Source organism: Bombina bombina, chromosome 3, assembly GCF_027579735.1.
Source record: "Bombina bombina isolate aBomBom1 chromosome 3, aBomBom1.pri, whole genome shotgun sequence".
NCBI classification, from domain to species: Eukaryota; Metazoa; Chordata; class Amphibia; order Anura; family Bombinatoridae; genus Bombina; species Bombina bombina.
The window spans coordinates 366,864,416-366,936,504 of record NC_069501.1 but is presented as its reverse complement, the minus strand read 5'-3'; the positions used below and the strand labels follow the sequence as shown (position 1 = coordinate 366,936,504).

At 39.0% G+C, this 72,089-nt stretch overlaps 1 protein-coding gene across 1 annotated transcript; it reads left to right on the top strand.

Moving 5' to 3' along the window:
• Positions 1 to 25,057: 25,057 nt before the first annotated feature.
• On the top strand, positions 25,058 to 54,866 carry FUNDC1 (FUN14 domain containing 1). Its single transcript, XM_053706500.1, has 5 exons — positions 25,058 to 25,191; positions 42,771 to 42,927; positions 43,132 to 43,207; positions 51,714 to 51,842; positions 53,867 to 54,866. Exons 1-5 carry the CDS (start codon positions 25,113 to 25,115, stop codon positions 53,942 to 53,944), a joined length of 519 nt encoding a protein of 172 aa, XP_053562475.1. The 5' UTR covers positions 25,058 to 25,112; the 3' UTR covers positions 53,945 to 54,866.
• The last annotated feature ends 17,223 nt before the right edge of the window (positions 54,867 to 72,089 follow it).

Genomic DNA, 72,089 nt, shown 5'->3' with positions numbered 1-72,089 from the left:
TGGATAAGCACCCCTACTGCAAATGAACTGTTGGAGAACTGTATTATAGCAAAGTGTCTGAGGAAGGTGAAGCGCTCTAATTGGACAAAGACTGTTCTTCAAATGATCAGAGGCCACTTAGAGACAGTTGTGCTGTTACCATGTCATGCTTTACTGTGGAGAAAGAACTGTTGGACATATTGGGGTGTGCTAGCAATGCAGGTGGAGAAATAAAAGATGCAGAGTTGTTCGGAGATAGATGGGGGGCTGGTTGGGTCTTTGTGCAGATAGACCGGTAGTGTTGGGGATGCTGGAGGGTAGATGGAAGGTATTGGAGAGGCCGCACCTATGTGCAGTGACAAATTGTGCCCTATTAGCCTATAAAAGTATATCACGACATGTGAATATTTTTCTCTTTAGTATTCTCACATAGAGTTCTGTTACCATAATATAAGGCTTTACTAATTTTCTATGCCTGTCTATTTTTGGTGTTATTCAGTTAGAATAAAAGAGTGGAATGTTAGGGGTTAATGTGAACCTGACTAGCGTCATCTTGTTCTTGGGCGCCATTTTGTCTTTTTGCATCCATCTTGTAATGATTGGCATCCATTTTGTAATGATTAGACTTTATTATAATGGTTCATTCTGTAGTGAGAAATATATGCTTGTTATTGTATTTTCCTTAGCCGGTTAGCCTTGTAGAAGTTCCATGGCCTTAAGCCCAGAAGAATATTATATCAACAAGATGGTCCAGCGACCTTGTTGTCTTCGCAGAAGCATGGTTTATTATGACTATCAGATATTGTTTATGAGCTAGTGAATTTCCAGAATCACACTGTATTTAACTGTGTATAACTGTGTAAAATGACGCGGTCCTAACGTGTCATCCCCTTAACCCTGTATGCTGTTACTGAAGTCTATAAGACATGCTTGCACTGTTCAATAAATATGAATAGCTTTGGATCATTGCTGCGTGGTCTGAGTCTATTCTAAAGGAATCCTTATCAGATAATCTACATCTGCTTCAGGTGGTACAGCGGCCCAGAGGCTTCGGCCTGACCTGACACTCCCCCCCTGGGAATAACACCTAACAGCTGCACTCTAATGTAGGAGCCTCTTTGAAACACGCTAACTCTAATTACAACAGCTGAGCAGCTTCTGATCAATGCTGTATGTTTGCATCAGTGAGACTCCCATGCTGTATACGCTCCCGTTGTGAACTCTGTATGGAAGCGGTAAAATGATCTTATCATCTTGAAGGGAAGCTGTGGTGAGTCTCGCTACAAATTTATGCCACGTTCTTTAGCGGTTTGTGCTCAACTGCTTTGTGCTTTGGAATTATTCCTAACAAGTGACTGAATTACAGCCGAAAAATGGCCACGATAAACCCTTATTAAAGGGACAATATTTCTTCTGTTATGTGTGATCAGTCCACGGGTCATCATTACTTCTGGGATATAACTCCTCCCCAACAGGAAATGCAAGAGGATTCACCCAGCAGAGCTGCATATAGCTCCTCCCCTCTACGTCACTCCCAGTCATTCTCTTGCACCCAACGATGAATCTCTGGAAGAGAACATTAGTTCAGCTACGCTGGACGAGATTACGGACAGGTTTAGAGTCCTTAAACTAGCTAATTCTTTCATTTCGGAAGCCGTAGTACATTTAACCAAACTTACGGCTAAGAATTCAGGATTCGCCATTCAGGCACGCAGAGCACTGTGGCTAAAATCCTGGTCAGCTGATGTTACTTCTAAATCTAAATTGCTTAATATACCTTTCAAGGGGCAGACCTTATTCGGGCCCGGGTTGAAGGAGATTATCGCTGACATTACAGGAGGTAAAGGCCATGCCCTGCCTCAGGACAAAGCCAAAGCTAAGACTAGACAGTCTAATTTTCGTTCCTTTCGTAATTTCAAAGCAGGAGCAGCATCAACTTCCTCTGCACCAAAACAGGAAGGAGCTGTTGCTCGTTACAGACAAGGCTGGAGACCTAATCAGTCCTGGAACAAGGGCAAGCAGGCCAGGAAACCTGCTGCTGCCCCTAAGACAGCATGAATCGAGGGCCCCCGATCCGGGACCGGATCTGGTGGGGGGCAGACTTTCTCTCTTCGCCCAGGCTTGGGCAAGAGATGTTCAGGATCCCTGGGCGCTAGAGATCATATCTCAGGGATACCTTCTGGACTTCAAATTCTCTCCCCCAAGAGGGAGATTTCATCTGTCAAGGTTGTCAACAAACCAAATAAAGAAAGAGGCGTTTCTACGCTGCGTACAAGATCTTTTATTAATGGGAGTGATCCATCCGGTTCCGCGGTCGGAACAAGGACAAGGGTTTTACTCAAATCTGTTTGTAGTTCCCAAAAAAGAGGGAACTTTCAGGCCAATCTTGGATTTAAAGATCCTAAACAAATTCCTAAGAGTTCCATCGTTCAAAATGGAAACTATTCGGACAATTTTACCCATGATCCAAAAAGGTCAGTACATGACCACAGTGGATTTAAAGGATGCTTACCTTCACATACCGATTCACAAGGATCATTACCGGTATCTAAGGTTTGCCTTTCTAGACAGGCATTACCAATTTGTAGCTCTTCCATTCGGATTGGCTACGGCTCCAAGAATCTTCACAAAGGTTCTGGGTACTCTTCTAGCGGTCCTAAGACCGCGAGGAATTTCGGTAGCTCCATACCTGGACGACATTCTGATACAAGCTCCAAGCTTTCAAACTGCCAAGTCTCATACAGAGTTAGTACTGGCATTTCTAAGGTCGCATGGATGGAAGGTGAACGAAAAGAAGAGTTCTCTCTTTCCACTCACAAGAGTTCCCTTCTTGGGGACTCTGATAGATTCTGTAGAAATGAAGATTTACCTGACAGAAGACAGGTTAACAAAGCTTCAAAATGTATGCCGTGTCCTTCATTCCATTCAACACCCGTCAGTAGCTCAATGCATGGAGGTGATCGGCTTAATGGTAGCGGCAATGGACATAGTACCTTTTGCTCGCCTACATCTCAGACCTCTGCAATTGTGCATGCTAAGACAGTGAAATGGGGATTACTCAGATTTGTCCCCTACTCTGAATCTGGATCAAGAGACCAGAAATTCTCTTCTATGGTGGCTTTATCGGCCACATCTATCCAGGGGGATGCCATTCAGCAGGCCAGACTGGACAATTGTAACAACAGACGCCAGCCTACTAGGTTGGGGCGCTGTCTGGAATTCTCTGAAGGCTCAGGGTTTATGGAATCAGGAGGAGAGCCTCCTTCCAATAAACATTCTGGAATTGAGAGCAGTTCTCAATGCCCTTCTGGCTTGGCCCCAGTTAACAACTCGGGGGTTCATCAGGTTTCAGTCGGACAACATCACGACTGTAGCTTACATCAACCATCAGGGAGGGACAAGGAGCTCCCTAGCAATGATGGAAGTATCAAAGATAATTCGCTGGGCAGAGTCTCACTCTTGCCACCTGTCAGCAATCCACATCCCGGGAGTGGAGAACTGGGAGGCGGATTTCTTGAGTCGTCAGACTTTTCATCCGGGGGAGTGGGAACTTCATCCGGAGGTCTTTGCCCAAATACTTCGACGTTGGGGCAAACCAGAGATAGATCTCATGGCGTCTCGTCAGAACGCCAAACTTCCTCGCTACGGGTCCAGATCCAGGGATCCGGGAGCGGTTCTGATAGATGCTTTGACAGCACCTTGGACCTTCGGGATGGCTTATGTGTTTCCACCCTTCCCGATGCTTCCTCGATTGATTGCCAGAATCAAACAGGAGAGAGCATCAGTGATTCTAATAGCGCCTGCATGGCCACGCAGGACTTGGTATGCAGATCTAGTGGACATGTCATCCTGTCCACCTTGGTCTCTACCTCTAAAACAGGACCTTCTGATTCAGGGTCCATTCAAACATCAAAATCTAACTTCTCTGAAGCTGACTGCTTGGAAATTGAACGTTTGATTTTATCAAAACGTGGTTTTTCTGAGTCGGTTATTGATACCCTGATACAGGCTAGGAAGCCTGTTACCAGAAGGATTTACCATAAGATATGGCGTAAATACCTATCCTGGTGCGAATCCAAAGGTTACTCTTGGAGTAAGGTTAGGATTCCTAGGATATTGTCCTTTCTACAAGAAGGTTTAGAAAAGGGTTTATCGGCTAGTTCATTAAAGGGACAGATCTCAGCTCTGTCCATTTTGTTGCACAAGCGTCTGTCAGAAATTCCAGACGTCCAGGCTTTTTGTCAAGCTTTAGCTAGGATCAAGCCTGTGTTTAAAACTGTTGCTCCGCCATGGAGTTTAAACCTGGTTCTTAACGTTTTACAAGGAGTTCCGTTTGAACCCCTTCATTCCATTGATATAAAGTTGTTATCTTGGAAAGTTCTATTTTTAACGGCTATTTCTTCGGCTCGGAGAGTCTCTGAGTTATCAGCCCTACATTGTGATTCTCCTTATTTGATTTTTCATTCAGATAAGGTAGTTCTGCGTACAAAACCTGGGTTCTTACCTAAGGTAGTCACTAACAGGAACATCAATCAGGAGATCGTTGTTCCTTCTTTGTGCCCGAATCCTTCTTCAAAGAAGGAACGTCTTCTGCACAATCTGGATGTAGTTCGTGCCCTCAAGTTCTATTTGCAGGCAACTAAGGAATTTCGACAAACGTCTTCCCTGTTTGTCGTATACTCTGGTCAGAGGAGAGGTCAAAAGGCTTCGGCTACCTCTCTTTCCTTCTGGCTTCGTAGCATAATTCGTTTAGCCTATGAGACTGCTGGACAGCAGCCTCCTGAAAGAATTACAGCTCATTCTACTAGAGCTGTGGCTTCCACTTGGGCCTTTAAGAATGAGGCCTCTGTTGAACAGATTTGCAAGGCTGCAACTTGGTCTTCGCTCCATACTTTTTCAAAATTTTACAAATTTGACACTTTTGCTTCTTCGGAGGCTATTTTTGGGAGAAAGGTTCTTCAGGCAGTGGTTCCTTCTGTATAATGAGCCTGCCTAGCCCTCCCGTCATCCGTGTACTTTTGCTTTGGTATTGGTATCCCAGAAGTAATGATGACCCGTGGACTGATCACACATAACAGAAGAAAACATAATTTATGCTTACCTGATAAATTCCTTTCTTCTGTTGTGTGATCAGTCCACGGCCCGCCCTGTTTTTTAAGGCAGGTAAATATTTTTTAAATTATACTACAGTCACCACTTCACCCTTGGTTTCTCCTTTCTCGTTGGTCCTTGGTCGAATGACTGGGAGTGACGTAGAGGGGAGGAGCTATATGCAGCTCTGCTGGGTGAATCCTCTTGCATTTCCTGTTGGGGAGGAGTTATATCCCAGAAGTAATGATGACCCGTGGACTGATCACACAACAGAAGAAAGGAATTTATCAGGTAAGCATAAATTATGTTTTTTTAAACTTGCACATAGCGTCAAGAGATATCCCAGCATTGAAACACGCTTTGACCTATTGTGGCTGACAATTACAGCTGGGTTACACAGTTATATGGAACTACACCTGTTTGTCTCATTGAGATTTTTGGTTTAAATGTATCCATGCTCATATGCTTTGACATGATTGTAACTTATTGTTAACATTGTATCTTTGATTGAGCTTTTATTTAGACTGTGTAGCTAGTGGCATATACAGTGTAGTATCAGCATAGATCCCGTTTTCTCTTTCCACTCTAGCAATTAACCCTTCCACTACTGAGGTTGGGGCTAGTGTTGGTTGGGTGTTTCTGACCTACTCCTATGTAAGCTTGCTTTTTTCTTCAGTGTTGATAACCTTTGTAATATATGGCCCTGCATCTTTGTATTGATTTTAGCAATTATCACCATATTTTGTTTTTTGTATTTCATGTTTTTTATTTGAGCATTTCCTTTGTGTGTCTGATGGTGTGTTACTTTTGAGACATCTGATACAATTCTTGTATTAAATAAAATTTGAGAGATATCCACTCTATATAAAGAAGTGCTGAATTCCCTGTCTTTGTTTTGAACACTGATCTACTTCTGTGTTCAGGTTCACAACAGCTGAGCCTACCTAAGTATCCTTTTCAACAAGAGATACCAAGACAACTAAACAAATTTGATAATAGAAGTAAATTGGAAAGTTGTTTAAAATCTCATGCTCTGAATCATGAAAAAACAAATGTGGGTTTCATGTCCATGTAATTGGTTTAGCGTTTGGGTAACATGTCCCTTTAAGATAATTATTTTAGTCATTTATTTCCCCCCCCCCCATATAACATCTATACTGTGTGTATCTGTTAGTAATGTTAGTAATATGCACAGCAAATTAGATTTATTTAGACTGACTGCACACCCCTGACATTTAGCTAAGGCTGATAAATGTCAAAGGCTCCTTTTATGTCTCTAATGTACATTCACACTTAGCTCTACGTTCTCTGATAGCCTGCATAGCTAGTATGTCCTTATTTATTACAACATATGCCAATAAAAGCAAACAAGCTAAATAATGTATTTATATTAGTTATTTAAGCATGTTCATATTTTTACATAGGACGCCAAAAGTATGATTAACCCCTTAATGACCACAGCACTTTTCCATTTTCTGTCCGTTTGGGACCAAGGCTATTTTTACATTTCTGCAGTGTTTGTGTTTAGCTGTAATTTTCCTCTTACTCATTTACTGTACCCACACATATTATATACCGTTTTTCTCGCCATTAAATGGACTTTCTAAAGATACCATTATTTTCATCATATCTTATAATTTACTATAAAAAAATTATAAAATATGAGGAAAAATTAAAAAAATAAACACTTTTTCTAAATTTGACCCCCAAAATCTGTTACATATCTACAACCCCCAAAAAACACCTATGCTAAATAGTTTCTAAATTTTGTCCTGAGTTTTGAAATACCCAATGTTTACATGTTCTTTGCTTTTTTTGCAAGTTATAGGGCCATAAATACAAGTAGCACTTTGCTATTTCCAAACCATTTTTTTTTCAAAATTAGCGCTAGTTACATTAGAACACTGATATATTTTAGGAATCTCTGAATATTCATTGACATGTATATATTTTTTTTAGTAGACAACCCAAAGTATTGATCTAGGCCCATTTTGGTATATTTCATGCCACCATTTCACCGCCAAATGCGATCAAATAAAAAAAATCGTTCACTTTTTCACAAATTTTTTCACAAACTTTAGGTTTCTCACTGAAATTATTTACAAACAGCTTGTGCAATTATGGCACAAATGGTTGTAAATTCTTCTCTGGGATCCCCTTTGTTCATAAATAGCAGACTTATATGGCTTTGGTGTTGCTTTTTGGTAATTAGAATGCCACTAAATGCCACTGCGCACCACACGTGTATTATGCCCAGCAGTGTAGGGGTTAATTAGGGAGCATGTAGGGAGCTTTTTGGGGTAATTTTAGCTTTAGTGTAGTGTAGTAGACAACCCCAAGTATTGATCTAGGCCCATTTTGGTATATTTCATGCCACCATTTCACCGCCAAATGCGATCAAATAAAAAAAAAAGTTACATTTTTCACAATTTTAGGTTTCTCACTGAAATCATTTACAAACAGCTTGTGCAGTTATGGCACAAATGGTTGTAAATGCTTCTCTGGGATCCCCTTTGTTCAGAAATAGCAGACATATATGGCTTTGGCATTGCTTTTTGGTATTTAGAAGGCCGCTAAATGCCGCTGCGCATCACACGTGTATTATGGCTAGCAGTGAAGGGGTTAATTAGGTAGCTTGTAGGGAGCTTGCAGGGTTAATATTAGATTTAGTGTAGAGCTCAGCCTCCCACCTGAAAAATCAGACCCCCTGATCCCTCCCAAACAGCTCTCTTCCCTCCTCCACCCCACAATTGTCCCCGCCATCTTAAGTACTGGCAGAAACTCTGCCAGTACTAAAATAAAAGGTATTTGGCCCTTTTTTTTAAAAAAAAAAAAGAAGCATATTTACATATGCTGATGTGTACGATCCCGCCTTAGACCCCAACCTCACTGATCCCCCCTAAACAGCTCTATAACCCTCCCACTCTAACTTAATGGGCGCCATCTTGGGTACTGGCAGCTGTCTGCCAGTACCCAGTTTAGAAGAAAAAATTGTTGTTTTTTTTACATTTATTAAAACGTTTCTGTAGTGTAGCTTCCCCCCACACAAAACCAACCCCCCACCCCTCCATGATCACTTTTTGTGCTTTTGCACAAACAAGATTAGGCCACATTTATTAAAACATTTTCCGTAGTGTAGCGGTTCCCACCCGCTCCCGCCCCGTGCACGCGCGCGCGCCCGTGCGCGCCCCCGACGATCCCGCCCCCGATCCCGCCCCCCTTGACGTCATGCGGCACACCGATGGCCGCCCACCCGCCTCCCAAGTCGGCTCCCACCCACCAACGAAACCGGCCATCGATGTCCGGTGCAGAGAGGGCCACAGAGTGGCTCTCTCTGCATCGGATGGCCATGTGAGGTTATTGCAGGATGCCTCCATATCGAGGCATCACTGCAATAACCGGAAAGCAGCTGGAAGCGAGCAGGATCGCTTCCAGCTGCTTTCCACACCGAGGACGTGCAGGGTACGTCCTCAGGCGTTAACTGCCTTTTTTTTGAGGACGTACCCTGCACGTCCTCGGTCATTAAGGGGTTAAAGGGACATTGAACCAAAAATTTTTTCTTTTGTGATTCAGATAGAGCATGCGATTTTAAGAAACTTTCTAATTTACTCCTATTATCAAATTGTCTTCATTCTCTTGGTATCTTTATTTGAAATTCAAAAAATGTAAGTTTAGATGCCGGCCCATTTTTGGTGAACAACCTGGGTTGTTCTTGCTGATTGGTGGATAAATTTATCCACCAATGAACAAGTGCTTTCCATGGTACTGAACCAAACAAATAGCTTAGATGCCTTCTTTTTCAAATAAAGATAGCAAGAGAAAAAATAATAATAGGAGTAAATTAGAAAGTTGCTTAAAATTGCATGCTCTATCTGAATCATGAAAGAAAAAATTTGGGTTCAGTTTCCCTTTAAGAAAATGTTTCACGCCTTAGTAAAGTTTGCTTCTCACTTTTAGCCTAACTATAAAAACAATTACAAAATAATTTGTTGAAGAATATACGGGTTAAAATTGGTTTTGTAAAAAGAATCATTCTAAAAGGGACATTTTTCTCTAAAATTGTATCTTCTTTAATGTGCTCCCAATAGTCCAATTTACCTGCTGCAGTGTATTGCAAACAGCTAATGTACCTTTATTTTGTTATTTGAAATAGCTGATTTTGCCTGTAGTAAGCACCAGCTACACTGAAAATATAAATAAATGTATTGTCTAAAGAAAAGCTTTGTAAACGGGAGACAATAACACTAATTAATATCCCAGGAGGGGTAAGAGAGAGACAAGGTGTGTGTCCAAACATAATTAGAATTTCAATGCAAATGTTTAAACATAGATAACATTTGTAGTTCTGTTTTACCTGCAGGCTCAGCACATTTATGTAGGCATGGCCTTCAAAGCAACAAGTGATGGTCTAAATGAGCAAAGCCAGCCTTTTCAAATACAAAAATAAACATGAAGGAACAGTCTCCTGCATTTAATACCCTGCAGTAGGTATAACAAGTCATTTTATAGAACAGTGTCCCTTTAAAGGGACATTCTAGTACCCATAAATGTTTTTATTGGGGGCGGGGTTAAAACAGCATACTTGCCTTGTTCTTTTAACACTTTTCTTTCTTTCTCCCCTCTGATGCTTTCCTCTGCCCTTCAAATGTGTGCTCTTGTGAATTACATTTCTGCTTCTGATTGGTTGCAAACACACTCCCAGCAAGCTAACAGTGGGGGCACAGCCTCACAGATTAGCAGGGCAAAGGAAAGCACTATTGGCCTTACCAGGAGTGATAAGATAACTGACTGGCATGTTTATCACAACATCTGTAAAAGCTTTAAACGTTACACATGTTCCAGACAGAGGGATGTCATCTGTTTAAAAAGTTTTGGGATTGGCAGTTTAAATAGCATGTATTGGAAAGGTTTCAATCTGCTTGTGCAATGTCGCCCCCTGCAGATTAGCGGCCAATCGGCCGTTAGCAGGGGGTGTCAATCAACCCGATCGTACATGATCGGGCGGATTGATGTCTGCAGCCTCAGAGCAGGCGGACGAATTAAGGAGCATCGAATTTAAGACCGCTGCTTCTTAATCCCTGATTCCGGAGAGCCTGAAGACTCGCGCGGAATTAGAAGCATTGGGGCCGGTTGACCACTTGGTAAATCGGAACCAATGTCTTCATTGAAAATATATCAGAATTGTATATGTCACCCCTTTCTTGTGAAAGCACACAGATGATGAGAAATTGTGTAAGCCAAAAATGATAATGTCTCTTTTACATTTAACCTTTGAATAATAAATGCTTTATCAAACATCCATGTGAAAAAAAAGTTTTCTTTTATAAGGGCATAGTATTATTATAAAGAAAAAAAGGATTTGAAGGTGTGATGACTTTTCCTGTTAGCATAATAAATGCTCTTTCGGAAGAAAATATTTTTGTTTCTCCAAAGATTTTACAATATGTACAACATGCACACCCCAATGCAGAACATGCTGTGATCTGAGATGTCATTGCAGAAAATGCAGCAGGTCTGCCGAAAGAACAGGATACATGTAGGAACTATTAGTGCTTTTGCTTTGCCCATCCTCTTTGTTCTGGCAGCACACTGCACTGTTTACGTTTTCCTTAAAGGGACAGCCTAGACTCAATACATAATTTTGATTACTTATTGTTACACATCAGAGAAGCATCCTGCAACTGGTCCCACATCTATAAGCTTGTAAGAAGTACATGAAACATTTAAATATTCATTTGTTAGGAGCCGAAAATGGCCATTTGTTAAGTTTCTCCAAACACAATCGACTCTTAAATAAGTTTTCCTACGCACACATGTTGATCTGTGCATGTGCAATTTGAAATAGTTAACTAAAAAATATTAAATGTGCAGTGCTAACCTGTCATACAAGAAAAAAGCTAACAGAACAAAGTCGAGTGTCGAGTGGACATGATTCGCTACAGCGATTCATGTACGCTCACCCATAATAAATCTGCCCCTATGTATTGGGCCTAGACTGTCCCTTTAACACAATGTAGCCACAGCAAAGCACTGTTTGAAAAGAGCAGTCAAATACATTGCAGCACTGCAAAGTGCCATTGATTTGACTGGCGTTCAAGGATTTTTTTCAACTCCGCCCCCTAGCCTTTCCCCGACTGCAAAGCTGTGAATCCTGAATATAAGACATTCTTGTGAGCAGTGCACCTTTTCTATCACTACAGATTTTTTTTTACCTTATAATTATGTGATATTAGGCCAAGAGCAAATAAAATAAATTTATTAAAGAGACATTTTAACATTTGTAATTTAAAAACTTAACATTTTTCATTCTATGGTGGTGAGAGTCCATGGTTCATATTCATTACTGAAAAGGCAAAGACACCCTACAACAGAGATTTAATTATCCCTCCTACTTCCTTTTCCCTCCCAGTAGTTATTTGCCTAATCAAGGAGTAGGCAAGGATAGAGGTGTTCAAGATTTATTGAAGATTTTCACAAATATTTTTCCCTCAATAGATAGTTCCTGTAAGAGAGGGACATAGGAGAGTACTAGCTGTGCAATGTGATTCTTCTCTTTGGATGTTGTAGTCACAAGCCTGCCACAGAGTGTAGCTGGCAAGTTCCTTTAGCCTCCTCCTGTATGGCCATGTAGATGTACTACGTCAGTATATTCTTTACTTTTAGTACAGCATGGGCACTCTACTGTCTCTTGAGTATTACATTGGGGTAAGATGGCTATAAGTAATTACATTTGTTATGTATTTCATAGCCATTCATATCAATATAGCACTCAGTACAGCCTGTAAGAGAGAAAGAGGAGAGAGAAAGAGAGAAAGATGAGAGAGAAAGAGAGAAAGAGGAGAGAGAGAGAAAGAGGAGAGAGAGAGAGAAAGAGGAGAGAGAGAGAGAGAGAGAGGGATAAAGAGGAGAAAGAGGAGACAGAAAGAGAGAAAGAGGAGAGAGAAAGAGAGAAAGAGGAGAGAGAAAGAGAGAGAGAGAGGAGAGAGAAAGAGAGAAGAAGCCTATGAGATAGGACAGCCTGAAATCTTTCCAGGATTTTGCAGTGGGCTTTCCAGCTACCTTTTCAACAGAGCTAAACTGAGAGCTTCTAAGTAAGTTTTTAAACAGTTTTATACTGGATTTTTATATCAGTATCTGTGCATCTTATTCTTTATAGTTGTGTCTATTACATGCAGTTATATGAAAATGACTCTGAGGATTCTTCTTCTTGTTCCTAAGAAGAAATGTCTTTGGACACCTAATCCTTAAATTAATATCCAGATTCTTAGGAATATACTGTTTTACCCTAGAGCATTTTGCTGAGCATATGTCTTATCAATTGAATAGTACCTGCCAACTAAAACTAGGTCAGTTCAGGTTGTTTTTATTTTTTTTCCATTTTTTGTTCTGGTCTCAGAAATTATTTCTATAGAATGGGACAAACCTGGGATCCAATTTATTCCTTTTCCATAACTTTAAAGGACTATTTCCTAATTTGGAGTATTAAGTTGGAATTTCCAAAGGTGAACTGAGCATTTCCACTTTAGCCTTTAGAGAACAGCACCTTCTTCAGAGATTCTATGGATAGGAAACTGGAGGCTTTTCTCTGGAAGACCTTTCTGCAGGGGTGTCTATTATTCTACCTAGCTATGGGTATCACTGTGTTGCAGGCGTATCTTCTCCTTGGTGTGATATGTTGTTGGACTAAGTTTTAGTCTAATCTTATGTAGATAAGATTCAGGAATGCTTTCACTGTTTGTGGTAGGTGCCTTCATTTAGTCAAGCTGTATTAATGCAGAAGCTACAGCCTTAGCGATCCTTTTGCTAGAGGGGCTCTTTAGTTAAAGGGACAGTCTGGTCAAAATGAAACTTCCATCATTCAAATAACGCGTCATTTTAAACAACTTTCCAATTTACTTTAATCATCAAATTTGCTTTGTTCTCTTGGTATTCTTATTTCAAAGCTAAACCTAGGTAGACTCGTATGCTAATTTATAAGCGCTTGAAGGCCGCCTCTTATCTGAATACATTTTGACAGGTTTTCACAGCTAGAGGGTGTAAGTTCACGTGTCCCATATAGATAATATTGTGCTCACACCCATGGAGTTACCTAGAAGTCAGCACTGACTGGCTAAAATGCAAGTCTGTCAGAAGAAATGAAATAAGGGGGCAGTCTGCAGAGGCTTAGATACAAGGTAATAACAGAGGTAAAAAGTATATTAATATAATAGTGTTAGTTATGCAAAACTAGGGAATTGGTAATAAAGGGATTATCTATATTTTTAAACAATAAAAAAGCTGGAGTAGACTGGTCCTTTAAGGTTGTGGTCGGCAGACATGGATCAGGGTCCAGACTTTCAATATTATCTTTCTTGACCAAGTTTCTGTTTGGTCCCGGCCTGGATCTCTTATCTACACAAGATCCACCTGGAATCCTTATCTAGAAGGAAATAAGTTTAGGCAAATCAAAAAGTCTACTTCCAAAACAAAATCTACATGACGGTACTGCCCCAATCTAGGTCCTGTACTAGTAACGGGGGCAGGTCAAGCTCTTTCTTTCATTGACAAGAAGAGACAGAAGCGCCACATGGCCCAATATTGTTTGGTCCAAAATTAACTTCATATACGAGGGATTGAACTCACATTTGTGGAAGCACCTCAATCAGTGCTAAGGAGACAGTCTGGGATCTATAACAGTCACCCAGAAGACCAACAGCCGGTAATGATATGATGTCTGTATCAGAAAGATAAAAGGAAACACAGGTGCCTATATGGCCTAGTATTGCTTTTACACGGATAAATCAATTGCAAGAGAGAGGAGTGGTACTCACAATAGTTGTAGCATCTCCCTTGATGCTATAGAGGCAGGATGGGATCAATGTAGTCACCCACCAGACTTAATCACAGGCCAGCTGGACACAGATGGAACTCCAGGGAGACTAGTGGTCAGGACAGAACCAGGATACAACAGTGGTCAGGATTATCCAAAAATAATTCCCTCTCAGCCAGAGGGATAAGAAGATAGCAATAAAAATGGTAGCAAGTATTCAAATAAAAAATTGTTTTATTAAAATAATAAAAACAGAGCGACGCGTTTCTCAGCAACAAGCTGTTTCATCAGGCTTCATACAACATTGAGGAACACTTGCTATATATATACCCTACATCTTAATAATCTTAATCAATATCACATGGTAATAGGAGGGGCTAAGGATACCATTGGTCCATAATGGGCCAATCATATTGCAATAAACAAGGTGACTATTCTGTCATATGTTAGAATTCAATTCATACATTAAAAATTAGCATACAATTCATCAACAGATTGTTTATGAAAATCCACATAAAGCATCTCAAAAAATTCACTGAATAGTGAGTATATAATAATGCATGTATTTCACTAAATATCAATATATCAGGGTTAGCATAAATCAATCTAGATCAAATTCATGTCATTGGGGATAAACAGACATATGCACATAGTATATACAATTTCTATAGCACAAGTAGTGATCTATCACATTTTATAAGCAACCACAACCCAAGCATGAGCATTCTAATCAGTATAACACCCGCAATGTTTGTTAATAAAAAATAAAACAAATTCACAAACCTTTCTAGGTTCTTAAATGATATCACATTTAGTTACTATTGCAATATCCTCCATAATTGGGATGTTGAAACAATGTGACTATTACAAAGTAGCAAATAGGTTGGCGTGTTGAATAATAAAGTGCGCATGTCTTTGCACTACACATCATCAAAACAGATCTATTGTTTAGTTGGCGCCTAATGTGTTGCGTTTCCAAGTGGGAACTTAAGATTGCATTAAAGTTAGTTAGTGGTCTACAGACTCATCCTAAACTCAAATTTCTTTGAAAAGGAAGAAAAGAGGATAATGATCGCATATACATTAAAATAAGAAAACACTCAAAGCCCGTTACGGCTAACAGATTGTCAAGTCAGCCCAATGCTCTGACGTTTAAACTAATGATTGGACAAGGGAAGTTGTGTGAATGGATGTGGGCATGGTAAGGCGGGCCAGAGTGATAGTAATTCAAAGTTCTGACGTTTACTACAGCGCAAAAATCAATGATTGGACAAGAGTGTCTATTACGTGCCCAAAGGGGCGTGTTGACACAATTTCAGTTGACACATACACATTGGCTTTGTGCAAGTTATAGAGGTCCCTAATTGATATAATGCACATTGTGCAAAATACCAATCGGGCGCCTAATTCTTATGTGATGAACCAGAAAAGTATGATAAATTAAGATACATTACTTATAGAATAAGTTATGGGCATGATCGTGTCACGGCCAATGTACACTCAGACGGGCAGAACTCCCGCAATAGCTAAAGCTGCAATATGCACAACAATAATAATTTACCAATGGGCACAGGGTGATCTAACTAAAATGAGTACATATTATTCTGTATAATGGAGAATGTCAGACCTAAAAGAATACGACCTCTTTTAAACTCTTACCATTAATGCTGGTGTGATAATCATTTGTAGTGAATACTATGAGATTAACCAGTATACAATTGGTGATCAAACTATGATAAAGGTATGATATTGTGTGTAGTGATATATGTAGAATCTATTATTGTTATATATAAAAAATGTACTGTGAACGTGATAGAGTGAAATATTTTAGGCAAGGTAGGGGGAACCTATTGTTCCATTAATAGTAATAAATACAAATGGTCAGTGAATAATGAGATTTCTCACACAAGAGAAGTCATGGGACTAGGGGTGACATTGGTGACTAATATACAGTGCGAAATATAATAAGTGATATAAAATTCACTTAATGATTGAGTTTAAAAGAAAACTCAAGCATTAAATAAAGAATAATGGGGGGACACATATCCACATGATGTGTGGAGTGTATAGTGACTATATACTAATAGGTGATAATAAGTGCTAGATGAATAATATTGTGATCCAAGGGCTATAAATAGACAATATAATGTATGTATGAGTACACATAAAAGATAATAGTAGATTAGGAACTGGATCACAGGTACTAAGAGTGTAACAAGGGCTAAAATAATGTTAAAAGTGTGATAGTATATCATAGACTATATTAAGAGTGTAATGATGTTGAGATCTCTATTTGGGAACATTGTTAGTGTAATATATATCATATATTTATCATAAATCAAAAGCCGCTAGGTCAACACATTCATTAAGGCCATCCGGTGCTAAAGTATGTAATTTATGAATCCAATAAGTTTCTCTGCGACGCAGAGTTAACATAGGATTATGACTATTACGAGGTATTTGTTCTATGGGTAGTATAGATAATGTTTTTGAACTACCTTTATGCGCATATGCAGACTGTGTTTCAAGAATTTCCTCTTGATATTATATACATGTTTGCTCCACCGTTTTCTAATGGTGCGCCCTGTGCGGCCCACATACTGGACCCCACAGACGCAACTGATCAGATATACTACATACGTTGATTCGCATGATAGCCTTTTGTTAATTTTAAAGTGTTCTCCTGTTTGGTTAGAGGTAAAGAAGTTAGTCCATATAAAGATTGGCAAAACTGGGTGCGAATCTGGTGCCCATGGCCGTACCTTTTATCTGGAGATAGTACCTTCCCTGATAGATAAAGTAATTATGGTGTAATATGAAACGTATTATATCAATAATGAACAATTGTTGTTTGTGGGGCATATAAATATCAGTTTCCAAGTATGATTGGATCACTGTCAAGCCCTTGTCGTGGGGGATATTGGAGTACAACGAACTCACATCGCTCGTTATCCACCAAATATCAGGACTATTTTTAGTCATTCCTAAATTTGTAAGTTTATTGAGTAAATCTGCCTATGTGGATTCATTTTTACAGAAGCATGTGGTTACTTTGTCTTCTTATATCAAAGATTCTACCGATTTACTCAATAAACTTACAAATTTAGGAATGACTAAAAATAGTCCTGATATTTGGTGGATAACGAGCGATGTGAGTTCGTTGTACTCCAATATCCCCCACGACAAGGGCTTGACAGTGAGCCAATCATACTTGGAAACTGATATTTATATGCCCCACAAACAACAATTGTTCATTATTGATATAATACGTTTCATATTACACCATAAATACTTTATCTATCAGGGAAGGTACTATCTCCAGATAAAAGGTACGGCCATGGGCACCAGATTCGCACCCAGTTTTGCCAATCTTTATATGGGCAAATTTGAGGAGACCCATGTTTATGGGTCTCCTATGGGTGCGGGTCTGGTGTTCTATGGCCGGTACAGAGATGACCTTATCTTCATCTTTAGGGGAACACATGAAGAAGCCCTCTTATTCTCATCATCTCTTAACATCAATGATTTTGGTCTTGAATTTACAAGTAATATCCAACCAACGAGGATTGAATACTTAGATCTATCATTATATTTTTCAGAAACTGGAACTATATCATCTGAAACTTTTTTTAAAAAAGTAGATTGCAACAGTTTTCTTAACTTTAAGAGCAATCATTACTATAGCTGGAAGAAAAATGTGCCATATGGACAATTTAGGCGCATCAGGCGAAATTGTAGTACAGTAGAAGGATATATTAAACAGTCTTTATACTAAAGGATAGATTTTTGGAAAAAGGCTATCCGTTAGATTTGGTACAAAATGGGTATCTTAGAGCACTAAATGATGATAGAGATAAATACTTAATACCTAATAAGAAAGAGAATAAAGAAACAAAATTACAACCCTCTGATACACTAAAAACTCCTTTGTTTATAACAGGTTATAGTAATCAATTTAGGGAAATCAAGCAAATTATCCATAAATATTGGCCGATAGTTTGCGATGACCCTTTTCTTAAAAATCATATTTCCTCTAAGCCCCGTGTCGTTTATAGGAGGGCCCCTACACTAAAAAACAAATTAGCCCCTAGCAAAGTAGTTAGAGACAAAAATAAGAATCACCAACAGAATTTGGGGCCTAATAGGACCTTTTTGAGCAATTTTTTTGCCTAGACATGGGCTATTTAAATGCCTAAAATCTAGATGTAATATGTGCAGGTCAGTCAAAAGTGGAACTAACTTCTTTACCTCTAACCAAACAGGAGAACACTTTGAAATTAACAAAAGGCTATCATGCGAATCAACGTATGTAGTATATCTGATCAGTTGCGTCTGTGGGGTCCAGTATGTGGGCCGCACAGGACGCACCATTAGAAAACGGTGGAGCAAACATGTATATAATATCAAGAGGAAATTCTTGAAACACAGTCTGCATATGCGCATAAAGGTAGTTCAAAAACATTATCTATACTACCCATAGAACAGATACCTCGTAATAGTCATAATCCTATGTTAACTCTGCGTCGCAGAGAAACTTATTGGATTCATAAATTACATACTTTAGCACCGGATGGCCTTAATGAATGTGTTGACCTAGCGGCTTTTGATTTATGATAAATATATGATATATATTACACTAACAATGTTCCCAAATAGAGATCGCAACATCATTACACTCTTAATATAGTCTATGATATACTATCACACTTTTAACATTATTTTAGCCCTTGTTACACTCTTAGTACCTGTGATCCAGTTCCTAATTTACTATTATCTTTTATGTGTACTCATACATACATTATATTGTCTATTTATAGCCCTTGGATCACAATATTATTCATCTAGCACTTATTATCACCTATTAGTATATAGTCACTATACACTCCACACATCATGTGGATATGTGTCCCCCCATTATTCTTTATTTAATGCTTGAGTTTTCTTTTAAACTCAATCATTAAGTGAATTTTATATCACTTATTATATTTCGCACTGTATATTAGTCACTAATGTTACCCCTAGTCCCCATGACTTCTCTTGTGTGAGAAATCTCATTATTCACTGACCATTTGTATTTATTACTATTAATGGAACAATAGGTTCCCCCTACCTTGCCTAAAATATTTCACTCTATCACGTTCACAGTACATTTTTTATATATAACAATAATAGATTCTACATATATCACTACACACAATATCATACCTTTATCATAGTTTGATCACCAATTGTATACTGGTTAATCTCATAGTATTCACTACAAATGATTATCACACCAGCATTAATGGTAAGAGTTTAAAAGAGGTCGTATTCTTTTAGGTCTGACATTCTCCATTATACAGAATAATATGTACTCATTTTAGTTAGATCACCCTGTGCCCATTGGTAAATTATTATTGCTGTGCATATTGCAGCTTTAGCTATTGCGGGAGTTCTGCCCGTCTGAGTGTACATTGGCCATGACACGATCATGCCCATAACTTATTCTATAAGTAATGTATCTTAATTTATCATACTTTTCTGGTTCATCACATAAGAATTAGGCGCCCGATTGGTATTTTGTACAATGTGCATTATATCAATTAGGGACCTCTATAACTTGCACAAAGCCAATGTGTATGTGTCAACTGAAATTGTGTCAACACGCCCCTTTGGGCACGTAATAGACACTCTTGTCCAATCATTGATTTTTGCGCTGTAGTAAACGTCAGAACTTTGAATTACTATCACTCTGGCCCGCCTCACCATGCCCACATCCATTCACACAACTTCCCTTGTCCAATCATTAGTTTAAACGTCAGAGCATTGGGCTGACTTGACAATCTGTTAGCCATAACGGGCTTTGAGTGTTTTCTTATTTTAATGTATATGCGATCATTATCCTCTTTTCTTCCTTTTCAAAGAAATTTGAGTTTAGGATGAGTCTGTAGACCACTAACTAACTTTAATGCAACACATTAGGAAACGCAACACATTAGGCGCCAACTAAACAATAGATCTGTTTTGATGATGTGTAGTGCAAAGACATGCGCACTTCATTATTCAACACGCCAACCTATTTGCTACTTTGTAATAGTCACATTGTTTCAACATCCCAATTATGGAGGATATTGCAATAGTAACTAAATGTGATATAATTTAAGAACCTAGAAAGGTTTGTGAATTTGTTTTATTTTTTATTAACAAACATTGCGGGTGTTATACTGATTAGAATGCTCATGCTTGGGTTGTGGTTGCTTATAAAATGTGATAGATCCCTACTTGTGCTATAGAAATTGTATATACTATGTGCATATGTCTGTTTATCCCCAATGACATGAATTTGATCTAGATTGATTTATGCTAACCCTGATATATTGATATTTAGTGAAATACATGCATTATTATATACTCACTATTCAGTGAATTTTTTGAGATGCTTTATGTGGATTTTCATAAACAATCTGTTGATGAATTGTATGCTAATTTTTAATGTATGAATTGAATTCTAACATATGACAGAATAGTCACCTTGTTTATTGCAATATGATTGGCCCATTATGGACCAATGGTATCCTAGGCCCCTCCTATTACCATGTGATATTGATTAAGATTATTAAGATGTAGGGTATATATATAGCAAGTGTTCCTCAATGTTGTATGAAGCCTGATGAAACAGCTTGTTGCTGAGAAACGCGTCGCTCTGTTTTTATTATTTTAATAAAACAATTTTTTATTTGAACACTTGTTACCATTTTTATTGCTATCTTCTTATCCCTCTGGCTTGGAGGGAATTATTTTTGGATAATCCTGACCACTGTTGTATCCTGGTTCTGTCCTGACCACTAGTCTCCCTGGAGTTCCATCTGTGTCCAGCTGGCCTGTGATTAAGTCTGGTGGGTGACTACATTGATCCCATCCTGCCTCTATAGCATCAAGGGAGATGCTACAACTATTGTGAGTACCACTCCTCTCTCTTGCAATTGATTTATCTGTGTAAAAGCAATGCTAGGCCATATAGGCACCTGTGTTTCCTTTTATCTTTCTGATACAGACATCATATCATTACCGGCTGTTGGTCTTCTGGGTGACTGTTATAGATCCCAGACTGTCTCCTTAGCACTGATTGAGGTGCTTCCACAAATGTGAGTTCAATCCCTTGTATATCAAGTTGATTTTGGACCAAACAATATTGGGCCATGTGGCGCTTCTGTCTCTTCTTGTCTTTGTAGATTGCTGCCTGGATCACGGCCTGGATCTCTACAGATAGCTGCCTTGATCTTCTCGTCAGAGACTTGCTACTTAATTTTGTGACTTTCTATTTAACCAATACTGGGTTACTCACTCATGTTTGCTTATGATATTGATTGCTGATATACCATCGTCTACCATTTACCATATACTATTGCACTATTGTATCACCATATTGCTTCTCACTTTGAGATATATTTCACTGAATATAGCTACTTTTTATTATATTTACCCCTTCTTTCTCTATGAGGTATAATTCTTTCTCTATTGAGGTTGTTATATTTCCACAGTGTGGATCCTAAATTATATAGCTGTAAACCACTAGATATAGTGATTACCTTGCTATAGGGCGCCCCCTCCTTTGCTGTTGCTCTTTCTTTCATTAGTGCTTGGTCCATCCGGAAACCCAGGGTAATGTAATTTCTTGAGGGTTCTGGATAGGTTTTTGGTCTAGATCTCCTCAATTGAGGTTTATTCCAATTTTCTGTTTGTACCAAAGAAGAAAGGAACTTTCTGACCAATTTCAGGATCTGAATACCTTAATCAGGCTTTTCAGAATTACTTCTGCAAAATAGAGACCACCAGAACCTTTTTTCCTTTGGTGCTTCAGGGCCAGTTTATGAAGGATGTCTACTTATGCATTTCTGCTTAGGTTCTCCACCATTTCCTTCATTTCGCTTTTTTGAACTGACGTTATCAGCTTGTATCTCTTCCTTTTAGCCTGGCTACAGCTCTCATGGTTTTACGAAGGTTCTGGGTGCTCTGCTTATAGTTGTCAGAGAGCAGGATTAGAGTGGTGGTACCATTCTTGTATGAATATTTTGGTTCACGCTCCATCATTACAGTTTGCGTTGGTGCACTCGGAGAATCTACTTTGGTTTCTTCTCTCTTATGGCTGGAAGGTAAATGTGAAAAAGAGTTCCATATCCCCTTGTACAAGAGTTTCCTTTCTTGGGGTAATCATAGATTCGGTCTCAATGAGGCTGTTTCTCTAGAACCAAGAGAGTTAACACAACATTCTACCCCGTTAATGAAATGGAGATCACACCAACCTGTCACAGCTCTCTAGTTCAGACTATCTTCTTTTCAGAAAACATTCCCCATTCTGGTGTTTTTTTCTGCTTCTGTCATGGAAAATAAGTACCACAGATGCCAGTTTGTCAGGATGGGGAGCGGTCTAGGGCCCTTGAAGATCTCGGGGAGTTTGTTCATCTCAGGAGGCGAGGCTACCAATATATGTCTTTGTGCAATTTTCTTCAGACTTGGCCTTGTATCAAAAGAGGTTTCACATTTCCTGTATTGGTCAGATGCCCATCAGTGTTCCTTTTCAGCAATTCTCATTATTGTGGAGAACATCTGAGAAGCAGAGTACCTGAGTCGTCTGGCTTTTCCTTCCAGGGAATGAGCCCTCAATCAGATGATTGTTGGCTAGTCTGTCACACAGACTTCCCAGCTATTGTTTGATGTTGAGAGGCTTTCAGGTGGAATAAATCCAGACTTTTCATATATTGTTTTAAGTTGAGAGACTTTGAGATGAAACAGATGGCCCGACCAGTTTCTTGATTTATCTTTTTCCAGCAGTTATTCTTCTGTTGAGAGTAATTGCTCGGATGAAGCAGGAACAAATTTCTGCAATATTTGTTTAATCTTTGAATTTGGACTGTTGGAGATTGAACGCTTAGTTCTTTCTACTGTCAGGTTCAGTAACAGAGACCTTGATTAAGGCTAGTAAGCCTGTTTTGAAGGTGTTGGTCTCATGGTGTGTAGATCAGGGATACATGGCATTGAATTCCTTAACTCGCAGAATTCCTTCAGGATGACTTAGCTAACAACTCATCGGCCAGCACTTTAGGGGTCATATTTCAGCTCTGTTTTAATGCATAGGACGCTTGTCGGTGTTCATCATATTTAGGCACCAATTCAGGTTTTATTTATATTCCTATTTCTCCTCCATGCAGTTTGGATCTGGTCCTCAAGATTTTACAATATCTGCTCTGCTCTTTGAACCTATGTGTTATCTAGAGCTGATTTGTCAGTTCTCTCTTGTGTCCACCATATTTGGTTTTGCATCAGGGCAAGGCTGCCTTACAAACTCTATCCGGTTTTCAACCTAAGGTATTTTTCTCAGAGAACATTAATCAGGAGACTGTATGCGTTTCCTATGTTCAAGTCCTAAAGCATCCAGGAAGAGATTAATACATAATCTGGATGTGATCAGGGCACTGAAGTTCTATTTACTGATTTATGTCAGTTCTCTAGCTCGTTTACTGCAATTATTTATCAATGTCAAACTCAACCCACTAGTTGTCTTATTTGAGGGAGCCAATCTAAGCTGTATTCCTCAGACAACAAGGCTAGCCCCAGTTATAATGTTAGTATAGAGTGAATTGTTTTGCAGTTGTTATCAATGTAATCCAATTATGATCAGATATATAGCAGGGTTAGCCTTGAGAAGTCAGCAGGGTGTAGTTTAAGTTGTGGGAATTAGAAATGGCTCAATTTTCAAAGCCAAATCCCAAGAAAAGGTGGTAAAATAAATAATGAAAGTATACTGCAAGTTGTTTTACTGCATATAAATAAATGTAAAAATCTCAAGGCGTTTACTGTCCCTTCAACAGTTCTATGTAAAATGGAAGATATTTTACCTCAAAATACGAGTACACACTGCTTTTCTGTGATCTTGTGGGATTTTTGTTTTACCATAATCACACAAGATTTCAGAGTAGGAAAAGTAGGCAACCCTTACACGCAGTAACCTCGCTTTAATCACTTTAAAGGGACATAAAAGAAGTTGGGATAGAGACAAAATATAATAATATGTACTTTAATTACTCTTTACCTGCAAATTTATACTGCAGTGCCTCACCATTAACCCTTTCTTTTTAGTTTCTGAATTGTAAAGCTCTAACTCCCCCCACACATTTCCTTCTATGGCTGTATCTATTTTGGTAGAATGCAAAAGTGAACAGGGGTTATCTGCTGGAGCATGCCTAGAAGCTGTGAACTCAGTTGAAATACAATGCCTGTGTCTAAAGACAGACATGAACTTAGGAAGAGAAAGAAGAGATCGGAGCCACAGTGCCAGTGCATTCAAGGTTTATTCATGCAGGTAGGGGACAAAAGGTACAGCTCCTTCTATCTGACACGTTTCACGCATGCATACATGCGCTTCCTCAGAGATAATTGTCTGCTGTCACAGGTGAGTCTAAGTAGATTGTATTAGCCAATGAAAAAGGGCCAAGTTAACTCTAATTAAAGAGAGTGTGGAGGTTAGGCTCAGGTGTGACAGGCAGAGATGTTAGCAAACAGCAAAATAGAGTAATATAATGATGATAATGAGGTAATTAATACATTTTCCAAAAACACTTAAGTATTGTCACCAATATTATATTGTGTACATGGTTTGACTGCACTAACTAGTAGTTCATTACTAGTAACATGGCATGTAATATGATGGTAGATTTGTGATGGTAAACTTCAAAAATAAATAATAAATTGATAGACAAAACACAGATAAGAAGGGTGGAGTTAGCTTCCATGCAGATTACCTATGTAATTCATGTTGCTTATTTTTGAAAAATATTTTAAAATACTTGCCAGCAATTTTTAAACAAATTTTTTATGCAAACGATGTTTAATTAATTAGCCCTTTTAAGATATGCACAGATATCAACCTGTTTTATGTCCCTTTAATGACAATCTAATAACATCCGCTATCAAACTTTACGGAAACCATGATTTATTTTAGTTTGTCATATCGTTACTGCAAAATAAGCCAGCTAAAAGCTTATATAAACTAAACTACATAACACATTATAAACTAAGTAGATGTTAAAAAAATTATAGCTGTTTCTTTATTACAGCAATGCTCCCGCACAACTGATTTCTCTAATTCCTCCTACTAGCATGAATACGTAACTATCACTTAGCGCATGCGGAACCTACTATCCGTGATAGGCGGAACTGGAAATGTGAAGCAATTGAACGTAACTTTGCCCAAAGTATGCGTGACGATGCTGCGTCACCAACAAAAATAACAAGAGCTGAAATCATGGCTTCTCGTGGAAGTGATAGGAGGGATGGTGAGTGTCATGATCAAATAGAGGTTACATGGTCTGTAAAGCCGAAAAGGGTCACTTTAATTGCTACACATACGACCCTAAAAGGTTATAGTAAACAGAATAGTTGTCAGTATTGATAGTTGTTTTGTAATATGGATACCACAGTAATGAATTGAAGTGCCCGGATGATCTAAAACTAGGAGTATTCAAAAGTGAAAGCTGTCTGTTAAGACTGATGAAAATGTACACTACTGAGGGTTATTTTATTTTCATGGAGTTTTTTTATTTATTTAAATCATGCTTTAGTTTGTGGAATGTAGTAAAATGTGTTTTACATAATATGCAGAGGAGCTCTTGACTGTCATAATATTTTTACTGCCTCTGTTTGGTTAGTTTTTCAGCCTTATGACATAGGAACGAAAATGTTATTAAACGTAGGCATATTTATTTCTTATTTTTGATTAACTCATAATATACGGTGAGAAACTGTGTGTACTCTTAAAGAAAATATTAAAAAACTAATGTTTGTATGGGCTAAAATAATGTTTGCTGATATACAAATAAAGTGCACAGTGATTACACACTTTAGTCTAATCAATTGGGACAACATTAATATTCAACTTCTTGCTGTAAACTATTTGATTTGGACCTACATATTTTATGTCAGTGTGAAAAATCGAAATAAGCTTGTACTTAAAGGGACATGCAACCCAAATGTTTTTCTTTCATGATTCAGATAGAGATTACAAATTTAAACCACTTTCTAATTTACTCCTATTATCTCATTTGATTCATTCTCTTGGTATTATTTATTGAAGGAGAAGCAATGCACTACTGGTTTCTAACTGAAGCTATGGGTAAGTGTGTATGTATATATGCGTATATGTGTATATATGTGTATATATATATATATATATATATATATATATATATATATATATATATACACAGCCACCAATCGGCAGCTAGAACCTAGGTTCTTTGCTGCTCCTTAGCTTGCCAAGACAAACCTTTCAGCGAATGATAACAAAAGAAGGAAGCAAATGAAATAATAAAAGTAAATTGGAAAGTTGTTTAAAATTAAATTCTCTATCTAAATCATGAAATAAATGGTTTGGGTTTCATGTCCCTTTAAGTTAATATTTATTATATACTTTGTTAGCCAGTTAACTAATAACAAATATAATAAATAAATTGTATGACTGATACCTTTATTGGCTAACCAAAAAGGATTTTTTTTGCACGCTTTCAAAGCACTGTGGTTTCTTCATCAGGCATGTTTGTTTATAAGTTACAGGGACACTAAGCCCACATTGTTTCTTTCAAGATTCAGATAGAACATGCAATTTTAAGGTTCTTTCTATTTTAACCCTATTAATGTTTCTTCGTTCTCTTGCTATCTTTATTTGAAAAAGCAGGAACATAAGCTTAGGAGCCGACCCATTTTTGGTTCAGCACCTGGGTAGCGCTTGCTTATTGGTGACTAAATATAGCCACCTATCAGCAAGTGCTATCCAGCTGCTGAATGTAGCCACCAGTCAGCAAGCGCTACCCAGGTGCTGAATGTAGCCACCAGTCGGCAAGCGCAACCCAGGTGCTGAACCAAAAATGGGCTGGCTCCTAAACCACCTTCTAATTTACTTCTATTATCTAATGTGTTTCATTCTCTTGGTATATTTGTTGAAAGAGCAGCAATGCACTACTGGTTCATAACTGAAGCCATGGGTGAGCCAATGACAATCAGTGTGTGTTAATAAATATATATATATATATATCGGGGTTAGGTTCCAGAAGGAATGGTTGTAAATCGGAACCGTTGTAAATTGAAATTTTTCATGATTCAGATAGAGCATGCAATTTTAAGCATCTTTCTATTTTAACCCTATTATCAATTTTTCTAAGTTCTCTTGCTATCTTTATTTGAAAAAGCAGGAACATAAGCTTAGGAGCCGACCCATTTTTGGTTTAGCACCTAGGTAGCGCTTGCTTATTGGTGACTAAATATAGCCACCTATCAGCAAGTTCTACCCAGCTGCTGAATGTAGCCACCAGTCAGCAAGCATTACCCAGGTGCTGAATGTAGCCACCAATCAGCAAGTGCACCCAGGTGCTGAACCAAAAATGGGCTGGCTCCTAAGCTTACATTCCTTCTTTTCACATAAAGATACCAAGAGCATTAAGAAAAATTGATAATAGGAGTAAATTAGAAAGTTTTTTTTAAAATTGCATGCTCTATCTGAATTATGAAAGAAAAAAAAAATAGGTTTCAGATTCCTGTAAAGAAATGGGAAAAAAACATCTGTATTCCAGGAAAGTTAGCAAATCTGGTGTTTCGTTTCTTGTTTCCCCATTGCCTTTGAACAAAGAAACTCTATAGTTTCTATAAGGGATGCACCGAAATTTCGGCCGCACAAAGTTTCGTCCGAAAATGGCATTTTTTACTATTTCGTTTTTCGTTTTTTTTGCCTGTTATTTTCAGTAAAATTATTGTGTAGCATGTTTCAAATTTGATGCTAGCCTAGAGCTGCTGTTTAATTTTATTACTTGACTTACTGTTCTGCATATAATGAGTTTTCTAGGACTGCTTTATTTGGATAATTGGTAAAAAACAAACTGTTAATTATGATTCTCTTACATAGAACTAAATTAAGAATCATACAGTATATTGATATTTATAATTGTTTTAAGTAGGGATGCACCAAAATTTTGGTCACAGAAACATTTTGGCCGAAAATGGCATTATTTTTTGCCTGTGTTTTTATTTCTTGGTAAAATTATTGTGTAGCATATTATTGTTTTAAGATTTTTTTGTCTAATTTTAGTGTGTTACTTTCAATAAAAGTGTGGGCTTTTTTATTGGCTCTAATTATGCAAAAAAAAAAAATTGAAAATAATTTAAAAAAAATACATTTTCGGTATCGGTTTTCGGCCAAGTGCATCCCGGATTTTCGGATTCTGTTTCGGTCCAGAATTTCCATTTCGGTGCATCACTAGTTTCTATAGCAACGTTTACACCTGCTCTGCTAGCTTGTCATTTTCATCAATTTGCTGTAGACGGATGTCTAATTCCTTATTAAAAAAAATAATATAAATATTTCATTTGTTTATGTATTTAAACAAGTTAGAAAGTAAGTTGCTTACTGATGCCTATCAATGCAAGCCCACAACATATAAGTGCATCAGTATAACACGTAAAAACATCTTATGAATTTATTATATTAGATGTAATAGAATTTGTCCAGATAAATATAAAATAACTATACCTTTAAAATAAATGCATGGAATCTAAAAGTAAGTCAGCCACGGAGAATGGAATGCAAGTTTAAAATATCACAAAAGCACGATCAGACAATAAAGTATAGCAGGGAATGGAGGATAAAGTGAATAAATTAAATCCAAAAGGCAAGCTCCAAAACTAAAGCTAATAAAATCTTTCACTCCATGAAGCTCCTTTTATGCAGAGCGTTATTAGCTCTCAGGACGCTTCAAAGGTTGCTATATCCTTAAAACGGTAAAATAAATTTAATAGATATAAACTGATGAAATTCTATGCATCTGGTAAACTTTTTATTAACCCTTTCATTGAAAATGACTAATCGCCCTTTAAAATAAGGATGCCCAAATTATGGCCGTGGCCCTCACCTCTCACGCCATAGTTTTTTTTTTTGTTTTTTTTTGTTTTTTTTTTGTGTGGTCCTCCACACCACTGAGCAGAAAACAGATATCAGTAGTTTATCAAAAAGGCAGCTATGTACATCTCATTAAGTAATTTATATTCGGGGGCGGAGCTAGCTACCTAGCTAAGCAGTCGCAGCAGAGGAGAGCTCCTGCCTGAAAAGTTATTAAATGCTAATTTCCTTAGCTTAAAAGCCTTTGGAATACTACTTTTTCCACCCCAAACTGACTCTACACATTGTGGGCTTGTGTACCGAGCCTAATACCGCTCCACCGAACGCCTATCCCTTTTTTTGTGAAAGAACCGCAGCGTGTCCGGACACTTGGGAGATAAAGCGGAACGGTCCTTATCGGAGTATACCTCCTTCAACTACCGCCAACCTAACCTCTGACATCCAGCTCCGGAGGGTCGGGGCTCCGCTCTGGAGCTGCAGCAGCAGTCGTCACACCGTATCCCCCCCATACCCATCTACAGATCGGCCCTGCGCACATCACTAAGCCCGGCACCCGGCCGCGGCCCTGCAACACCTACCGGAATCTCCCCGAGACATAGGGGAAGTAAGGAGACCGACCGGAGTTGAAACTCAATAGGGAGGCTGAGCGGGTAAGTGCCTAAAGCCATAAGTGACTCAGCGCAGGTTGGCGCGAAAATTGCCATCTTGTCTCCCTCCGCGCCAGCCTCCCTTAGAACACCGCCAGGCCCGACCACTGCTCACGCACTAGATAGCGCCTCTGGCTACTTCTTTAGGGCTGTTGCCCCGAACACAGATTAACAGCAGGGCACAGATAACATACCCCCAGAGCACACCTTGCTGCACCTTTCACTCCTATCTAAGGCCTGAAGACACGGCACTATAAACGCCACGCTGTGTAAAAGACAGATTCATTATAGTGGTTAGCTCTGCTCTTACTCAACTCTTGTCCTGTAAAACTTGCTTCCAGCCACAGCTTTATTTTGAGAGGGGCTTTGGGAAACACCACGCTTAACATATTGGGCTTTTGAATCCACCTGTACCCCACGTGGCCCTAGCACTTTAATCACAGGCTCAACTTTTAGCCACCTCCACTCAGAGGCCCAGCACAAGGTCTCAATCAGTTTACCCACGTCTGTCATCCTGCATTAACCCATTGCAGTGTAGATTCAACACCACTCTTTATTAACCACCTCTAGCCCTGTAATATTCCGGTATCTCTAACAGCAAAAAATCTGACAGCTAGAGGAGGTATGTACTCACACATCCAAGAAGGGGAACAGACAGCACATTTAAGGCTCAGTTAAGGCTCAAACAGTACAAGCCTCTCTCCCCCCATCTCCCTCTGGGGTATTCTCAGTGGGTCATATCCCATTTCCAGCACTGTCAACAGGTGACACCTCCCCCTAGGAGAGGGACTTCAATGTAGCAGCTCCAGCACACCTCTCCCTGTCACTTTTTCATAAATAAAGAAGCTAGGTCTCTCTCCCCCCCTTTCCCGCTGGCCCTTATTGCCTGCGGGTCATATCCTAGATACCTTTTTCCCACATCGTCCTGAGGGGACACCTCCCCCGGAGAGAGACCTACGCCTTAGAGGACTATACAAGCTCTCGAGGAGCTGAAGTGTAGCCCCCCCAGGCAGCACTAAATACGTGAACTGTGTTTTCTACCAACGTGCACCCCACCATTCTGTCCACCTTTTCTTGCATGAACTTTACAGGGCTCACCAATATGTAAACAACCCCCGAAGGGTTTGTGCCCCCGCCAGCCTATGAAAACCTAATAGCATCCCAAGTGCAAGCGGGTTCCCACTAATTTGGAGCAGTGTTACGTATAGCTGTTGCTGCTGGCCTCACCCGAGAATGTCCCAATCTCACAAAAAGAAGCAAAAACCCCACAACTCCTTGAAAAGAACAGTGGCAGATCACTTCCAACATCCCATCAGGACAACCCTCACGAGGTCGGAAGATGAGGGCTCTGACACAGGGAGCCTCTCAGATGCCCAACCTGATAAGTCTCTAACTCAGCGGATCTCTTGTCTACCATCAGCTGAAGGCACCTCCAACAATCTGAAAGATTACATTAGGTCACTGCTTGAGTCCCACCATGACTCTCTGACGAAGAAATTTGAAAAATCACATGCTGATTTAAAGAGAGACATTAGCACTATCGGAGAGCGCACAGATGCACTTGAACGCAGATAAGAAGATCTTGCCATAGACCACTCAAACCTCCTAGATTATTCACAAAGCCTTGCGGGTCAGATATCAGACCTGGAACTAAAACTGGCAGACCTGGAGGACCGGTAACGCCGAAATAACATACGGATCAAAGGGATCCCAGAGACTGTCCTACCCCAGGAACTAGAAACATATCTACAAGATCTGTTTAAGACCATACTCGGATCTGATCTGTCCAGTGAGGCTCTCATCGACAGAGTGCATAGGGCGCTCAGACCGAGATCTGCAGATGAGGGGAAACCTCGAGATGTTATAGCTAAACTCCACTATTACACGTTCAGAGAGAAGGTCCTTAGAGCTTTAGCTGAAGAAAAATCTATCCCGGTTAAATATGTTGATCTCCAGATCTACCCAGACCTTTCGCCACACACGCTTCAACTCCGTAGACATTACCAACCGTACACCAGGCTTCTAAGAGAAAGGGGCTTCAAATACAGATGGGGATTCCCAGTCAGATTATTCATAACCAAAGACGGCCAGCAGTTCATAGCTACCTCACCACAGCAAGCTCGAGAGCTATTACAAAAATGGGAACTACTACCAGTAGATCAGGGAGATAGAACCTCTGAAGCTACCAGAGGAAACGGCCTTCGGGCCTCAGCACCTCCATGGAAACCACTCCCGCAAAGACCTGCTGCAACATCCAAAAGATCCCTAGAACCTAGAGAGCATTCCCTACCTGAGGACAAGTAGGGAACCTGCCTGCAATTTCTGCCATTGCAATTTCTGCCCAGGGAAAGCAACCAGACTGAACCCCTGAACTAATTTTAGAGATAATGGCGGGGTACTCCTGTACGCCTCCCCTGGGAGGACGCAAGACCACAGATGAAGATGGGTGAGATTCAGTGTTTATATAGACTTTATCTGAGTGACTTTAAACCCCTGCGCTTAGCAGCTCAGGGGTCCACCACATTTCACATAACCTAGTTAATATGATGTATGTTGGTCTATTTAGAAGCCAAAAACAGGCTCCTTAACATTGGTTAATACTGTGTTGTATGTTCAAATATGTTCAAACCTTGATATGCCTAAACTGAAAATAATAGATTGACAAACTGGTTTGCCCAATGTTTGCCCCCCTTCTTCATCCTTCCCCTCCCTTTAATCTGGCAGAATAAATGTATTGCCTCTTGACTTGCAGTTCACCTACACTACCCCGGATCTGACCACTCGACGTGATCCTTCTAGACACACCTCCGCAGACTGATCTAATGAGCTACCTCCTAATTTAACGCCTAATTCACAATTTCGCCCCGTTCTACCAGGGACCACATCAACACACTACCGACCATTTAGGCGAAACATGACTCAACCAGACGGTACACTCACATTCATCCGACCCAGTGGTAGACGCCCTTAATCCCCCAACCGACTTTTCCAGGCTACTACTCGGTAGGGCTGAAACCACCTGACTCCCCCAGTTTACACTCCCCTAAGATAGAACAACATATTCACTGACAGTCACAATCCCTCCCTGGTTACCGTTTAATTGTTCGGTCTGGTTTGTTTGTTACGACAGAAATTGATTGTTTTGTATGCTATTTCAAAGCTTATATGTTCAACTTTATTTATAGTTTTATCTGCGGCTGGCGGGGGACATAGCCTCTCTCTGCTCACCTCCGCCCCACAAAATTAGCTGTGCCTCCCTGGTAAGACTGCTAGTGGAGACACTCATTGTGAAAGTGATTATTTGGCACTTTTTTTTTTTTTCCTCAATAGATTGGCCCCCAGGGGTACTATACTACCACCCAAGGCAGGCACCATAGACCCTAGGGATACTAGTAACTACCTCCTGGGAAATATCCAACATTAGTCGACCTCCCCCCACCTATCCTCGCCCTTATATGACCCTTCTCTCACACAGAGCAGACCCTGCTACAATGGCACCCATCCGTGTAGCTACTTTAAACGCGCAAGGCCTCAACTCTCCCACAAAGAGAAAACTATTGCTTAACTATCTACATGTGCAGAAGCTTCACATGCTGTTTCTACAAGAGACGCACTGGTCAGGAGAAACACACACCATCAAAAGATCCCAACAATACCCAATCTGTGAGATAGCGTCTAATACAGAAGGCAAGTCAAGGGGAGTTGCCATACTGATAAGTAAAGACCTAACATGCCACATAGAATACATTGAGAGAGACCCCGAGGGTAGATTCATTGTACGGGTTTGTAAGCTCAACGACATACTGTACACATTAGTCTCCATATACACGCCAAATGCGAAGCAAATCCCATTTCTTAGGAAGGTTCTAACTAGAGTGGAACAACTTAAGCTGGGACACTTAATCATTGGGGGGGGATTTCAACATGGTGTGGGACCCCCAAAAGGACAAACAATCCTCCCTCACAGTACATGCAGATAGAAACATGTCATCAACTTCCAACGCATTTCGCAAGCTAATGTACCAATTTAACTTATATGATGCCTGGCGGTGTTTGGCTCCCACAGCAAAAGACTTCTCACATTACTCCAAAGCTCATAATTCGTATTCTAGAATTGACTGTCTCCTATGTGACGCTTGGTCTCTGGACCACTGGGAAAACCCGACCATTCAGCCATGCACGTGGTCAGACCATGACATGGTTTGCATAGACTTGGCCACACTACAGTCCCTAACCTCCAGACCCCCTTGGAGGCTCCCAAAACAGTTTCTAGAGAAAGGGGAACTCCCAGCACTAACCAACATAATAACTGACTTTTTAACACACAATGACAAAAGTGACGTAGGCCTAGACATAGTATGGGCAGCACTCAAAGCCTATCTTAGAGGACACTTTATTAAAAAATCGTCCCGCCTTCGCAGTATGAGAACCCATTCACTAGCTAAATTGTATGGAGACCTCCGGACACTAGAGACCGCAAACAAATCATCCCCGGAAACACAAATAGCCCAACAGATAGGACTTATCAGAGAGGAAATTGCGAAAAGGGAAACATTAAAAGTCCAAGACAACTTACACAGACTCAAACAGCTATACTATTATAAGGGCAATAAGGCAGACAGTTTGCTGGAGAACAAACTCAGGAAGCGCACGCAGCAGAGTAGAATAGCATCCATCAGTACCCAAAAAGGCCTAGTGCACTCACCCAAAGACATAGGAGATGCTTTCGCAGCATACTACTCCTCCCTCTACAACATTGCAACCTCTGAGAAGACAAACAGGGCTAGCCCTACAGATATTTCTAACTTCCTTGAAGGGTTAAATTTACCCACATTATCAGATGAAGCTAGGGCCTCCCTGGCCAGCCAATTTACATTAGAGGAGGTTAAGGTGGCCATAGCCAGCCTATCCCCCCACAAGGCGCCGGGCCCAGACGGATACACAGCCTCCTTTTACCAAGCCCTTAGCCCAGTGTTATCTCCACTCCTGCTCCGTTTCTTCGTGAACGTGGCTCAATACGGCAGTTTTAGGCCAGAATTACTAGAGGCTAACATTATTACGATACCCAAGGAGGGCAAGGACACCACGTTATGCTCAAGCTACAGGCCCATTCCTCTCATCAATGTAGATGCTAAAATCTACGCCAAAATCTTAGCCAATAGGCTAAATGACCATCTACAAGCTCTGGTCCACTTAGACCAGGTGGGCTTTGTACTAAACAGACAAGGCTCCGATAACACTCGACGCCTTCTAAACATATATGCAGAGACGGCTGACCTGGGTCTCCCCTTGCTCACCCTGTCGCTCGACGCCGAGAAGGCGTTTGACAGGGTGAGGTGGGATTATCTGTTTCAAACCCTCATGGCATTCGGCCTACCGGACTCATATGTTAAAGCCATCAAGGCATTATACTCCTCTCCTACCGTGGTGGTTAGGGGCTTGGGGTTCTGCTCCACGCCTGTGACGATAGGAAATGGGACTAGACAGGGTTGCCCCCTGTCACCCCTCCTGTTTGTCTTGGCAATAGAACCTCTCGGGACAGCAATCAGGAAATGCCCAGCGATTCAGGGACTTCAGCTACATGATACCATTCAGAAATTGGCCCTGTTTGCAGACGACCTAACAGTCTTCCTATCAGAGCCTCTAGACTCCCTCCCCCCCCTGTTTAGTCTACTCGAAAGATTTGGTGAACTGTCATATTATAACATCAATGTTAATAAGACAGAGGCTTACTCAATAAATATTCCCTCTGAAGATAAACAGAAGATCCAACTTCACTACGCTTTCAAATGGTCCATCAGAGGGATACGACACCTGGGGATTTTCTTATCCCATTCTAAATCCCTGACTATCAAAGAGAACTATGAGAACCTGCTGAAAGAGATTACCCTGGACCTTAACTCCAAACGATTCAGTGAGATCTCGTGGCTCGGCAGAGTGGCAGCTCTTAAAATGATGGTACCTCCCAAGCTTACGTATTTATTTCGCTGCATACCTATCCCGATCCCCACATCCCTGACCCGCAAGTTTCAGGCCCTTTTCAATGCCTATACCTGGCAAAATAAGAGGCCACGAGTTGCGGCCCACATCCTCCAAGCCCCCATTGATAGAGGCGGTATTGGCCTCCCTAATGTAAGAAAGTACCATGAAGCTGCAATGATATCTCACGTCTCGGCGTGGAGCAGTAATCTTCCCGAAAATAGATGGAGAGAACTAGAACAAGCCTCATTGCCAGCATATGTGAACTTAGAGGACCTCCTCTGGCTCCCTCCACATTGGCGATTAAAAATCTGTATCTCCAATACCATAGTAAAAGGATGCCAGGAGAGCTGGTTGAAACTGAAACACAACAGGCTCATAGCCCCCCACCCCTCCCCCGTTCACTCTGTCCGGGGACTCCTCCTGGGGCTTCCGGATGGTCACACCGGCTCATGGCCTTCCATGGAAATAGGGTCTTTACAAGACTTCTATGAAAATGGTCAGCTGAAGACTCACTTAGCCAGGCTGTCCTCTCCCACACTGAGCTCAAAGTTCCACTTTAATTTACTCCGAGTGAGATCCCTAATGAAATCATGGGGGTTCCTGGAGGACCAACTCCGAGGCCTGTCTCCCTGGGAAGTACGGTGGAGAGCGAATCTCCAAATGTATAAACCCCTCTCGGTATACTATAAGTGTTTAATGGAAGAGGATAGCTCCTCTAAAACAATCCACATGGAGGCCTGGGAGAGAGACCTCCAGCAAACATACTCACTGGAGATGTGGGAAAAAGCCGTAAGTCAGACCAAGAAATCTGTACATTGTGTTACCCTATATGAGTTGCACTTCAAAATCCTTACGAGATGGCACCTCGTTCCTACTAAACTCCAAAAACTATATCCTGACCACTCTCCATTGTGCTGGAGGAACTGTGGAGAACGGGGTACTCCACTCCACATCTGGTGGACCTGTCCGGTGCTGAGTGGCCTTTGGGACAGGGTCTCGGCATTGTGCAGAGACCTGGACCTGGTGGAAGCCCTTCCTCCTGCGCTGGCAATTCTACATCTAGGGATAGACACCGTCCCACGACCCAAACGTAACCTCCTAATCACCATCCTCACAGCTACCACACTAACCATTGCCAGAAACTTGAAAAAACCACAACCCCCTAGGTGGCAAGGAGTGATAGACAACATTAACTATATCAAAAATATGGAAAATTATGTATCTAGAGAACAGAACCGACTGACAGACTTTTGTATGACATGGGAACTGTGGGACGCCTATTGGGCTTGCAAACCTGTTTAGATAGATTGATCCCTCTAGAGATAGAGGTGCCTACGAGGACTACCTTCCCCCTTCCCTATTTCCCCCATCACCACAGACTATAACACTGAACCCACTCCCAGGAGAAGTTCTAGAACCCCCCCCCCCCCCCCACAACCACCAGCCAGGGCTGGACTTTGGGAGACCCCTCCGATGGATATACAGGGGATCTCTCACTCCAACCACCTCACGTAGGGAGGCACATGACCCCTTAATTGCAGGGACCCCTTGGGGTCTGTGCTGCCTGGATACTCAGATACCCTGGTGGGCCAGACTCGCATTACAATTTGATGGCCGTCTTACTTCTATTATTGCTGTTATACCAAAGGCACATATGGAACCTGACTACCATTAGAATGATGGCCTCTGTAAAAACGAGGTTTTTGTCATGTAACAAGATTTATGCTTCACTGTCACACTGTTGCACCATTGCCATGTTCTGTCTTTTCTAAAAAACTACTGTGCATAAGATGTGTAAAAAAAAAAAGTAATTTATATTCTCTATCACATTTTGTAAATTTCTATAGGATATACATTTAAATAATATAAACTTATTTCATATGTATCTTTCGGGTGGGGGGGGGGGGGATAAATTGATAATGATCTAATTTTATCTTGAGGCCTTATCTTAAGTGACTGTAATGCAGGGGTTTTTAAAGTCTTAGGCGGTGGGCCTCCCCTCTGATTAAAGGGACAGTCAAGTCCAAAAAACCTTTCATGATTCAAATAGAACATGCAATTTTAAACAACTTTCCAATTTACTTTTATCACCAATTTTGCTTTGTTCTTTTGGTATTCTTAGTTGAACGCTAAACCTAGGAGGTTCATATGCTAATTTCTTAGACCTTGAAGACCGCCTCTGCATTTGACAGTTTTTCACCACTAGAGGCTGTTAGTTCATGTGTTTCGTATAGATAACATTGAGCTCAAGCACATGAGCACTGATTGGCTAAAATGCAAGTCTGTCAAAAGAACTGAAATAAGGGGGCGGTCTGCAGAGGCTTAATTACAAGGTAATCACAGAGGTAAAATGTGTATTATAACTGTTGGTTTGGTTGTGCAAAACTGGGGAACAGGTAATTAAGGGATTATCTATCTTTTAAAACAACAACAAATTCTGGTGTTGACTGTCCCTTTAAATTTACAAGACAGTGCACCCTCCCATTAAAGATGTTAATTTATTTTTTATCTTCAAAGAAAATTGTAATATTTGTTTTTAGTTTTAATTTGATTTCTTTGTTTACTTTCAGTTGAATATCATTTTTCCATTTCCAATGTTATTTTGGTGCTTTAAAGTGATGGTAATTTCTGACAAACTGCTCCACATATTTCTAAAGGTCTTATCCTAACTAGCATATCGATATGCTTTTTTATTACCGCTCTGTTACCGTATTGAATCCAGCCTCTCTCTAAGATTTTTGAATATCCTTCTTTGAGTGACTAGCCAATCACAGCCTCATGAAAGTCTACGCTCCTGTGCTTGGAACGCTGACATGTTGTTGAAATGCGAATGTGCTACAACTTACGCTATTTGCGCACTATAAAAAAGGAAATGATTGACTGTTTGCTTTAAACAGATGCACTGTTTACTGTTAGCGAAGCAGCTAATTAATTTATTATATTGTGCAAATAGTGTAAGTTGTAGCGCATGTGCATTTCAATAACAGCCTCACCACGCGCCCCATGAAAAAGTCTATCTGCACGCTCCCGTACTCTGTCAGCGTTCTGAGTACGGGAGCGTGCAGATAGACTTTTTCATGGGGCGCGTGGTGAGGCTGTGATTGGCTAGAACAGATGCCACTCAAAGAAGGATCTTCAAAAATCTTAGAGAGAGGGTTATAAAAGTGAAATAATTCAGTATGTTGATTAATAAAAAAAAAAGCATATCGATATGCTAGTTAGGATAAGACCTTTAGAAATATGTGGAGCAGTTTGTCAGAAATTACCATCACTTTAAAGCATGGTCTGTAGCATTCATCCGTTTGTGCAGGTGGGAGGTTTGGGAGGTCGGTGGGCAGCACAGCGGTGGAAGGCGTGGCCCCAACCAACAGAAAAAAAAATTGTGGCAGGGGATGGTACGCACCAGAAAAATGGGGAATCAGGGTGTGGGAGGCTCAACATAATGATCGTGGGTAGGGAGGGAGACTTCTACACTACAGAAAAACAATAATAAATTTACACACACACAAAAAACACCTATAAACTGGGTACTGACAGACAGCTGCCACCATTAGAACGGGGAAAGTTAGGGAGGTGGGAGGGTATGGGGGATCCTATATTGCAGAAAATAAATAAAATTAAAGGGACAGTCTAGTCAAAATTAAACTTTCATGATTCAGATAGGGCATGCAATTTTAATCAACTTTCCAATTTACTTTTATCATAAAATTTGCTTTGTTCTCTTGGTATTCTTTGCTGCAAGCTAAACGTAGGAAGATTCAAACTGATCTCTAAACTGTTAACCACTTCCTATCTAAGTTAATTTTGACCGTTTTCACAGTTAGACAGAGCTAGTTTATGTGTGCCATATAGATAACATTGTGCTCACTCCCATGGAGTTATTTAAGAGTCAGTACTGATTGGCTAAAATGAATGTCTGTCAAAAGACTGAGATAAGAGGGCAATCTGCAAAGGCTTAGATAAAAGGTAATCACACAGATAAAAAGTTCATGCCTTTAGGATGTTCCATGCTGTCCTAACATTGCTGGGGTTTAACACCCCGTCCTGCCATATATGGCGTCCTGCTGCTTCCCCTTTGACAAAGACAAGGATCAGCCTGGGGGTTTTGCCTAGCAGTGTAGACCATTTCCCATGATCCTTATCCTGGTCTTGAAATCATGTGATTGCATCGACGCTGGTGCGATTTAATTTTTACTAATAGTGTTTACATCGGAAACTATTGTACCGTCATGAAGGGGTTAAAAAAAAAAACCCCTAAAACTTTATACTGACAGACTGTCTGCCAGTACTTAAAATGGTGGCCAGGAGTGTGGGGGGGAGAGAGTGTTTGGGAAGTGTCAGGTGGGAGGGTAATCCCTGTATTAAAATACTATTACTCTATCAGCTAACTGATTAACCCCTTTACTGTCGGGAATTTCAATATTGTGGTGCACAGCTGCAATTAGCAGCCTTCTAATTGCAAAGCCATGCATGTCTGCTATTTCTGAAAAAAGGGGACCCCAGAGAACCTTTTATAACAATTTGTCTTTTGATTCCAGTAGTTGTGTGTAAATCATTTCAGAGAGAAACCCAGATTGTGAAAAAGTTAACAATTTTTGTAATATGATTGCATTTGGCGGCTATAAATATATAGTTTAGATAGGTAAATAAAAAAAACAAGGCTCTATTCTGTTTAAAATTAAATGGAGTGATAGCAAAATAATTCTTCAGTATTTTGAGCAAGTTTTTCTCTGAAATTCCCAGTAGCGATGGGGTTAAACTATTGACAAATAGCCCCTTTTATTTTTTATTTTGTCACTTGAAATAGCTGAGTTTGCCTTTTTGTATCCTCACCTATACTGATTATGTCTGTACTTAAAGGGATACGAAACCCCACATTAATCTTTTAATGATTCCAGTAGAGCATGCAATTTTTAACAACTCTCTAATTTTCTTCTATTTATCATTTTTTATTGTTCTATTGGTATCTTTTGTTGAAAAGCAGGAAGCATGCATGTATCTGAAGCACTAGATGACAACAGTTTTGCAAGAATATTATCTATTACAGGAGAACTAAATGGCAGCACTATTTTCTGCCATGTAGTGTTCCAGACAGGTATTTTCAACAAAGAATACATTGGGAACAAAACAAATCTGATAAACAATGTAAAATGTAAACTTTTGTTTTAAATTGTATGCTCTGTCTGAATCACAAAATAATTTTTTTTTTGAGGTTTCCATCTTATTGGTAACAAGAAAACTATGTAGACAAGAAGGTTAAGATGAAATAGTGCTCTTGAAGGGACAGTATACACCCATTTTCATACAACTGCATGCAATAGACACTACTATAAAGAATAAGATGCACAGATACTGATATAAAAATCCAGTATAAAACTGTTTAAAGGATTACGAATATGAAAATGGTTTGCTAATGAATAAAGTTATAAAATGCCCCTACTTTTATTGTCCAACGATGAGTGTACAATATATAAAATCTATTTTTATTTTCTTCTAATGACGTCAGTCCAGACAACCCACTAATATAGGTTGTACAATTGCCGTTATAATCCGCTAATAGGATCCCTATTCTATGAATATAATTAATCTTCTTGTTTGTCATCTAGCGCATGCGCAATTTGTTTAGTGAAGCAGATGCTGCCTGAAGTATTCTAATAGACACACTATACTAACGCACAGCACTCACCTTTTCAATGCAGATACGCCACTCACTGTTTCCCTGTATTGAAAGCAGCACACCCGCTCTATCTATTCTGAAGTTTGCGCACGCGCATTGCAGAAAAAGTCGACCACATTAATACCTGGTTTGTCATCCAGGATAGGACGCTGTGAATTGGTACACCCGGAGGGGGTTTGGAAAATAATAAGATTGAATAATCATTGTGGCAAAACAGTAAACAATTTAAACAGACAGTACATTAATAAGTGTATTGTTTTTTTAACGTTCTTTTGCTTTCAGTGTCCCTTTAAAAACTTACTTAGAAGCTCTCAGTTTAGCTCTGTTGAAAAGGTTGCTGGAAAGTCCACTGCAAGTGGGAAATAAGACACTCCCCCCTTTTGCAAATGAAAAGACCCTTTACACAAACAGGAGCAAGCTGGAGTAGGTATCTGACGGTATTCTCCTAAAACTTTGGGGCTTGGTTAGGAGTCTGAAAATCAGAGCAATGTTATTTAAAAATAAGCTAAACTATACATTTTAAAAAAAAAAACACAAAACAACTTTATGGGCTACATAAATGGATCATCTACAAAACATTCATGCAAAGAAAAAATGAGTGTATAATGTCCCTTTTAACAAAGGAAATGCTAGAGAGGTACAAATATGTTAAGATCAATGCTTAGAGCAATGAAAAATTATTTAACATTGAGACTAAAGATACAGATGACTTTGTGTAAATAATTAGGTAAGATAGAGGTCTGTTTTCCCATTGTATTGGGTTGTGCTTTCAACTAGCAGACACCTCTGTTTCATATACGAAATGAACAATTTCCCATACTTGTTATAACTTGTGCCAAGTTTCAAATGTAAGTGGAAACACATTAAGGGTAAACCAATTTTACACTGTCAATTTAAATCTCTGCTTTATACTTTCATTATTTATTTTGTCCCCTTTTCCTGTAATTCCATTTTGAAATTGTGAGCTTTTCAGTTCATGCTAGAAATAGAATTTCATAACACTGTTCTATTCCACACAGCCATTGGCTGCACACTCTAGTGACCGATTTATAACTGTCCCTAATTGGCCACAGCAGAGAAGGTAACCTAAGTTTCAACATGGCAGCTCCCATTGTTTTATAGACACTAAAACTTTACACGTATTTTGTCATTATTTAAACAGCTAATGAAACTTTAAAAAAATATCTACATGTTGTTCTCATACTAATCTTTGTTTTGAATGCCTCATTCAATCCAGCATTTATTTAGTGTTTAATGTCCCTTTAAGATCTCGAGTTACATTCTGTTCTGTGTGGGCAGGTAACAGACTTCCTGTCACTATTCAGTGAATGGTAGTTGCTCTAGAACAGTGTTTAACTCCAGTCCTTAAGTACAACTAACAGGTCAGATTTTCACAATATCTGAACTAGAGCAAAGATGAAATAATCTGCGGATGTGAGTGAGCAGGTTAATAACTGGTTACTGATCAGCTGACAATTTCACCTGTGCTCTAATTAAGATATCATTAAAATCTGACCCTTTAGGGGTATTTGAGGGCTGGGGTTGAGAAACACTGCTCTAGAAGATTTGACATTTTAAAAATGTACCTAAATTTGTTTCCTTTACAGTATCTAATCATATATACTGTATTTGACTGGTAATGTAAATGTTGGTTTTATTTTAAAGAGACAAACAGTGAAGATGAGTCCTATGAAATTTTGGATATTACAGAATATGCAAGACGTCACCATTGGTGGAGTCGGGTGTTTGGACGGAACTCTGGGCCTCTTACAGAAAAATATTCTGTGGCTACACAAATCATAATGGGTGGAGTCACTGGCTGGTGAGAATCGTGTTTTTTTTTTTTTTTTTGTATGTACAAATGAGAGGGGGAAAAAAGCATTGCAAAAGAGAACACAGAGAAATCTAATGTTACAGTATGTTATAATTTGAATAGAATGTCAGGCTTCATTTTTTTATAATCAAATAAAATTAATGCATTCAAAAATGGATTAAGGTGCAGTTTGTATAAATGTCTATTTTGCAGGTGTGCTGGATTTCTGTTCCAAAAAGTTGGAAAACTTGCAGCAACAGCGGTAGGAGGTGGCTTTCTTCTTCTTCAGGTAACGATATAAACTCCATTTATGGCATTTTCCAGTAATGTTTTACTTTTATATTTTCTTTACAAATCCATGTTAGTATTACTTACTATAATACGTGCAAAGGATTATACAAGGTAAACATATACTCTATGATGGCAAAAGTTAGGTTTCCTAAGAGTGATGGGGAAAACCAGGCATGGATTCCTTTCCCAATGTGCTGAGAGGAATATGGCTGCACCTCACTGACAAGGACCAAAGAAGACAGAAACGATTGTCTGGGTTACCATGTTCTTTGTTTAGACAAGGTTAGACTGACCTTACTAGGCGGGATCAGACTGATATACTTCAGGAAAGTTCTCCTCTGTGAAAAGCGCAGTTGGGCTAAAAGAGGCTGCTTCTGGGTTGAAAATCGCCATAGAACAAGCTAATGAGCTTCTGTTTGTTGCTGATAGACCGCTTTTCTTTTTGTATGTACATGTTTAGTTTAGTTGTAAGGAGGGTTCACTGATGTCTTGTTAGTTTCCTTCGGTAGCGTTTAGTATCAAATCTGCAGTGCTGTGTACTTTACTGCTGCCTCTGGCCTACCTGAAAGTGCAGAGCCTAAGAATGGTGATGTGTTTCTTGTGCCGGTATGAATGTAAACACCTTAGGTATGACAGCTCTGCAATGTCATGGCCAATTTCATGTGAGGAGTCTGATCAAAAATACTTATAGGGAGGACCACCTGTACTATGTAGAATTTGTCATTGTCTTAGTGTTTTCCACTTAAAATTTTGCCAGCAGGGTGGCATTATGAAATAGGAAGGAACAGTATAATATTTTGTAATATTATAAAATTTTCTTCTATCTAACGCACAAATTAATTGCATAATTTAGTATAAATGTATTTAAAGGGACATGAAACCCAAAATTTGCCTTTCATTACTCAGATACAGCATATACGTTTAAATCACTTTCCAATTTACTTTTCTTTCATGTAATTAGCAAGAGTCCATGAGCTAGTGACGTATGGGATATACATTCCTACCAGGAGCGGCAAAGTTTCCCAAACCTCAAAATGCCTATAAATACACCCCTCACCACACCCACAAATCAGTTTTACAAACTTTGCCTCCTATGGAGGTGGTGAAGTAAGTTTGTGCTAGATTCTACGTTGATATGCGCTCCGCAGCAGGTTGGAGCCCGGTTTTCCTCTCAGCGTGCAGTGAATGTCAGAGGGATGTGAGGAGAGTATTGCCTATTTGAATTCAATGATCTCCTTCTACGGGGTCTATTTCATAGGTTCTCTGTTATCGGTCGTAGAGATTCATCTTACCTCCCTTTTCAGATCGACGATATACTCTTATATATACCATTACCTCTACTGATTCTCGTTTCAGTACTGGTTTGGCTTTCTACTACATGTAGATGAGTGTCCTGGGGTAAGTAAGTCTTATTTTCTGTGACACTCTAAGCTATGGTTGGGCACTTTTATATAAAGTTCTAAATATATGTATTCAAACATTTATTTGCCTTGACTCAGGATGTTCAACGTTCCTTATTTCAGACAGTCAGTTTCATATTTGGGATAATGCATATGAATAAATCAATTTTTTTTCTTACCTTAAAATTTGACTTTTTTCCCTGTGGGCTGTTAGGCTCGCGGGGGCTGAAAATGCTTTATTTTATTGCTTCATTCTTGGCGCAGACTTTTTTGGCGCAAATTTTTTTTTTTTCTGTTTCCGGCATCATACGTGTCGCCGGAAGTTGCGTCATTTTTTGACGTTTTTTTGCGCCAAAAGTGTCGGCGTTCCGGATGTGGCGTCATTTTTGGCGCCAAAAGCATTTAGGCGCCAAATAATGTGGGCGTCTTTTTTTTGGCGCTAAAAAAATATGGGCGTCAATATTGTCTCCACATTATTTAAGTCTCATTATTTATTGCTTCTGGTTGCTAGAAGCTTGTTCACTGGCATTTTTTCCCATTCCTGAAACTGTCATTTAAGGAATTTGATCATTTTTGCTTTATATGTTGTTTTTTCTATTACATATTGCAAGATGTCCCAGATTGACACTGAGTCAGAAGATACTTCTGGAAAAACGCTGCCTGGTGCTGGATCTACCAAAGTTAAGTGTATCTGCTGTAAACTTGTGGTATCTGTTCCTCCAGCTGTTGTTTGTAATGAATGTCATGACAAACTTGTTAATGCAGATAATATTTCCTTTAGTAATGTTACATTACCTGTTGCTGTTCCGTCAACATCTAATACTCAGAGTGTTCCTGTTAACATAAGAGATTTTGTTTCTAAATCCATTAAGAAGGCTATGTCTGTTATTCCTCCTTCTAGTAAACGTAAAAGGTCTTTTAAAACTTCTAATTTTTCAGATGAATTTTTAAATGAACATCATCATTCTGATAATGGTTCCTCTGGTTCAGAGGATTCTGTCTCAGAGGTTGATGCTGATAAATCTTCATATTTATTCAAAATGGAATTTATTCGTTCTTTACTTAAAGAAGTTTGAATTGCATTAGAAATAGAGGATTCTGGTCCTCTTGATACTAAATCTAAATGTTTAAATAAGGTTTTTAAATCTCCTGTAGTTATTACAGAAGTTTTTCCTGTCCCTGATGCTATTTCTGAAGTAATCTCCAGGGAATGGAATAATTTGGGTAATTCATTTACTCCTTCTAAACGTTTTAAGCAATTATATCCTGTGCCATCTGACAGATTAGAATTTTGGGACAAAATCCCTAAAGTTGATGGGGCTGTCTCTACTCTTGCTAAACGTACTACTATTCCTACGGCAGATAGTACTTCCTTTAAGGATCCTTTAGATAGGAAGATTGAATCCTTTCTAAGAAAAGCTTACTTATGTTCAGGTAATCTTCTTAGACCTGCTATATTTTTAGCGGATGTTGCTGCAGCCTCAACTTTTTGGTTAGAAGCTTTAGCGCAACAAGTAACAGATCATAATTCTCATAGCATTGTTAATCTTCTTCAACATGCTAATAACTTTATTTGTGATGCCATCTTTGATATCATTAGGGTTGATGTCAGGTATATGTCTCTAGCTATTTTAGCTAGAAGAGCTTTATGGCTTAAAACTTGGAATGCTGATATGTCTTCTAAGTCAACTTTGCTTTCCCTTTCTTTCCAGGGTAATAAATTATTTGGTTCTCAGTTGGATTCTATTATCTCAACTGTTACTGGAGGGAAAGGAACTTTTTTACCACAGGATAAAAAATCTAAAGGTAAATTTAGGTCTAATAATCGTTTTTGTTCCTTTCGTCACAATAAGGAACAAAAGCCTGATCCTTCACCCACAGGAGCGGTATCAGTTTGAAAACCATCTCCAGTCTGGAATAAATCCAAGCCTTTTAGAAAACTAAAGCCAGCTCCCAAGTCCACATGAAGGTGCGGCCCTCATTCCAGCCCAGCTGGTAGGGGGCAGATTACGATTTTTCAAAGAAATTTGGATCAATTCAATTCACAATCTTTGGATTCAAAACATTGTTTCGGAAGGGTACAGAATTGGCTTCAAGATAAGGCCTCCTGCAAAGAGATTTTTTCTTTCCCGTGTCCCAGTAAATCCAGCGAAGGCTCAAGCATTTCTGAAATGTGTTTCAGATCTAGAGTTGGCTGAAGTAATTATGCCAGTACCAGTTCTGGAACAGGGGCTGGGGTTTTATTCAAATCTCTTCATTGTACCAAAGAAGAATTCCTTCAGACCAGTTCTGGATCTAAAAATATTGAATCGTTATGTAAGGATACCAACATTCAAAATGGTAACTATAAGGACTATCCTGCCTTTTGTTCAGCAAGGGCATTATATGTCCACAATAGATTTACAGGATGCATATCTGCATATTCCGATTCATCCAGATCACTATCAGTTTCTGAGATTCTCTTTCCTAGACAAGCATTACCAGTTTGTGGCTCTGCCGTTTGGCCTAGCAACAGCTCCAAGGATTTTTACAAAGGTTCTCGGTGCCCTTCTGTCTGTAATCAGAGAACAGGGTATTGTGGTATTTCCTTATTTGGACGATATCTTGGTACTTGCTCAGTCTTCACATTTAGCAGAATCTCCTACGAATCGACTTGTGTTGTTTCTTCAAGATCATGGTTGGAGGATCAATTTACAGAAAAGTTAATTAATTCCTCAGACAAGGGTAACCTTTTTAGGTTTCCAGATAGATTCAGTGTCCATGACTCTGTCTTTGACAGACAAGAGACGTCTAAAATTGATCTCAGCTTGTCGAAACCTTCAATCACAATCATTCCCTTCGGTAGCCTTATGCATGGAAATTCTAGGTCTTATGACTGCTGCATCGGACGCGATCCCCTTTGCTCATTTTCACATGCGACCTCTTCAGCTCTGTATGCTGAACCAGTGGTGCAGGGATTACACAAAGATATCTCAATTAATATCTTTAAACCCGATTGTACGACACTCTCTGACGTGGTGGACAGATCACCATCGTTTAGTTCAGGGGGCTTCTTTTGTTCTTCCGACCTGGACTGTAATTTCAACAGATGCAAGTCTGACAGGTTGGGGAGCTGTTTGGGGGTCTCTGACAGCACAAGGGGTTTGGGAATCTCAGGAGGTGAGATTACCAATCAATATTTTGGAACTCTGTGCAATTTTCAGAGCTCTTCAGTCATGGCCTCTTCTAACGAGAGATTCGTTCATTTGTTTTCAGACAGACAATGTCACAACTGTGGCATACATCAATCATCAAGGAGGGACTCACAGTCCTCTGGCTATGAAAGAAGTATCTCGAATTCTGGTATGGGCGGAATCCAGCTCCTGTCTAGTTTCTGCGGTTCATATCCCAGGTATAGACAATTGGGAAGTGGATTATCTCAGTCGCCAAACGTTACATCCGGGCGAATGGTCTCTTCACCCAGAGGTATTTCTTCAGATTGTTCAAATGTGGGGCCTTCCAGAAATAGATCTGATGGCTTCTCATCTAAACAAGAAACTTCCCAGGTATCTGTCCAGATCCAGGGATCCTCAAGCGGAAGCAGTGGATGCATTGTCACTTCCTTGGAAGTATCATCCTGCCTATATCTTTCCGCCTCTAGTTCTTCTTCCAAGAGTAATCTCCAAGATTCTGAAGGAATGCTCATTTGTTCTGCTGGTGGCTCCAGCATGGCCTCACAGGTTTTGGTATGCGGATCTTGTCCGGATGGCCTCTTGCCAACCGTGGACTCTTCCGTTAAGACCAGACCTTCTGTCGCAAGGTCCTTTTTTCCATCAGGATCTCAAATCCTTAAATTTAAAGGTATGGAGATTGAACGCTTGATTCTTAGTCAAAGAGGTTTCTCTGACTCTGTGATTAATACTATGTTACAGGCTCATAAATCTGTATCTAGGAAGATATATTATAGAGTCTGGAAGACTTACATTTCTTGGTGTCTTTCTCATCATTTTTCCTGGCATTCTTTTAGAATTCCAAGAATTTTACAGTTTCTTCAGGATGGTTTGGATAAAGGTTTGTCTGCAAGTTCCTTGAAAGGACAAATCTCTGCTCTTTCTGTTCTTTTTCACAGAAAGATTGCTAATCTTCATTGTTTTGTACAAGCTTTGGTTCGTATAAAACCTGTCATCAAGTCAATTTCTCCTCCTTGGAGTTTGAATTTGGTTCTGGGGGCTCTTCAAGCTCCTCCGTTTGAACCTATGCATTCATTGGACATTAAATTACTTTCTTGGAAAGTTTTGTTTCTTTTGGCCATCTCTTCTGCTAGAAGAGTTTCCGAATTATCTGCTCTTTCTTGTGAGTCTCCTTTTCTGATTTTTCATCAGGATAAGGCGGTGTTGCGAACTTCTTTTCAATTTTTACCTAAGGTTGTGAATTCTAACAACATTAGTAGAGAAATTGTGGTTCCTTCATTATGTCCTAATCCTAAGAATTCTAAGGAGAAATCATTGCATTCTTTGGATGTAGTTAGAGCTTTGAAATATTATGTTGAAGCTACTAAGAATTTCCGAAAGACTTCTAGTCTATTTGTTATCTTTTCCGGTTCTAGGAAAGGTCAGAAGGCCTCTGCCATTTCTTTGGCATCTTGGTTGAAATCTTTAATTCATCATGCTTATGTCGAGTCGGGTAAAACTCCGCCTCAAAGGATTACAGCTCATTCTACTAGGTCAGTTTCTACTTCCTGGGCGTTTAGGAATGAAGCTTCGGTTGATCAGATTTGCAAAGCAGCAACTTGGTCTTCTTTGCATACTTTTACTAAATTCTACCATTTTGATGTGTTTTCTTCTTCTGAAGCAGTTTTTGGTAGAAAAGTACTTCAGGCAGCTGTTTCAGTTTGATTCTTCTGCTTATAATTTCAGTTTTTTTCATTATAAGATTTAAACTTTATTTTGGGTGTGGATTATTTTCCGCGGAATTGGCTGTCTTTATTTTATCCCTCCCTCTCTAGTGACTCTTACGTGGAAGATCCACATCTTGGGTAGTCATTATCCCATACGTCACTAGCTCATGGACTCTTGCTAATTACATGAAAGAAAACATAATTTATGTAAGAACTTACCTGATAAATTCATTTCTTTCATATTAGCAAGAGTCCATGAGGCCCACCCTTTTTTTGTGGTGGTTATGATTTTTTTGTATAAAGCACAATTATTCCAATTCCTTATTTTTTATGCTTTCGCACTTTTTTCTTATCACCCCACTTCTTGGCTATTCGTTAAACTGATTTGTGGGTGTGGTGAGGGGTGTATTTATAGGCATTTTGAGGTTTTGGAAACTTTGCCGCTCCTGGTAGGAATGTATATCCCATACGTCACTAGCTCATGGACTCTTGCTAATATGAAAGAAATGAATTTATCAGGTAAGTTCTTACATAAATTATGTTTTATTATCAATTTAGCTTTATTCTCTTGGTTTCCTTTATTAAAGAAGCAGCAGTGAACTACTGGGAGGTAGCTGAACAAATCTGTAAGCCAATAATAAGGTTTATCAGGCAGCACCAGTCAGCAGCTAGCTCCCAGCTCTTGGGCCTACCTAAGTATGCTTTTCAACAAAGTACCAAAAAAACCAAAGCAAATTATATAATAGAAGTAAATTGGAAAGTTGTTTAAAATCTATATGAATCATAAAAGAAAAAAGTTGGGTTTTATGTCCCTTTTTAATGATAACATTTTTCAATGTGTATTGCACAAATTAATATTAGCTAATTTTACCTGAATACTGACTTAAATTTTAGCCGGGTGGTTGATAAATTCAGTTTGGTGGTGCACCCATTTAATAGGTCCAGGGGAGGAAACTGGTCTTATAAGAATTAATGTGGAACACTTGTAAGAAATAGATACTGGTGTTTGTGTGTTTGTTTATGGTAGGTTTTAGGTAAATTTTGCTTAATTTATTGCTTTGATAAGTTATATCACAAACTGCAATAAAGGGATAGTAAACTCGAAATTTAAACTTTTATGATTTAGAGCATTCAGATTTAAACAACTTTCCAATGTACTTGTATTATCTTTTGTTTAAAAATCATACCTAGGTATATTCAGGAGCAGCTCCCAGTATGCATTGCTGCTCCTTCAAGGAAGGATACCTAAAGAATGAAGCAATTGGATACTATAAGTAATTTTGACACTTATGACATAAATCCGAGAAGGCGCCTCCTAGCGTAATAAGCCAATTACACATCTCAAAGGGAGAAATAAACTTACATTTGGTGAAGCACATTTTGGAAACTTGTTTAAATGGTATGCTCTAAATTATGGAAAAAAATGGATTTCATGTCCTTTTAAATTGCTTGCTGAATTTCTCAACAATTGTTAGTATGAATCACAAGAATAGCAACTCTGCTCACAATCCCATTTTAATAGATGGGTGCACAGACAAACCTCATTCTAATTTCACAAACAAGAAAATAAATGCCCTTTTTGCTTTTTAAAAGCACCATATTTTGGCCAAAGCATATCAGCTGACTTTCCCATGCCAAGGCAATCAGATAAGTCATACTCCAATACACTGAAATATGTCATGCATTTAAATCATACTATGCACACTCATTCATGGCTAACCTGATTAACTCTTTCAGGAACATACACGTTGGTTGCTGTGCAGCACAATAAGAGAAAAACTATTGCTTGATCAAAATCCCAAATTTAATAAAGGTTGTCTTGATGTGGGCAGGAAGGCGTTCATGTTTTGGCTAAAATATTGTACTTAAACCCCCTTTTTTTCATATAAGCTTTGAGAGAATGTTGTGGGTATTTATTTTCTTATATTTCAAAGAATATCTATAGTCCAGTAAATTGTATGTATGTTAATTTGATTAACAGATGTATTTCGCTTTTTAGGAAGAAAGTATGTACAGCTATATAAGGGAATACTGAGAGTAGTTATTTAACCCCTTTGCTGCTAAGCCTTTTTCACACCCCCATGCTAAGCTGATTTTTATATATATATTTTTTTCCTGCTTAAAGGGCCAGTCAGTATTCTTATTAATGTTACTACAGAATTATGTAACGTTAGCCTAGCCTTCTCATAAAGTTATTTAGGTTTAATTTAACTTTTGTCTCTTTTTAGATTGCAAGTCATGGTGGCTATGTACAAATAGATTGGAAGAGAGTTGAGAAAGATGTGAACAAGGCAAAGCGAAAGATTAAAAAACAAGCAAACAAAGCTGCTCCTGAAATTAACAACTTGATTGAAGAGGTAAAAAAAATATAATTTATTTTAAAATCATTATAGTATCAAAAATATTTCTCTATCTCTAATTTCTATCTCTAATTTCTATCTCTAATTTCTATCTCTAATTTCTATCTCTAATTTCTATCTCTAATTTCTATCTCTAATTTCTATCTCTAATTTCTATCTCTAATTTCTATCTCTAATTTCTATCTCTAATTTCTATCTCTAATTTCTATCTCTAATTTCTATCTCTAATTTCTATCTCTAATTTCTATCTCTAATTTCTATCTCTAATTTCTATCTCTAATTTCTATCTCTAATTTCTATCTCTAATTTCTATCTCTAATTTCTATCTCTAATTTCTATCTCTAATTTCTATCTCTAATTTCTATCTCTAATTTCTATCTCTAATTTCTATCTCTAATTTCTATCTCTAATTTCTATCTCTAATCTCTATCTCTAATTTCTATCTCTATCTCTAATCTCTATCTCTCTCCTGATTTCTACATATACATTTCAATTTTTAGAATAACTTTTCAGATTTATTTTTCCAGTAATATCGGCAAATTACTTAGTTATATACCGTTAGAAATTCATAGATAATTATTAAATGATTAGGATGTGAATTATCTCCAGTTTAATAGGTTAATCATTCATATTTTATCAACTTTTCAGCTGTGCTTTATTGAAGGAGAAAAATAAGAATTTCCTTTAATAATTTAAACAGTAACATAGATTTCACTTTAATTTTTACTAGTTGTTCCTCCCTCCTCACACTTAGGTCCATGGTCAGATCTATTCTGCGCTAATCTTCTATTCATTGAGCTTTTAGTAAGGGGTTGTTTCTGTGTACATAGAATTGCAAGGGAACATTGTGATTTAAACGGATAGTAAAGTGAAAATTAAACTTAAATAATTCACATAGAACATGCAATGTTATACAACCAATGTACTTCTACAATCTTATTTGCTTCATTCTCTTGGTAACCTTTGCTTAAAAGCATACCTAGGTAGGCGCAGGAGCAGCAATGCACTACTGGGAGCTAGCTGCTTATTGGCGGCTGCATATATATGTTTCTTGTGATTGGCTCACCCAGTATGTTTGGCTAGCTCCCTGTAGTGTGTTGCTGCTCCTTCAACAAAGGATACCAAAATAATTAAGCAAATTTGATAATAAAAGTAAATCTTGAAGGTGTGTTTACAATTGTATGCTATCTGAATCATAAAAGAAGAAAATGTCTCTAACTTTGTATGTTTATTCTATAACATTTTTGTTGTGAAAAAGAGGCATGATCTTTCAGCAGACACAAATTCACAGTTTACCAAGAATATGTGATATCTTCTAGATAGGAAACAAATGGCCAAAATAACCTTACAGAAACCCCTGGGGGAGCATGACATTGTGAATGGATTCATGGAATTATTTTAACATTACAGTTATGAATATATAGCCTCATGCTACATAATTACAAACTAATCCTCATTTAAGTTAGAATAACAGTTTGATTATAATGTAATAGAAAACTAGATATACCCTCCCCCTCAAAAAGCAGTTTATTTTTAATATTCTATTTAAAGGGACAGTCTAGTCAAAATTAAACTTTTATGATTCAAATTAGTTTGCTTTGTTCATTTGGTATTCTTTCTTGATAGCTAAATTTATGCATGCTCATATGCTAATTTCTAAGCCCTTGAAGGCCGCCTCTTATCTCTGCATTTTTACTGTTTTCACAGCTAGACATTGCTAGTTCATGTGTGCCATATAGATAACATTGTGCTCACTCCCATGGAGCCAGCACTGATTGGCTAAACTGCAAGCTCAAAAGAACTGAAATAATGGGGTAACCTGCAGAGGCTTAGATACAAGGTAAATGGTGTATTAATATAACAGTGTTGGTTATCCAAAACTGAGGAATGGGTAATAAAGGGTTTATCTATTTTTTTAAACAATAACAATTCTGGAGTAGACTGTCCCTTTAAGTTAAAAAAAAAAAACTGTTTTTTTTTTTCCCACCCTGAATTCATATGCTTTTTTTTTTTTTTTTCAGTCCACAGATTTTATCAAACAGAACATTGTTGTGTCCAGTGGATTTGTTGGAGGCTTCTTACTAGGTCTTGCATCTTAGAAAGATGTAAATAGTGGACTCATTCCTGTTTAAAGGCTGAGTAAGATACACCTCAGAAGTGGTCACGGAAAACAACTGACACTTAATAATAAAGACGGTTTTGTTTCTTAAGGGGTTTCCCTGTAAACACTTTTCAAAAAATAGGACATGCTTATAAAGAACGTGGGGCATAGTCTGAGCCTACTACACATTAATGGACTGAGATTTGACTAGTTAAAAACTTTTTTTTTTTTTCTGCACTGCTCTTTATATTCTAATAGCTTTTTGTTTAGTTTCTAAAGGCACTGGGGGGGGCTGTCTGTTTCTTTTTATTTAGTTGTATAATGCCTATTTGTCATGAAACAGCCCTAAATGTAAGTTACTGTTACTTTTTTATTTATTTAAACATATTTTTTTTCCAGTCTAGTGCCAAAACATGTACTGTAATCAATCCATTGGTGAATGTTATTTAAAAAATAAAAATGACTGTGTGCTTTAGATTATTCTAAAGAAATATACTAATAAAGTTTAAGAATGTAATTTAACGTGTTTGTGTTCTTTCACAAACTCTGTATATTTTTCTTTTATATTGCTTAACATCTAGGGCATATATTCCAATTTTTATCCATTATTGATTTGTCTTTCAGTTTTCTTCTGCCTTATTTTTATTTGTGGCTATACAAATTATACTTTAATAATGATGAAAGAGCTTATTTGCAGAAGATACATTGGAATACAGAAGAAAATGAAAGGTGAAATGATTAAAGGACTCTTAATAAAGGACTCATTTTCATGTATGCTTTGATCTGTCTGTAGAGTACATTCTTTATTTCGTGAATTTTGTTAGAATTGTGGGTCATGCCATGATATTACATTTCAATGCACAATATTTATATACTGAGATACACATAAAAGGTCACTTATTAAAGTCAATCAAAAATTACATTGGGTCTAAGACATGCAATTTTTTTTGTACTTGGTTTTATCATGTTTGTTTACTTTGTCTTTTCACATGTATCACATTTAAGCTGTAAAAGTATAAAGGATCAGTACTGGGCCCTGTTCTTTTTAATATTTTTATTAATGACTTGGAGCAAGGATTAAATGGCAACATCTCTATTTTTGCAGCTGATACAAAGTTGTCGTGTAAGGTCATTAGGTCAGAGCAGGATGAATTTGTGTTACAAGGGGATCTGCAAAAGTTAGTATGGGCAGGTTAATGGAAAATGAGATTTAATTCTGGAAAATGCAAGGTTCTACGTTTTGGAAGTGAAAATAAGCAGGCAACGTATTATTTAAATGGAACTAGATTTTGTCAAACGGAGGAGGAAAGGGCTTTGGGAGTAGTAATAGATAACAAGCTAAAGATGGGTGCACAATGCAGGGCAGCGGCTAATAAGATGCTAGCATGTATTAAAAGAGGCATTGACGCAAGGGAGGAAAGCATAATTCTGTCACTATATAAACCCATGGTAAGACCTCGACTTGAGTATAAAGTGCAGTTCTGGGGACCGATCTCAAAAAAAGACATTGCAGACCTAGAAAAAGTTCAGAGAAGGGCCGCAAAACTAATAAGGGGAATGGAGAATTTAAGCTATGAGGAGAGGTTAGCCAAACTGGGTCTGTTGTCTCTAGAAAAAAGGCGCGTGAGAGGTGACATGATTAATATATATATATATTCAATGCCCATATACACAGATGGCAGAAGCTCTGTTTATTCCAAGAACATTGTTTGTGACGAGGTCACAATTTAAGGTAGGAGGAAAGGAGATTTAATCTCCTGCAACAGAAATGTTTTTTTCACGAAGAGCAATAAAATTGTGGAACTCATTACCAAAGGAGATAGTAAATGCCAATACCTTTAGATAAATTTAAAAATGGTTTGGATACATTTCTGGCTAGAAACAGAATTCAGGGGTATGATTGCTGGTGTTAAATGGGTCACCTTTTAATGGGATTAATTTAAGAACTGGAGCTTTTTTGTAAGTATATTAGATTTGTATAGGTTGAACTAGATGGACTTCAGTCTTTTTTAAACCTCATCTACTATGTTATATTTCTTTCATGTAATTAGCAAGAGTCCATGAGCTAGTGACGTATGGGATATACATTCCTACCAGGAGGGGCAAAGTTTCCCAAACCTTAAAATGCCTATAAATACACCCCTCACCACACCCACAATTCAGTTTTACAAACTTTGCCTCCGATGGAGGTGGTGAAGTAAGTTTGTGCTAGATTCTACGTTGATATGCGCTCCGCAGCAAGTTGGAGCCCGGTTTTCCTCTCAGCGTGCAGTGAATGTCAGAGGGATGTGAGGAGAGTATTGCCTATTTGAATGCAGTGATCTCCTTCTACGGGGTCTATTTCATAGGTTCTCTGTTATCGGTCGTAGAGATTCATCTCTTACCTCCCTTTTCAGATCGACGATATACTCTTATATATACCATTACCTCTGCTGATTCTCGTTTCAGTACTGGTTTGGCTTTCTACAAACATGTAGATGAGTGTCCTGGGGTAAGTAAATCTTATTTTCTGTGACACTCTAAGCTATGGTTGGGCACTTTATTTATAAAGTTCTAAATATATGTATTCAAACATTTATTTGCCTTGACTCAGAATGTTCAACATTCCTTATTTTTCAGACAGTCAGTTTCATATTTGGGATAAATGCATTTGTTTCAATCATTTTTTCTTACCTTAAAAAATTTGACTTTTTCCCTGTGGGCTGTTAGGCTCGCGGGGGCAGAAAATGCTTCATTTTATTGCGTCATTCTTGGCGCAGACTTTTTTGGCGCAAAATTTTTTTTTCTGTTTCCGACGTCATACGTGTCGCCGGAAGTTGCGTCATTTTTTGACGTTTTTTTTGCGTCAAAAATGTCGGCGTTCCGGATGTGGCGTCATTTTTGGCGCCAAAAGCATTTAGGCGCCAAATAATGTGGGCGTCTTTTTTGGCGCTAAAAAATATGGGCGTCATTTTTGTCTCCTCATTATTTAAGTCTCATTATTTATTGCTTCTGGTTGCTAGAAGCTTGTTCACTGGCATTTTTTTCCCATTCCTGAAACTGTCATTTAAGGAATTTGATCAATTTTGCTTTATATGTTGTTTTTTTTCTTTTACATATTGCAAGATGTTCCACGTTGCAACTGAGTCAGAAGATACTTCAGGAAAATCACTGCACAGTGCTGGAGCTACCAAGCTAAGTGTATCTGCTATAAACTTTTGGTATCTGTTTCTCCAGCTGTTATTTGTATTGCATGTCATGTCAAACTTATTAATGCAGATAAAATTTCCTTTAGTACTGTTACATTACCTGTTGCTGTTCCGTCAACATCTAATTTTCAGAGTGTTCCTGATAACATAAGAGATTTTATTTTTTAAATCCATTAAGAAGGCTATGTCTGTTGTTTCTCCTTCTAGTATACATAAAAGTCTTTTAAAACTTCTCTCTTTTCAGATGAATTTTTAAATAAACATCATCATTCTGATACTGATAATGGTTCTTCTGGTTCAGAGGTTTCTGTCTCAGAGGTTGATGCTGATAAATCTTTGTATTTGTTCAAGATGGAATTTATTCATTCTTTACTTAAAGAAGTGTTATTTGCATTAGAAATAGAGGATTCTGGTACTCTTGATACTAAATGTAAACGTTTAAATAAGGTTTTTAAATCTCCTGTAGTTATTCCAGAAGTGTTTTATCTCCCTGATGCTATTTCTGAAGTAATTTCCAGGGAATGGAATAATTTGGGTAATTTATTTACTCCTCCTAGACGTTTAAGCAAATTATATCCTGTGCCATCTGACAGATTAGAGTTTTTTTGGGACAAAAATCCCTAAGGTTATGGGGCTGTCTCTACTCCTGCTAATGTACTACTATTCCTACGGCAGATAGTACTTCATTTAAGGATCCTTTAGATAGGAAAATTGAATCCTTTCTAAGAAAAGCTTACTTATGTTCAGGTATTCTTCTTAGACCTGCTATATTTTTAGCGGATGTTGCTGCAGCTTCAACTTTTTGGTTAGAAGCTTTAGCGCAACAAGTAACAGATCATAATTTTATAGCATTATTATTATTCTATAACATGCTAATAATTTTATTGGTGATACCATCTTTTGATATCATTAGAGTTGATGTCAGGTATATGTCTCTAGCTATTTTAGCTAGAAAAGCTTTATGGATTAAACTTGGAATGCTGACATGTCTTCTAAGTCAACTTTGCTTTCCCTTTCTTTCCAGGGTAAATAATCATTTTCGTTCCTTTCCTCACAACAAGGAACAAAAGCCTGATCCTTCATCCTCAGGAGCGGTATCAGTTTGGAAACTATTTCCAGTTTGGAATATATCCAAGCCTTATAGAAACCTATAGCCAGCTCCTAAGTACCTATGAAGGTGCGGCCCTTATTCCAGCTCAGCTGGTATGGGGCAGATTACGTTTTCTTCAAAGAAATTTGGATCAATTCCGTTCTTAATCTCTGGTTTCAGAAACATTGTTTCAGAAAGGTACAGAATTGGCTTCAAGTTAAGGCCTCCTGCTAAGAGATTCTTTTCTTTCCCGTGTCCCAGTTAACACAGCAAAGGCTCAGCATTTCTGAAATGTGTTTCAGATCTAGAGTTGGCTGGAGTATTTATGCCAGTTCCAGTTCTGGAACAGGGGCTGGGGTTTTATTTTATCTCTTCATTGTGCCAAAGAAGGTCAATTCCTTCAGACCAGTTCCGGATCTATTATTATTGAATCGTTATGTTAGGATACCAACATTCAAGATGGTTACTGTAGGACTATCCTGCCTTTTTTTTAGCAAGGGCATTATATGTCTACAATAGATTTACAGGATGTGTATCTGCATATTCCGATTCATCCAGATCACTTTTAGTGTCTGAGATTCTCTTTTTAGACAAGCATTACCAGTTTTGTGGCTCTACCGTTTGGCCTAGCCTCAGTTCCAAGAATTTTTTTCAATGGTTCTCGGTGCCCTTCTTTCTGTAATCAGAGAATAGGGTTTTGGTATTTCCTTATTTGGACGATATCTTGGTACTTGCTCAGTCTTCTCATTTTCGAAGAATCTCATACGAATCGACTTGTGTTGTTTCTTCAAGTTCATGGTTGGAGGATCAATTTACCAATCAGTTCATTGATTCCTCAGACAAGGGTAACCTTTTTAGGTTTCTAGATAGATTCAGTGTCTATGACTCTGTCCTTGTCAGACAAGAGAAGTTTAACATTGATATCAGCTTGTCAAAACCTTCAGTCACGATCATTCCCTTTGGTAGCCTTATGCATGGAAATGTTGGGTCTTAGGACTGCCGCATCAGATGCGATCTCCTTTGCTCGTTTTCACATGCGACCTCTTCAGCTCTGTATGCTGAACCAATGGTGCAGGGATTACTCAAAGATATCTCAATTAATATCTTTAAACCGATTTTACGACACTCTCTGACATGGTGGACAGATCACCATCGTTTAGTTCAGGGGGCTTCTTTGTTCTTCCGACCTGGACTATAATCTCAACAGATGCAAGTCTTACAGGTTGGGGAGCTGTGTGGGGGTATCTGACGGCACAAGGGGTTTGGGAATCTCAGGAGGTGAGATTTCCGATCAATATTTTGGAACTCCGTGCAATTTTCAGAGCTCTTCAGTCTTGGCCTCTTCTGAAGAGAGAGTTGTTCATTTGTTTTCAGATAGACAATGTCACAACTGTGGCATACATCAATCATCAAGGAGGGACTCACAGTCCTCTGGCTATGAAAGAAGTATCTCGAATTTTGGTTTGGGCGGAATCCAGCTCCTGTCTAATCTCTGCGGTTCATATCCCAGGTATGGACAATTGGAAAGTGGATTATCTCAGTCACCAAACGTTGCATCCGGGCGAATGGTTTCTTCACCCAGAGGTATTTCTTCAGATTGTTCAAATGTGGGAACTTCCAGAAATAGATCTGATGGCTTCTCATCTAAACAAGAAACTTCCCAGGTATCTGTCCAGATCCCGGGATCCTCAGGCGGAGGCAGTGGATGCATTATCACTTCCTTGGAAGTATCATCCTGCCTATATCTTTCCGCCTCTAGTTCTTCTTCCAAGAGTAATCTCCAAGATTCTGATGGAATGCTCGTTTGTTCTGCTGGTAGCTCCGGCATGGCCTCACAGGTTTTGGTATGCGGATCTTGTCCGGATGGCCTCTTGCCAACCGTGGACTCTTCCGTTAAGACCAGACCTTTTGTCTCAAGGTCCTTTTTTTCCATCAGGATCTGAAATCCTTAAATTTAAAGGTATGGAGATTGAACGATTGATTCTTGGTCAAAGAGGTTTCTCTGACTCTGTGATTAATACTATGTTACAGGCTCGTAAATCTGTATCCAGAGAGATATATTATAGAGTCTGGAAGACTTATATTTCTTGGTGTCTTTCTCATCTTTTTTCTTGGCATTCTTTTAGAATACCGAGAATATTACAGTTTCTTCAGGATGGTTTAGATAAGGGTTTGTCCGCAAGTTCCTTGAAAGGTCAAATCTCTGCTCTTTCTGTTCTTTTTCACTGAAAGATTGCTATTCTTCCTGATATTCATTGTTTTGTACAAGCTTTGGTTCGTATAAAGCCTGGCATTAAGTCAATTTCTCCTCCTTGGAGTTTGAATTTGGTTCTGGGGGCTCTTCAAGCTCCTCCATTTGAACCTATGCATTCATTGGATATTAAATTACTTTCTTGGAAAGTTTTGTTCCTTTTGGCCATCTCTTCTGCCAGAAGAGTTTCTGAATTATCTGCTCTTTCTTGTGAGTCTCCTTTTCTGATTTTTCATCAGGATAAGGCGGTGTTGCGAACTTCTTTTGGATTTTTACCTAAGTTGTAAATTCCAACAACATTAGTAGAGACATTGTGGTTCCTTCATTATGTCCTAATCCTAAGAATTCTAAGGAGAAATCGTTGCATTCTTTGGATGTTATTAGAGCTTTGAAATATTATGTTGAAGCTACTAAGTCTTTCCGAAAGACTTCTAGTTTATTTGTTATCTTTTCCGGTTTTAGAAAGACCAGAAAACTTCTGCTATTTCTTTGGCATCTTGGTTGAAATCTTTAATTCATCTTGCCTATGTTGAGTCGGGTAAGACTCCGCCTCATAGGATTACAGCTCATTCTACTAGGTCAGTTTCTACTTCCTGGGCGTTTAGGAATGAAGCTTCGGTTGATCAGATTTGCAAAGCGGCAACTTGGTCCTCTTTGCATACTTTTACCAAATTCTACCATTTTGATGTATTTTCTTCTTCTGAAGCAGTTTTTGGTAGAAAAGTACTTCAGGCAGCGGTTTCAGTTTGAATCTTCTGCTTATGTTTTTCATTAAACTTTATTTTGGGTGTGGATTATTTTCAGCAGGAATTGGCTGTCTTTATTTTATCCCTCCCTCTCTAGTGACTCTTGTGTGGAAAGATCCACATCTTGGGTAGTCATTATCCCATACGTCACTAGCTCATGGACTCTTGCTAATTACATGAAAGAAAACATAATTTATGTAAGAACTTACCTGATAAATTCATTTCTTTCATATTAGCAAGAGTCCATGAGGCCCGCCCTTTTTTGTGGTGGTTATGATTTTTTTGTATAAAGCACAATTATTCCAATTCCTTATTTTATATGCTTTCGCACTTTTTTCTTATCACCCCACTTCTTGGCTATTCGTTAAACTGAATTGTGGGTGTGGTGAGGGGTGTATTTATAGGCATTTTAAGGTTTGGGAAACTTTGCCCCTCCTGGTAGGAATGTATATCCCATACGTCACTAGCTCATGGACTCTTGCTAATATGAAAGAAATGAATTTATCAGGTAAGTTCTTACATAAATTATGTTTTTATTTGCATTTTATTACTAAATATTTTGGGAGTTTGAATATAGAAAAAAATCTGAGGCAATTTTTTTTTTTTCTTGACCCCCTTATGCCCTAGAGGACAAAACATCCTATTAACACTCTGGGCCAAATAGATGTAGATCTTAGTCATGTGGTACGTAGCCCGTCGTATGCATAACATAGATCAAAGCCCATACCGTTGGAAGCCCAAGTAGTCTCAGTTTCTGGGCTACCAGCATCATCCTTCATATGGTAATGTAGCTCCATTATTATATGAAGGCAGATTTGAGATAGTTGCGCTGCACTACAGAAAAAGTTTGGGGGACAACTACACTACAAAAAAAGTAAATAAAAAATATATAAAAATTTGGTACTGGCAGACAAAGCCATGCATGTCTATTTCTGAACAAAGGGGATCCAAAAAAATTTTTACAATTTGTGTCATGATTGCAAAAGCGGTATGTAAATAATTTCAGTAAAATTGTGATATTTTTTATTTTTTAAACATGATTACATTTGGCGGTGAAATGCTGGCATGAAATATACCAAATGGTTCTAGACCAATACCTTGGGTTGTCTACTTAAAATTATATATATATATATATATATATATATATATATATATATATATATATAATTAAGTAAATAAAAAATGTCATGGCTCTATTTCTGTTTAAAGGGACAGTCTAGTCAAAATTAAACTTTCATGATTCATATAGGAAATGCAATTTTAAACAACTTTACAATTTTTATCATCAAATCTGTTTTGTTCTCTTAGGTTTAGCTTTTAACAAAGAATACCATCTCAGGCATTTTGACAGTTTTTCACAGCTAGACAGTGCTAGTTCATGTGTGCCATATAGATAACCCCGTGCTCACTCCCGTGGAGTTATTTGAGTCAGCACTGATTGGCTAAAGTGCAAGAGCTGAAATAAAGGGGCAGTCTGCAGAGGTAAAAAGTGTACTAATATAACCGTGGGGAAAGGGTAATAAAGGGATTATCTATCTTTTTAAACAATAAAAACATCTGGAGTAGACTGTTCCTTTAAATGGAGTGATGGCAGATTTCTCTGAAATTCCCAGTAGTAAAGGTGTTAAAGGGGACAGTGCATTGTAAAATTGCTTTTCTTTTAATATGTTTCCAGTGACTTGTTATACCAGTTGCAGAGTTTAAAATGCATTCTTTAGGTTTATTTTTGTACATTAAATACCAGTCTCTTTCATGTAATTGGCAAGAGTCCATGAGCTAGTGACATATGGGATATACAATCCTACCAGGAGGGGCAAAGTTTCCCAAACCTCAAAATGCCTATAAATACACCCCTCACCACACCCACAATTCAGTTTTACAAACTTTGCTTCCTATGGAGGTGGTGAAGTAAGTTTGTGCTAAAATTTCTACGTTGATATGCGCTTCTCAGCATTGTTGAAGCCCGATTCCTCTCAGAGTACAGCGAATGTCAGAGGGACGTGAAGGGAGTATCACTTATTTGAATACAATGATTTCCTTAACGGGGGTCTATTTCATAGGTTCTCTGTTATCGGTCGTAGAGATTCATCTCCTACCTCCCTTTTCAGATCGACGATATACTCTCAATTTACCATTACCTCTACTAATAACTGTTTTAGTACTGGTTTGGCTATCTGCTATATGTGGATGGGTGTCTTTTGGTAAGTATGTTTTTTATTACTTAAGACACCTCAGCTATGGTTTGGCACTTTATGCATTTATATAAAGTTCTAAATATATGTATTGTACTTATATTTGCCATGAGTCAGGTTCGTGTATTTCCTTCAGCAGACTGTCCGTTTCATATTTGGGGAATTTAAAACATTTTAAGAAATTTATTTCTTACCCGGGGTTTTAGTCTTTTTTTCAATTGACTACTTCTTGCTATTGAGGGTATTAGGCCTGCGGGTGCGTCAAATGCTAAACTTTATTGCGTTATTCTTGGCGCGAAAATTTTTTGGCGCGGAAATAGACGTTTATGATGCAACTTCGTCATTTCCGGCGTCATACGTGACGCCAAGACCTTTCACACGGCGGCGTCATTAGTGTGTCATTTACGGTTATTTTTTTCATTATTTCAATACCCCATTGATGTTTGCCTCTTGTTTTTTTTCTCTATCAGAGGCCTATGCTTTTGAATTTTTTCCCATTCCTGAAACTGTCATATAAGGAAATAGATAATTTTGCTTTATATGTTGTATTTTCTCTTACATTGAGCAAGATGTCCCAATCTGATCCTGCCTCAGAAGTTTCTGCTGGAACATTGCTGCCTGACATCGGTTCTACCAAAGCTAAGTGCATTTGTTGTAAAAGCGTAGAAATTATTCCACCAAATGTCATTTGTAATAGTTGTCATGATAAACTTTTACATGCAGATAGTGTTTCCATCAGTAATAGTACATTGCCAGTTTCAGTTCCTTCAACTTCTAATGTGCATGATATACCTGTAAATTTTAAAGAATTTGTTTCTGATTCTATCTTGAAGGCTTTGTCTGCATTTCCACCTTCTAATAAACGTAAAAGGTCTTTTAAAACTTCTCATTTAGCTGATGAAATTTCAAATGACCAGCAACATAATAATTTATCCTCTTCTGATGAGGATCTATCTGATTCAGAAGATCCTTCCTCAGACATTGACACTGACAAATCTACTTAGTTATTTAAAATAGAGTATATGCATTCTTTATTAAAAGAAGTGTTAATTACTTTGGATATTGAGGTAACCAGTCCTATTGACGTTCAGTCTAATAAACGTTTAAATGCTGTTTTTAAACCTCCTGTGGTTTCCCAAGGGGTTTTTCCCATTCCTGAGGCTATTTCTGATATGATTTCTAGGGAATGGAATAAGCCAGGTACTTCTTTTATTCCTTCTTCAAAGTTTAAAAAATTGTATCCTTTACCAGCAAAATCTATAGAGTTTTGGGAAAAAATCCCCAAAGTTGATGGGGCTATTTCTACTCTTGCTAAACGTACTACTATTCCTATGGAAGATAGTACTTCCTTTAAGGATCCTTTAGATAGGAAGCTTGAATCCTATCTAAGGAAGGCCTATTTATATTCAGGTCATCTTCTCAGACCTGCTATTTCTTTGGCTGATGTTGCGGCTGCCTCAACTTTTTGGTTGGAGAATTTAGCGAAACGAGAATTGGATCCTGACATATCTAGCATTACTCACTTACTGCAACATGCTAATAATTTTGTGATGCCATTTTTGATATTATCAAAATTGATGTTAGATCCATGTCTTTAGCTGTATTAGCTAGAAGAGCTTTGTGGCTTAAATCTTGGAATGCTGATATGACATCTAAATCTAGATTACTATCTCTTTCTTTCCAAGGTAATAATTTATTTGGTTCTCAGTTGGATTCTATTATTTCAACTATCACTGGAGGAAAAGGAGTTTTTTTGCCTCAGGATAAAAAAACCTAAGGGTAAATCTAAGGCTTCTAACCGTTTTCTTTCCTTTCGTCAGAATAAGGAACCTGCTTCCAGTTGGAAGCCTTCCTCAAATTGGAATAAATCCAAGCCATTTAGGAAACCAAAGTCTGCCCCTAAGTCCGCATGAAGGTGCGGCCCTCATTCCAGCTCAGTTGGTAGGGGGCAGATTAAGGTTTTTCAAGGATTTTTGGATAAAATCTGTCCAAAATCATTGGATTCAGAGCATTGTCTCTCAAGGGAATCGAATAGGATTCAAAGTAAGACCTCCTGTGAGAAGATTTGTTTTTCTCACGCATCCCTGTAAATCCTGTAAAAGCTCAGGCTTTTCTGAAGTGTGTTTCAGACCTAGAGTCTTCAGGGGTAATCATGCCAGTTCCTCAGGAACAAGGTTTGGGGTTTTATTTTATTCAAACCTATTCATTGTAGCAAAGAAAGAAAATTTGTTCAGACCAGTTCTGGATCTGAAAATTTAGTTATGTAAGAGTACCAACTTTCAAGATGGTGACTATAAGGTCTATTCTGCCTTTTGTCCAGCAAGGACATTATATGTCCACAATAGACTTGCAGGATGCATACCTTCATATTCTGATTCATCCAGAACACTATCAGTTTCTGAGATTCTCTTTTCTAGACAAGCATTACCAATTTGTTACTCTTCCATTTGGCCTAGCAACAGCTCCAATAATCTTTTCAAAGGTTCTGGGTGCCCTACTATCTGTAATCAGAGAACAGGGTATTGCGGTGTTTCCTTATTTGGAAACATTGTTGGAGGATCAATTTACCAAAAAGTTTCTTGATTCCTCAGACAAGGGTCACCTTTTTAGGTTTCCAGATAGATTCAGTGTCCATGACTCTGTCTCTAACAGACAAGAGACGTTTAAAATTGGTCGCAGCATGCCGGCACCTTCAGTCTCAGTCATTCTCTTCAGTGGCTATGTGCATGGAAGTTTTAGGTCTCATGACTGCAGCATCGGACGCGATCCCCTTTGCTCGTTTTCACATGAGACCTCTACAGCTTTGCATGCTGAATCAATGGTGCAGGGATTATACAAAGATATCACAATTAATATCCTTGATTCCCAATGTACGACACTCTCTGACATGGTGGATAGATCACCATTGTTTGGTTCAAGGGGCCTCTTTTGTTCGGCCAGCCTGGACTTTGATCTCAACAGATGCGAGTCTTTCAGGTTGGGGAGCTGTTTGGGGATCTCTGACAGCACAAGGGGTTTGGAAATCTCAAGAGGCGAGATTACCAATAAATATTTTAGAACTCCGTGCAATTCTCAGGGCTCTTCAGTTTTGGCCTCTGCTAAAGAGAGAACCGTTCATTTGTTTTCAGACAGACAATATCACAACTGTGGCTTATGTCAATCATCAGGGTGGAACTCACAGTCCCCAAGCTATGAAAGAAGTATCTTGGATACTTGCTTGGGCGGAATCCAGCTCCTGTCTAATCTCTGCGGTGCATATCCCAGGTGTAGACAATTGGGAGGCGGATTATCTCAGCCGCCAGACTTTACATCCAGGGGAGTGGTCTCTCCATCCAGATGTTTTCTCAGATTGTTCAGATGTGGGGGCTTCCAGAGATAGATCTCATGGCCTCTCATCTAAACAAGAAACTTCCCAGATATCTGTCCAGGTCCAGGGATGTTCAGGCGGAAGCAGTGGATGCACTGACACTTCCTTGGTGTTATCATCCTGCTTACATCTTCCCGCCTCTAGTTCTCCTTCCAAGAGTGATCTCCAAAATCATCATGGAACAGTCTTTTGTGTTGCTGGTGGCTCCAGCATGGCCACACAGGTTTTGGTATGCGGATGTCCAGTTGCCCGCCTTGGCCACTTCCGTTACGGCCGGACCTACTATCTCAAGGTCTGTTTTTCCATCAGGATCTCAAATCATTAAATTTGAAGGTGTGGAAATTGAACGCTTAGTTCTAAGTCATAGAGGTTTCTCTGACTCAGTGATTAATGGTGAGGTGTGGAAATTGAACGCTTAGTTATAAGTCATAGAGGTTTCTCTGACTCAGTGATTAATACTATGTTACAAGCTTGTAAATCTGTCTCTAGAAAGATTTATTATAGAGTTTGGAAGACTTACATTTCATGGTGTTCTTCTTATAAATTCTCCTGGCATTCTTTTAGAATTCCTTGAATTTTACAGTTCCTTCAGGATGTTTTGGATAAGGGTTTGTCTGCAAGTTCCTTGAAAGGACAAATCTCTGCTCTTTCTGTTTTATTTCACAGAAGGATTGCTATACTTCCTAATATTCACTGTTTTGTACAGGCTTTAGTTCGTATTAAGCCGGTCATTAAATCAATTTCTCCTCCTTGGAGTCTTAATTTGGTTCTGAAGGCGTTACAGGCTCCTCCATTTGAGCCTATGTATTCTTTGGACATTACACTACTTTCTTGGAAAGTGTTGTTCCTTTTGGCTATCTCTTCTGCTAGAAGAGTTTCTGAGCTATCTGCTCTTTCTTGTGAGTCTCCTTTTCTGATTTTTCATCAGGATAAGGCATTTTTGCGGACTTCTTTTAAATTTTTACCTAAGGTTGTGAATTCTAACATTAGTAAAGAAATTGTTGTCCCTTCCTTATGTCCTTATCCTAAGAATTCTTTGGAGAGATCCTTACATTCTTTGGATGTGGTAAGAGCTTTGAAATATTATGTGGAAGCTACTAAAGATTTCAGGAAGACTTCCAGTCTTTGTTTTATTTTCTGGTCCTAGGAAAGGTCAGAAGGCTTCCGCTAGTTTCTTGGCTTCTTGGTTGAAACTTTTGATTCATCAAGCTTATTTGGAGTCGGGTCAGGCCCCGCCTCAGAGAATTACAGTTCATTCTACTAGATCAGTTTCCACTTCGTGGGCTTTTAATAATGAAGCTTCAGTTGATCAGATTTGCAAAGCGGCAACTTGGTCCTCTTTGCATACATTTACTAAATTCTACCATTTTGATATATTTGCTTCTTCGGAAGCAGTTTTTGGTAGAAAAGTTCTTCAGGCAGCTGTTTCAGTTTGATTCTTCTGCTTTTGATTTAAGTTTTTTTCTTTCAAAGATGAAATAAACTTATTTTTGTTTTGGGTTGTGGATTAATTTTTTCAGCGGTATATGGCTGTTTTTATTTTTATTCCCTCCCTATCTATTGACTCTTGAGTGGAGATCCACATCTTGGGTATTGATATCCCATATGTCACTAGCTCATGGACTCTTGCCAATTACATGAAAGAAAACATAATTTATGTAAGAACTTACCTGATAAATTCATTTCTTTCATATGGGCAAGAGTCCATGAGGCCCACCCTTTTTATGGTGGTTATGATTTTTTGTATAAAGCACAGTTATTTCCAAATTTCCTTTGTTGATGCTTTCTACTCCTTTCTTTATCACCCCACTGCTTGGCTATTCGTTAAACTGAATTGTGGGTGTGATGAGGGGTGTATTTATAGGCATTTTGAGGTTTGGGAAACTTTGCCCCTCCTGGTAGGATTGTATATCCCATATGTCACTAGCTCATGGACTCTTGCCAATATGAAAGAAATTAATTTATCAGGTAAGTTCTTACATAAATTATGTTTTTTTGGTAATAGAAACCACAGCCCAATCAAATGGGTTGTTTACAGGGAGAGTAGCCCTTCATATCCTATAACATTCTATATTAATTAATCTTTCTTACCTCTAATGCCCTTATGGACTTAGAACACTCCCTTAAGGGACAATGTATTCTAACATTGTCTTATTCTTAATCGGTTTCCAAGTGACATGTTTACCAGCTGTAAAGATTAAAAGGTGAAGGAAATTGCTCCTTAAGGTTTATTTTTGTATATTAAATTGCTGCTTTTTGGTAATTGAAACCACAACCCAATCAAATGGACTGAGTGTGAGGAGCGCAAACCTTTATATCTTGTCACACTTTATTTACAGTTATCTTTCCTCTCTCTGTATGCATAAAGACTAATAATTAAAGGGACAGTAATATTTTTGCCCCTTTAATATGTTGCCAATTATCTATTTTACTGGTGTGTTTTACAAATAGATCCTTCACCTTTTTCTCATTTGAAATAGTTGACATTGCCTATTATATCCCCACCTATACCGAACATTTCTGAAGTTAAAAAGAGTATACTGTAAAATTGTTTTTCTTTCTTAAGATATGGAGAGTCCACAACATCATTCAATTACTACTGGGCATATCACTCCTGGCCAGCAGGAGCAGGCAAAGAGCACTACAGCAAAGCTGTTAAGTGTCACTCCCCTACCCATAACCCCCCAGTCATTCTCTTTGCCTCTGTCAATGGAGGAGGTGAAGTTTGGTGTCTGAGGAAATTAATTCCTTTTTCTTCATAAATAAATTGAGTCCACAGCTGCATTCATTACCTTTAGGAATTCAGAACCTGGCCACCAGGAGGAGGCAAAGACATAAATACCTTTCCCGCTTCCCCCATACCCCAGTCATTCTTTGCCTTTAGTCCCAGGAGGTTGGCAGAGAAGTGTCAGAAGTTTTGAATTGGTCTCTTATGGAGGGTAGTACTCTTCAGCATGGGACTGGAGTTTTAAGTAGTCCTGTCAACCTTTCAGTGAAAGCTTGGATGAAAGTTAGACCGGAAATGCAGGGAGAGTCTTTCTGCTAAACCATCCCGACTCGTTTTAACAGCTCCACAAGCAATTGGCGTTGACTATTTACGCTGCCTGCTTTCTTCTGTTAAGTCCATGGCAGAAGCAATGCTACTATCTGTCACACTTGAAGGGCCATGTTCCTGTTCCACGGCATCGATTCCAGTAAGATTGTTTCATTTTACTTTCTGCATGAAATATACTGTATTACAGATGTTTTCCCGAGGGGCTACCACCTAGCAGGACAAACTTTTATATCAAAGCGTCTCAGTGAGGCTCCTTTTGTATCTTGGAATCAAGGGTTAATATCTCCTGAGGGTGGTTATTGAACGGGGAGGGGTTAATCATGTTTGTTATATGATTCAACCTGCTTATGTGTAGTGTATTTTGGCTCATGGCTGTGGAACATAATGGCTTTTGGAAAGTGACGCAGCCTTTATGGTCGAGCGGTTTTTTGGACTATACGGTTCTCCTTGACAGTGAGGGCCCTTGTTTTCAGGCTGGTCCTGATTGGGTTTATATTATCCTGTCTTGAGGCCTAATCAATCGCATCGCTCCTGTTTTGCCTGGCTAATCAGGTTTGGGCGCCGAGTGCTTTTACATTTTTTTTTTGTTATTTCTTGTTTTTCGTTAACAAGTTTCAGCTAAGCATTCTGAGAGGACCTGAGGGTCCGTGAGGCATGGGGAGATTAGTTCAGTCCTCATTAACCTTTCATGTTGGTCGACTGGGACTAGGAGTTCTACTGCGACATACTCAATTGATTCCATTTTTCTATTGGGTCTTGGAGTGTCTCCTTCCCCGAGTGGGTTGGAGGTTGGGAGCACTTCGGACCTCCTTGCTACCGGTTCCTGGTGGTCTTGCCTTCAAGGGCTCTTTGGAATTGTCCCTTTTGGTCTTGTTCCTTTTGAGGTTCTCTGCCTTTGGGTCGAGACTCCTGGACTTTCTGTTCTACTTGATGGTTTTTACCGTCTAATTAGGACTATGGAGACTAGCCTTTGTTCTACCTTCGGGTGACTCTGTCCTTGTGTTTTTCCCTTGTTCTTGGATTTCCGGTGTGTTATCCTTGACGCCCTTGGTTTCTAGAGTACTTGCGTGACTCTGTTGCGCCCTAGCTTATTTTTGGAGGGTGGACTCCTGCTAGGGGTGTTTCTTACCTTGGGCTGGGAATTACCAGGGAGTCTTGTTCCTGTTTTCCGGTTTAGTCCGGTTATCTTCCTTTCTGAGGTCTGATTTCTTCAGACGAAGGGAGACATATGATCCTGCGGACTGGTTTCGGGCGACCCAGTTTTTCCCGGGAACACACGCTTTGGCTTAATGGCGACCTCGTTGAGCCTGCAAGCAGCTGAGCCAGGATTTACGTTCGCCTTCGGGTACTGGAATGTTCCTTATGGATTGTTTTGTCCTTGGAAAGGTCCCGCAATGGTTTAGTTGTAGGCTTTGCGGACTTGTAAGCGGATAGTTGAGAGTTCAATTCCAGCTATGGCTATATGTTCTTCACAGTGCATGTCCTTTCACTTTGTGGTGGTTCTGTGATGCAATAGTTTGCACATGGACTTTTCCAAAGTGTGTTCGGTGAGTTTTCTCTCTGTGGGATCAACAGTGGTGTCTAAATGAATTTCATTTGGTCCGTGGTTTGATCAGACTATGACTTTCTTGTCTTCTGGGCATGTGCCCTCCCTTTGAGGGGGTAGTTGCCTTTCTTAAGAGGTGGAGTTTTCCTCTCTCAGGAGGGTCGTTGACCTTCCCTGTGTGCAGAGGTTGGAACAGGTGCTATTGGATAGCAGTCTGCTGTTCTGGGGCTTGATCTGTTTCAACTTTGGAAGTTGAGGTCTCCATGTCGGGACTGTTAAAGAGTTGTCAGGTCTTCTCAGGGAGATACGGCACGTTTCGCTGCTCAGGTCCTAGGGGGTTCTCCTTGCGAGTACCTATATTGGAAGAGCGGATTGGGTTGGCACCCGAGCTCTGTTGGAATTCCTTCCACTCTTTCCATACCCTCGGGGCTTGTGGGGTTTTAGTCTGTTCCCTCTGTCTTTCAGACGTGCCTGTCGCTTGGGATGGTCTGGTGTTTGGAGCAGGATCTGTGGTTTGTTGCTCTTCTGCTTCGTCCTCGGGTCTTCGGGGTATGGGGAGCCTCCTTGAGGGCTCTGTGTCTTCTCCACGTTCAGGATGGCGGTTCTTGGATAATCCGTGACGTGTCCACGGCTTAGTGAATGTTTAGCCGTCTGGCGGTTTGGAACCTATCTTCAGCTGCTATTTACTTGCCCTGCATGTTTTCAAAT

Coding starts and splice junctions, on each gene's coding strand:
- FUNDC1 (XM_053706500.1), top strand. CDS start 25,113: ATGCGTGACGATGCTGCGTCACCAACAAAAATAACAAGAGCTGAAATC. Junction 25,192..42,770: donor TGGAAGTGATAGGAGGGATG/GTGAGTGTCATG, acceptor TTTATTTTAAAG/AGACAAACAGTGAAGATGAG. Junction 51,843..53,866: donor TTAACAACTTGATTGAAGAG/GTAAAAAAAATA, acceptor TTTTTTTTTCAG/TCCACAGATTTTATCAAACA.